Genomic DNA, 70,638 nt, shown 5'->3' on the forward strand with positions numbered 1-70,638 from the left:
GATATTTCTGTGTTTTCGGGGGTACCGGCGGTGCGGGAGCGGCCGCGGGCGGCGCCGGCCGGGCGGGTGGGTGGGTGGGTGAGTGGGTGGTGGGCTGGAAGAAGGAAGGGGGTGGCGGGCGGGCGGGCGGAGGGGGAGGCTGGCAGAAATGCAAATCGCTGCCTCTCGCTGTGCCTCGGCAGCCCAGAGCCCGCACGGCCCCGGCGCCGCTCGCAGCTCAGCCCCGGCAGGCGCGGGGGCAGCGGGCGGGGTCCCCCCGGTCCCCCCGCCCCTCGGCCGGCTGGCAGCGGGAGGATGAGGAGCGCCGGGAAGGGCTGAGGGTGGCGGAGAGGCTCCTAGGAGAGGGTGAGTGGCGGGGGACAGGCGGACAGGAGAGGGGGAATAGGGCGGGGATGAAGTAGGGAGAGAGAGGGAGGGGAGAGGGAAGCGAAAGGAATAATTGGGGATGAAGGGATGAAAGCAGTGGATAAAGAAAATGGAGGTTAATTAGTTGGTTATTGAGGGTGGAGGGGAGTGAGTGGGGGAGGAAAAGCCTGATAGAGCCGGGAAAAAGAAAGTGAGAAGGGTGGGAAGAGACGGCTGGGAAAGGGAGAAGGAAAAACCGGATCGAGCGGGGAAATAGAGAGTGAGAAGGGTGGGAAGAGCCTGCAAAGGGAGAGAGAAGGAAAACCTGATTGAGCCGGGGAATAGAGAGTGAGAAGGGTGGGAAGGGAGAAGGAAAAACCTGATCGAGCCGAGAAACAGAGAGTGAGAAGGGTGGGAAGAACCGGGCAGGGAAGAGGGAAGGAAAAACCTGATCCAGCCTGGAAATAGAGAGTGAGAAGGGTGGGAAGAGCGGGGCAGGAAAGAGAAGAAGGAAAAACCTGACTGAGCCGAGAAAAAGAGAGCGAGAAGGGTGGGAAGAGCCCAGGGGAAGGGGAGGAAAGCGGGGGCTCGGGCGAGGAGGGGATGCGCGGGAGGCAGCGGGCGGCAGCCGGGGGGAGCCGGGCACAGACAATGGGGCGCGGCCCCGCCGCCTCCACCTCCCGCCGGCGGGCGGGGCCGGGGCGCGCTGGCGCTGAGCCCCGCGCCGTGCCCTGCCAGGGGGACATGGCCCCGCTGCTGGCGCTGCTGCTGGCGGCCCTGCTGGGCTCGGGCCGGGCGTGCCCGGAGCCCTGCGCTTGCGTGGACAAGTACGCGCACCAGTTCGCCGACTGCGCCTACAAGGAGCTGCAGGCCGTGCCCGCGGGGCTGCCCTCCAACGTGACCACGCTGAGCCTGTCGGCCAACAAGATCAGCTCGCTGCCCCGCGGCGCCTTCGCCGAGGTGACCCAGGTGAGCTCGCTGTGGCTGGCGCACAACGAGATCGCCACCATCGAGCCCGGCGCGCTGGCCGTGCTGGCGCAGCTCAAGAACCTGGACATCAGCCACAACCAGATCGTGGAGTTCCCGTGGCGGGACCTGCGCAACCTGAGCGCGCTGCAGCTGCTCAAGATGAACAACAACCGCATGGCGCTGGTGCCGCCCGACGCCTTCCGCACGCTCAAGGACCTGCGCTCGCTGCGCATCAACAACAACCGCTTCGCCACGCTGGCCGAGGGCATCTTCGACTCGCTGGGCTCGCTGTCGCACCTGCAGATCTACAACAACCCCTTCGAGTGCTCCTGCGCGCTGCAGTGGCTGAAGCGCTGGATGGAGAGCACGCTCATCTCCATCCCCGAGAAGGACTCCATCGCCTGCGCGCTGCCCGAGCGCCTCCGCGGCGTGCCGCTGGCCAAGCTGCCCGAGCTGCGCTGCGCCGCGCCCGCCGTCACCATCGGCTCCTCGGCCGAGCTGGACGCGGCCGGGCTGCCCGACGGGCTCACGCTGAGCCTGCACTGCGCCGCCAGCGGCTCGCCGCCGCCCGAGCTGCGCTGGAAGATCCGCACGGCCGGCCAGAACCTGGAGCTGGGCGGGAGCGGCGCGGAGAGCGCGGCCAAGGAGGAGCCGCGGCCCGAGCCCGAGCGCTTCGTGGCCTTCAAGAACGGCACCTTGGTGATCCCGCAGCTGAGCAAGCGCGAGGAGGGCACCTACACCTGCGTGGCCACCAACGAGGTGGGCAGCAACCACTCCTCGGTCAGCGTGGCGGTGGCGGGCCCGCAGAAATACCCGCCGGTGCCCGGTGCGGACCCGCTGGGCGGAAAGGGGCAGGCGGGCGACAAGAAACCCGGCACGGAGGCGGCCAAGAACAGCGTGCTGACCTCGGAGGAGAGGGGCAAAGCGCTGGGCCCCACCCGGCAGAGCCGTCCGGGCTCGGCGGCGGGGCCGGAGCCTGAGGGCCGGGGCCGGGTCCCCCCGGAGCCGCCGGGGCTGGAGAAGAAGTGCGGGGCCTCGGCGGGCGGCTCCAAGTACATCTCCAACCACGCCTTCAACCAGAGCGGCGACTTCAAGCGGCACAGCTTCGAGCTGGGCGTCATCGCCCTGGACGTGGCCGAGCGCGACGCCCGAGTGCAGCTGACGCCCACCCAGCCCGGCGGGGGCCACCTGGGCGTGCTGTACCTGTGCCAGCAGGGCCGCCAGGGCCACGCCCTGCTGCAGTGGTCGCAGATCGAGGCCGGCGTGAACTCGTACTGGTTCCAGGGCCTGAGCCCCGGCACCAACTACTCGGTGTGCCTGAGCTCGCCGGGCGAGGAGTGCCGCGTGCAGGTGGTGTTCACCACCAAGAAGGAGATCCCGTCGCTCATCATCATCGTGGTGGTCAGCATCTTCCTGCTGCTGCTGGCCACGCTGCCGCTGCTGGGCGCCACGTGGTGCCACCTGCTCGCCAAGCTGCAGGCCAAGCCCTACAAGCTCATCATGAAGGCGCAGAACCCCGACCAGATGGAGAAGCGCATGGCCGCCGACTTCGACCCCCGCGCCTCCTACCTGGAGTCCGAGAAGAACTTCGGTGCCGGCGAGGCCGAGGCCGAGGAGGAGGAGGAAGAGGAGGAGGAGGAGGCGGGGGATGAGGAAGGAGCGCGGTGGCGGCGCGGCAGGGAGGGGGAAGGCGCGGCCGAGCTGGAGCGGGAGGAGAGCGTGGCCGCCAGCTCCATGGCGGAGTCGCAGTCCAAGGGCGGCGCCGAGGAGTTCGAGGTGCGCTCCGAGTACAGCGACAAGCTGCCGCTGGGCGCCGAGGCCGTCACCATCTCCCCGGAGATCAACGGCAACTACCGGCAGCGGCCCCGCTGAGCCCCCCGAACCCCCCGTCCCCGCTCCCACCCCCCGCTCCGCCCGGGGAAAAACCTCCGGGAACGAGCGGAGCCATCCCCGCCTCTCCTCCCCCTCCTTCTCCTCCTCCCCTTCTTCTCCTTCTCGCCCGGTGCCCCCGGGATGAGCCTCCCACGATTTCGTTTCCATTTCGGGCACCGGCGGTGCTCGCTGCCGGCTCGGCGGCAACAACGATTCCCTCTCCCCCCGCTCCCTCCGCCGCCCGCCAGCCCCGGGTTCGCTTTCCCCTCCGAGGAAAAAAACGAAAAAACCCCGAGAAAACGGGATAAACGAGAAAAGCCCGATAGCCCCAAATTCTCTTTGCTGGAATCGGTTCTGTCCCCGCCGCTCCTCGGTGCCCGGTGAGTCCCCTCTGCTCCCCGGTTCTCTCCTGTCGAGCCCGGAGCTGTCCCCGCCGCTCCCCGGTGTGTCCCGATTTTCCCCCGCGGTGCCGACATTCCCGGTCCCCGTCACTCCCGGGCGGTTTTCCCGCTTCCCGACGGATCCCGGTGCTCTTCGGTCCCCGCCACTCCCGGGCGATGCTCCCCGCGCCCCGCTGGGTGCCGGCATTCCCGGTCCCCGCCGCTCCCGGGCCGTTCTCTCCAGCCCCCTATGGATATTGGTGCTCTCCGGTCCCACCATTCCCATTCCCGGTGGGTCCCCGTTCTCCCCAGTGCCCGCCCTCCCATTCCCGGCAGCTGATTCCCGGTCCCCACCATTCCCATTCCCGGTGGGTCCCGGTGCTCCCCGGTCCCCTCCACTCTAGGGAGCTGATCCCCGGTCCCCGCCACTCCCGTTCCCGGTGGGTCTTGGTTCTCCCCAGTCCCGCCATTCCGGCAGCTGATTCCCGGTCCCCGCCACTCTCGTTCCCGGTGGGTCTCGGTTCTCCCCGATCCTCGCCACTCCCCGGGGCTGATCCCCGGTCCCCGCCCTCCCATTCCCCGTGGGTCCCAGTTCTCCCCGGTCCCCACCATTCCCTTCCCGGTGGGTCCCGGTTCTCCCCGCTCCCACCACTGCCGTTCCCGGTGGGTCCCGGTTCTCCCCGCTCCCACCACTCCCATTCCCGGTGGGTCCCGGTTCTCCCCGCTCCCACCACTCCCATTCCCGGTGGGTCCCGGTTCTCCCCGCTCCCACCACTCCCATTCCCGGTGGGTCCCGGTTCTCCCCGCTCCCACCACTCCCATTCCCGGTGGGTCCCGCTCTCCCCAATTCAGCACCGGGCTCGCCGGGACAGCTCCGCGCCCCGAGGCTCCGGGGGCTCCCCGATCCCCAATCCCCAATCCCCGGTCCCCAATCCCCAATCCCCGGTCCCCAATCCCCGCTTCCCGGCCCCGTCCCCTCCCCTCGGTGTGTTTTGGGTAGAGTAGCCTTGTAGCCAAGTGTGTGAGCCGCAGACGCGCCCGCAGCCGCGGCCGATGTCGCCACGGTGGCCGCGGTGGTCGCCAACCAGCCCCGGTGCTGGCCCCGGTGCCGCGGGGAGCCGCGGGCGCCTTCTCTGCGCGCTTCTGTCCGTGACGAGTCAATAAAAGGGATTGAAAGTGGAGCCGCCTCCGTGCTTGGGGGGAAAAACCGGGATTTTGTCCCCAGGGCGGGGAGGGGACAGCCAGGAGGTGGCACCGCCACGGCCGCCTCCTTTTATGTGTTTGACACGTTCTTTAATACCGTAAAAACATCAATTCATTTTTTTTTCCGGCCATAAAATCGCGTTTGTGTGCGAACGGAATCGCCCAAATCCATTAAATCTTCCCTATAAATTCACCCCGGAGAGGAAAAAAAAAGGAATTCCATTTTCCCCCGGTGAGCATCGGAATCCGCTGGAGCAAGGAAACATCCCACGGATGTGTTTTCCATCGTTTTATGGATCATTTTCTGTCGTTTTCCAGATCATTCTCTGTCATCTTAATCATAATTTCTATCATTTTTATATCATTTTAGATACGCTTTCAATTATTTTAGATATGTTTTTATCATTTTAGATACGATTTCTGTCATTTTAGATACCTTTTATTTATCATTTTATGTGTAGTGTATTTAATTTTTGATGGAATTTCTACAATTCCTATCTCTCTTTTTTTTTGTTAAAAATCACACCCCAAACCTCGCTTTTTTGCCTTTTTTTCTCCCCAAACTCCTCTCCCTGATGGTGTCACCTTGATCCCCAAGTGCTCCCAGCACTCATCCCAAAATTCCCACTGGATTTCTGCTCCCAATCCCATCCACCGATGAAATCCCCCGGCAATCCAACATTCCTTTCTCCAGGGCAAAAATCCCTCAAATCCCTCCCGAATCCCCCACAAATTCCCCCAAAATCCCCCAAATCCCGGGAGTCTGAGGCTGCTCCAGGTGTTCGGATCTGCCTGGCAGAGCCTGGATATTCCCATCTTTGTTGACATTCCCATAATTGTTGCTATTTCCATAATTATTTGTGGATATTGCCACAATTGTCGCCATTCCCATAATTAATTATGGATACTCCCATAATTGTGGATATTTCCATAATGGTGAATATTTCCATAATTGTGAATACTTCCATAATTGCGAATATTCCCATAATTGTTGATATTCCCATAATTGAGCGTGGTGCTCGGGAGTCACGGCGGGAATGGAAAAGAACAATCATTCCAGCTGCCTTTAATTAGGGAACTGTGGATTCCTGGGAATCCGGGATGAGGCCGGGATTTGCTGCTCTCCAGGAGGCCACAAATAAATGGGGGTGGGGATTTGCATTTTTCCTGGAAAAAATTCCTGCTGGGAGTGGTTAAAGCATCCATGGAGTGCTCAGAATTCCCAAAAATCCTCTGGTTTTATCCCCACGGCTGGAATGAGCGGAGAATTCCAGCCCTGCAGCAGGAATTTCCCAGTTTGACCAGTTGGGAATGCCCCAGTTTGACCAGTTGGGAATTTCCCAGTTTGACCAGTTAGGAATGTCCCAGTTTAACCAGTCAGGAATTCCCAGTTTGACCAGTAGGGAATTCTTAGTTTGAGCAGTTGGGAATGTCCCAGTTTCACCAGTAGGGAATTTCCAGTTTGACCAGTCAGGAATTCCCAGTTTGAGCAGTTGGGAATTCCCAGTTTGACCAGTTGGAATGTCGCATTATGACCAGTAGGGAATTCCCAGTTTGACCCGTCAGGAATTCCCAGTTTGACCAGTAGGGAATTCTTAGTTTGAGCAGTTGGAAATGTCCCAGTTTCACCAGTAGGGAATTTCCAGTTTGACCAGTCAGGAATTCCCAGTTTGAGCAGCTGGGAATGTCCCAGTTTGACCAGTCAGGAATTCCCAGTTTGACCAGTAGGGAATTCTTAGTTTGAGTAGTTGGAAATGTCCCAGTTTCGCCAGTAGGGAATTTCCAGTTTGACCAGTCAGGAATTCCCAGTTTGAGCAGTTGGGAATTCCCAGTTTGACCAGTTGGGAAAATGTCCCAGTTTAACCAGTCAGGAATTTCCAGTTTCACCAGTTGGGAATTCCCAGTTTGACCAGTCAGAACTTCTTCGTTTGACCAGTTGGGAATGTCCCAGTTTGACCAGTCAGGAATTCCCAGTTTGACCAGCTGGGAATGTCCCAGTTTGACCAGTAGGGAATTCCCAGTTTGACCAGTAGGGAATTCTTAGTTTGAGCAGTTGGAAATGTCCCAGTTTGACCAGTAGGAATTCCCAGTTTGAGCAGTAGGGAATTCTTAATTTGAGCAGTTGGGAATGTCCCAGTTTGACCAGTCAGGAATTCCCAGTTTGAGCAGTTGGAATGTTCCAGTTCCACCACTTGGGAATGTCCCAGTTTGACCAGCTGGGAATGTCCCAGTTGGACCAGTAGGGAATGTCGCAGTTTGACCAGTCAGGAATTCCCAGTTTGACCAGTAGGGAATGTCCCAGTTTGACCAGTCAGGAATTCTTAGTTTGAGCAGTTGGGAATGTCCCAGTTTGACCAGTAGGGAATGTCCCAGTTTGACCAGTTGGAATGTCGCATTATGACCAGTAGGGAATTCCCAGTTTGACCAGTAGGGAATTCTTAGTTTGAGCAGTTGGAATGTTCCAGTTTCATCAGTTGGAATGTCCCAGTTTGACCAGTCAGGAATTCCCAGTTTGACCAGTTTGGGGTGGACAGGAACCTTTCCCATTCCCTTGTGGGGTCTGGGGATGAAATCCCCACAATCCAAATTTTCTGACCTTTTCTTGGGAATTCTCCACAAGGACACAAGGAGGTGGCACTGGGGACATCCCCTGGTGCCATCCCCTGGTGACATTCCCCGTGCCATTCCTGAATTTGGGAGTTTTCTCCTCCCTCCTGACCCAGCTCTGGCCCCACAACCCCTCTGTGGGGTCACCCTGCTACCCTGTGTCCCCAAACCCTGTCCCCAAACCCTGTCCCCAATCCCTGTCCCCAAACCCTGTCCACAAGCCTTGTCCCCAATCCCTGTCCCCAAACCCTGTCCCCAATCCCTGTTCCCAAAGCCTGTCCCCAAAGCCCGACCCCAAACTTTGTCCCCGTACCCTGTCCCCACTCCCTGTCCCCAAACCCCGTCCCCAAACCCTGTCCCCAAACCCCGTCCCCAAACCCCGTCCCCAAACCCTGTCCCCAATCCCTGTCCCCAAACCCTGTTCTCACCTCCTGTTCCCAAAACCTGTCCCCAAAGCCTGACCCCAAACCTTATCCCCATCCCTGTCCCCAAACCCTCTCCCCACTCCCTGTCCCCAAAGCCTGTCCCCACCCCTGTCCCCAAACCTTGTCCACAAGCCTTGTCCCCAAAGCCAGTCCCCACTGCCTGTCCCCAAATGCTGTCCCCAAACCCTGTTCTCACCTCCTGTTCCCAAAGCCTGTCCCCAAACCCTGTCCCCAATCCCTGTCCCCAAACCCTGTCCCCACTGCCTGTCCCCAAATGCTGTCCCCAAACCCTGTTCTCACCTCCTGTTCCCAAAGCCTGACCCCAAATGTTGTCCCCAAACCCTGTCGCCACCCGCTGTCCCAAACTCGGTCCCCAACCCCTGTCCCCAAAGCCTGACCCCAAACCTTGTCCTCACCTCCTGTTACCAAAGCCTGACCCCAAACCCTGTCGCCACCCGCTGTCCCAAACCCTGTCCCAAACCCTGTCCCCAAACCCTGTCCCCAAACACTGTCCCCAAACACTGTCCCCAAACTCTGTCCCCAAAGGCTGACCCCAAACCTTGTCTTCATCACCTGTCCCCAAAGTCTAACTGCAAAGCCTGACCCCAAACCCCATCCCCACCCCTGTCCCCAAACTCTGTCCCCAACCCCAGTCCCCAAAGCCTGTCCCCAAACACTGTCCCCACCCTGTGTCCCCAAAGCCTGTCCAAAAACCCTGTCCCAAAATCCTGACCACAAACCTTGTCCTCACCTCCTGTCCCCAAAGACTGACCCCACTCCCTGTCCCCAAACCCTGTCCCCAAAACCTGACCCCAAACCCTGTCCCAAACCCTGTCCCCAAACACTGTCCCTAAACTCTGTCCAAAAACCCTGTCCCCAAACACTGTCCCCAAACTCTGTCCAAAAACCCTGTCCCCAAAGACTGACCCCAAACCTTGTCTTCATCACCTGTCCCCAAAGACAAACTCCAAAGCCTGACCCCAAACCCCATCCCCAAACCCTGTCCCCAGACTCTGTCCCCAACCCCTGTCCCCAAAGCCTGACCCCAAAACCTGTCCCCACTATCCCCAAACCCCGTCCCCAAACACTGTCCCCAAAGCCTGACCCCAAACCCTGTCCCCAAACACTGACCCCAAAACCTGTCCCCACCCTGTGTCCCCAAAGCCTGTGCAAAAATCCTGTCCCCAAAGCCTGACCCCAACCCTTGTCCTCACCACCTGTCCCCAAAGCTTGACCCCAAACCCTGTCCCCAACCCCTGTCCCCAAAGCCTGACCCCAAAACCTGTCCCCAACCCCAGTCCCCAAAGCCTGTCCCCAAACATTGTCCCCACCCTGTGTCCCCAAAACCTGTCCAAAAATCCTGTCCCCAAATCCTGACCACAAACCTTGTCCTCACCTCCTGTCCCCAAAGACTGACCCCACTCCCTGTCCCCAAACCCTGTCCCCAAAACCTGACCCCAAACCCTGTCCCAAACCCTGTCCCCAAACACTGTCCCTAAACTCTGTCCAAAAACCCTGTCCCCAAAGACTGACCCCAAACCTTGTCTTCATCACCTGTCCCCAAAGACTAACTGCAAAGCCTGACCCCAAACCCCATCCCCAAACCCTGTCCCCAGACTCTGTCCCCAACCCCTGTCCCCAAAGCCTGACCCCAAAACCTGTCCCCACTATCCCCAAACCCCGTCCCCAAACACTGTCCCCAAAGCCTGACCCCAAAACCTGTCCCCAAACCCTGTCCCCAAACACTGACCCCAAAACCTGTCCCCATCCTGTGTCCCCAAAGCCTGTGCAAAAATCCTGTCCCCAAAGCCTGACCCCAACCCTTGTCCTCACCACCTGTCCCCAAAGCTTGACCCCAAACCCTGTCCCCAAACCCTGTCCCCAAAGCTTGACCCCAAAGCCTGACCCCAAACCCTGTCCCCAAACCCTGTCCCCAAAGCTTGACCCCAAACCCTGTCCCCAAACCCTGTCCCCAAAGCTTGACCCCAAACCCTGTCCCCAAAGCTTGATCCCAAACCCCGTCCCCAAAGCCTGTCCTCACCCTGTGTCCCCAAACCCTGTCCCCAAACCCTGTCCCCAAACCCCGTCCCCAAAGCCTGTCCTCACCCTGTGTCCCCAAACGGGATTTGGGGGGATTTTGGGGGTCAAGGGTTTGGAGGGGGATGAGATTCTGGGGGATTTTGGGGGGCAGAGGTGTGGTGAGATGGGGTTTGGGGGGATTTTGGGGGACAGGGAATTGTGGTGTTGGGTTTTGTGGGATTTTAAGGGCGGGGAATTGGGGTGATGAGGTTTTAGGGGCTCTTGGGGGGACAGGGATTTGGGGTGATGGGGTTTTAGGAGATTTTGGGGGCAGGGATGGGGGTGATGGGGTTTGGGGGGATTTTGGGGGGCAGGGAATTGGGATGACAGGTTATTTTGGGGTACAGGGGATTGGGGTAATGGGGTTTTAGAGGATTTGGGGGAGCAGGGAATTGGGGTGACAGGTTTCAGGAGATTTTGTGGGACAAGAAATTGGGCTGATGTGGTTTTAGGGGATTTTGGGAGCAGAGGTGTGGGAGGACGGGGGTTTGGAGAGATTTTGGGGTATAGGAAATTGGAGTAATGGGTTTTAGGTGATTTTGGGGTACAGGGAATGGGATAATGGGTTTTCAGGGGATTTAGGGGGGCAGGCGTCTGGGGTGACAGGGTTTATGGCATTTTGGGGGACAGGGATTTGGGATAATGGTTTTTCAGAGGATTTTGGGGCTCACGGGTGTGGGATAATGGCTTTTAGGGGATTTTGGGGGGCAGAGAATTGAGGCGAATTTTTTTAGGGGATTTTGGGCTCAGGGGTGTGTGCTAACAGGTTTTAGGGTACTTTTAGGGCCCAGGGTGTGGGTTGATGGGATTTGGCAGGATTTTGGGGGGCAGGGATTTGGGGTCACTGTTTTTTAAGGGATTTTGGGCCCAGAGGTGTGTGCTAATGGGTTTAGGAGATTTTGGGGGGCAGGGATTTGGGGTCACTGTTTCTCAGGGAATTTTGGGCTCAGGGGTGTGTGCCAACGGGTTTTAGGGGATTTTGGGGGGCAGGGAATTGGGGTGACAGTTTTTTAGGGGATTTTGGGGTTCAGGAGTGTGTTCTAACAGGTTTTAGGGTACTTTGGGGTGTGGGGTGTGAGTTGATGGGGTTTGGCAGGATTTTGGGGGGCCAGGAATTTGAGGTCACTGTTTTTTAGGGGATTTTGGGGGGCAGGGAATTTGGGTCAATGTTTTTTAGGGGTTTTTGGGCTCAGGGGTGTGTGCTAATGGGTTTTAGGGGATTTTGGGGGCAGGGATTTGGGGTCAATGTTTTTTTGGGATTTTTGGGCTCAGGGGTGTGTGCTAATGGGTTTTAGGGGATTTTGGGGGGCAGGGATTTGGGGTCAATGTTTTTTAGGGGTTTTTGGGCTCAGGGGTGTGTGCTAATGGGTTTTAGGGGATTTTGGGGGGCAGGGATTTGAGGTCACTGTTTCTTAGGGAATTTTGGGCTCAGGGATGTGTGCTAATGGGTTTTAGGGGATTTTGGGGAGCAGGGAATTGGGGTGATGGTTTTTAGGGGATTTTGGGCTCAGGGGTGTGGGCTAACGCGTTTTCGGGGACTTTGGCGGAGCCGAGGACGGGCCCCGCGGGTCGGTGCCATGGAAAACAATCCGGGCCCGGGGGACGGGGAGGGGACGGGCCGGGAGGAGCAGCAGGAGGAGGAGGAGGAGGAGGAGAAGCCGAGGAGGGCCCGGGAGCGGCGGGACCGAGTCCAGCGGAGCGGGGACACCGGGGCTCCACCGGCGGTGACGGGGCGGGGGCGCGGGCCCGGGGAGCGGGGCTGGAGCGGGGGAAAAGCGGGAAAAAATCGGGAACAAGCTCCGGGAGAGGAGGGAAGGAAGGAGGCAGGGCGGTTATTCACGGCTCTGGAATGCGCCGGGAGGCGGCGGGGAAGTCCCGGGGGGCTCTGGAAAAGGGGTGGGATGACACCCGCAGCTCCAGGAGGGACAAAATCCCGGGATTGCCCTCCCAAATCCCCGGGAGATGGGATCTGTCCCTCCCTGGGCACCCCAAAATGTCACCTGGATCTCCCCCAGAGCCAGCGGGGCGCCTTTGGCACCCCTTAGCTCCCGATGGGGTTTATTCCCGAGAAATTCCCGCCGGGAATGGCAGGGCTGGGAATGGAGGGCAGGGGAATTGGCCTGCGAGGCTCAGACAAAGGGGTCTGGCCGCCAGCTGCTGGGAATTCCAAGCGGGAACCAACCTCTGGAGTGCCCTGGAAAAGTCACCGAGAGGGGAATGAGGAGTTAAGTCGGGAAAAATTCCCTTCCCAAGAATTCCAGCGGCCGCGGGGACCCCACAGCCCCTGGCTGAGAGAAGGCGCCGGGTTTTTTCCATGACACGGTCTGCGAGCCTGTTGGAAATCCCGAGAATTCCATGATTTATGGGAAGGCTGGTTGGGAAAGAGCTGCGGTGGCTCTGTTCCTCCTCAGCTCAGCGGGAGGAACCCGGAACCCCCTGGCTCTCGCTCCTCATCCCAAACAGCGTTTCATCCCAAACCCGGAAAAGATTTTCCAGAGGGGGAAGGACGAGCTCGAGGGGGAGAGAGGCCGGGATTTAGGAAATCTCCCAAACCGCTTTTGCCAGCTGGAATCGTTTCCCATCCCGGCTGTTTGGCCGGGCTCATACCCTCTCTGTCCCCGGCAGGACGCGAGGATGAGGCCTCTGCTGGGCGTCCTGGCGCTGGTGACACTCCTGTCCCCAGGCCTGGCCTGTCCCACGCCGTGCTCCTGCTCCACCAAGAAGAACGGGCGGCTGCTGGCCGAGTGCGCCTACCGCGAGCTGCGGGACGTCCCGCGGGGCCTGTCCCCGAATGTCACCATCCTCACGCTCTCCGCCAACCGCCTGGGCCGCCTGGGCCGCGCCTCGCTGGCCGAGGTGCCCGAGCTGCAGTCGCTGTGGCTGGGCTACAACCACATCTCCTCGGTGGAGCCCGGAACCTTCGCGGCCCTGCCGCACCTCAAGAACCTGGACCTGAGCCACAACCGGCTGGCGGATTTCCCCTGGCAGGACCTGCGCAACCTCAGCGCGCTGCAGATCCTCAAGCTCAGCAACAACCGGCTGGTCACCGTGCCCCAGGGCGCGCTGGTCGGGCTGCGGGAGCTGCGCTCGCTCTGGCTCAACGACAACGAGCTGGCCACGCTGGCCCGCGGCACCTTCGAGGGGCTGCCGGCGCTGGCGCAGCTGCAGCTCTTCCACAACCCCTTCAACTGCTCCTGCAAGCTCTTCTGGCTCAAGGAGTGGGCGCACGACACCTCGGTGGTGCTCTCCAGGGCCGGCTCCACGCTGTGTGCGGCACCGGCGAGGCTGCGGGGCCGGCCGGTCACCGACATCCCCGGCGCGCTCTGCGTGCCGCCCTCGGCCCAGCTCACCTACCTGTCCGGCCCGGCCGCGGCCGGACCCCGGGACGGGCTGACGCTGACCCTGCACTGCAGCGTGGCCGGCAGCCCGCCGCCGGAGATCCGCTGGCAGATCCGCACGGCCAAGCGCCGCGTGGACATCCACGGGCCCACGGTGGCGCGGGACGGCGGCGCCAAGGCGGGCCGGCAGCGCTTCCTGGCCTTCAAGAACGGCACCATGGCCATCCCCGACTTCGGCAAGGAGGACGAGGGCACCTACACCTGCGTGGCGGTCAACGACGTGGGGACGAGGGACGTGTCCGTCAACGTGGCGCTGGCCGGCTCGGCCAACCCGGCCGAGGAGCTGCCCCGTGATGACCCCCAGGCCGGGCACCCCGGCGGGCACAGCTGCGTCAAGGGCGACGAGCTGGACCCGTCCGGCATGGGCGAGAAGTTGGTCATCGTCTACCGCGTGGCCGGCCAGGCCCGGAGCGGGGCGGGAGCCCGGGAATTCCGCCTGGGAATTCTGCTGCTGGCTCTGGGGCTGCTGCTCTGGTGAAGGGCGAGCGGCACCTCGGGATTCCCGATTTTTCCGTAGTTTTTCCTCTCGTAGTGCCTTTGCTGAGCTTCTGGCATCCGGGAGCGCTCCGGAGCCCAACGGGGCCACCACAGGGGTGGGCGGTCCAGCCCTTGCCGTTCCCATTCCTGGAGGAACTCAGGGAACGTGGGGAGGATCCAGCCCAGATCCTGTCGGGATCTGCCACCAAATCCCGGCTGTCCCCACTTCCCGCTTTTCTCCCTGCCCAGATCTGAGGTGACCACAGGAGGTGACAGTGGTGACAATCCCGCCCCAGAGCCACCACGACTGCCAACGGGGAGGGATCCAAGGATAAAATCCCTGGGAATGAGGTCCTGGGGGACACAGAAAGGACAGAGGATTGGTTGGACCCACAGCCTTAGATTGGGAAGAAATTCACCGGTTTTATCCCTGTAGGAGCATTCCGAGCCCCTCCAAGGCCTTGGAATGCCGCAGGAATCCCAAAAGCCCCCTGACCACCATCCCAAAAATCCGTCTGGGCTGGACCCACCAGGCTTGAGCCAAAGATTCCCAAAGCGTTCCCGGTGGGAATGGGGGAAAGATTGGGAACAGCAGAGAAGCTGAGCTGCCTTGAAGCCATAAACATTCCCCGAGTGCTCCAGAATTCCCGGCGGGACAAATATTCCTTCTCCAGGTGTCCCAGGAAACCCTTGGGGGATTTTGAGAATGTCCATGGCCCCCAGACTGGGAAACAGCACCAGAATTCCCAGTGGGATCTGGGCACACCCTGCAGCCCCCCGGCCTTGTAACGCCCTGTAGGGACAGCAATAAATGCCTTTAATTAATGCCTTTAATTAAGAAATACCCATCATAAACACCTGTAATAAAGAAACAATTTTAATAAATACCTTGAATTAATAATTACTTTTTTATAAACACCTTGAATAAACTCCCTTTTTTTTTTATCTAAACCAGCTGGGCTTCGCTTGGTCTGTGCATCCCAAAATCCCAAAATTCTCTGAGATGGCGACTCCTGGGCTCCTCCAGATTGTCCCCAACCCTCCTGGATCAGGGGACACTTCTGTCATTCCCAGCTATCCAAATCCCTCCCAGTGCTGGAGAATCCCCAAATCCTTCCCAATTCTGGAGCATCCCAAGATCCCCCAAACTTCCCTTTTCCCCCCCACCCCAAACCCCCAAAATCCTGGGATACCCCAAAATCCCCTCCTGCAGCTGCCCGGGAATGGAATTGACCCCAAAATCAGAGCCTGGAGCTCTCCAGCACCAAAATTCCTTATCCAGAGGGATTTTAGGGAAAGGGCAGCCAAGGTCTCTGTGGGGAGCTCCTGGATTCCCACAAATTTTCCCCACTGTGGGATAAAAACCGTGACCCCAATGGAAGTTTTGGGTTCATTTCACATCATTCGACTTTTAAACTCCGTTTTATCCCTGGGAACAGCGGGATCCAGGATTATTCCTGAAATTCAAGCTGGGATGAGAGGGGTGAGGATGTGGATCTGGAGTTTCCAGACGAGCCGGGAAGCAACAGGAAGGGGAAGAAATTCCCAAATCCCGCCCAGGGCGCTGCTGCTATCCCAAAAACCACAAATTCCATGGATCTCCAGGGAGCCTTGGGTGGGACTGTGGAAGCTGATCCCAAAATTCAGCCCCACCCATAGCACGGAGCTGCCACAGATTTTAGGGATTTTTAAATGGATTTTAGAGATTTTTTGGGATTTTTAAAAAGATATTTTGTAGATATTTAGGATTTTTAAAGGGAATTTTAAAGGGATTTTCTCATGGGGTTTTAGGCCGCCTTTGGAGCTGCAGGGGTTGGGATGGGCTGGGAGGGAATCCTGGGAAAAGGGAGGAGATGCTCCAAGGAAATCCCAAAGCATGGGAATCACCCCCAGTGCCCCCAAACCGTCCTGAGGGTGCTGGGAACATTCCAGAGGGAGGGAATGGGGTCCCTGGGTTCCTTCAGAGAGCAGCTCTGGCCACTTCCAAGGAAATCCCAGCATGATCCGACATCTCCATGTGGGGTGGGCTGAGAATTCCCAAGGGAATCTTGAAGAGTTTGGGAGGGATCCACCAGGGGCCTGCTCATTCCAGCCCAAAAAGTTGGGAATTCTCAGATTTAAGAGCAGGAAGAGGTGATCCAGCACCATCTCATTGCCATCCCTATGGGGTTTTATCTCCAAAATTCCCCGTTCCCATTCCCGCCCTTCCCAAAGCTTTGGGAATGTGAAGGGAGCAGTTTTCCCATAAAACCACCCTAAAGTTGGATCACGGATCAGATCCTGACATTCCCAGCTGGAGCAGGTCCCCGAAATCTCTGCTGAGCGAGGTCATCCCAACCATTCCCTGGATTCGGGGCTGGGGTGGTCCCAAATCCTGCTGGAATTGGGGGAATATCCAAGGAAAACTGCACATCCCAGGAGTAGGAACGAGGTATCCATTTATTCTCCTTCCCCTGCACTTCCCAGTGAGGTTTTCCATGGATCCCAGCCCTGGAAAACCCTGGGATTGCCACAAAACCGGGAATGGAAGAGGGCGGGGAGGAGGGTGGGATTTGATCCTTCAAAAATCAGGGAAAAAAACGTTCCAGGAGTGGATGTGGAGCCCAAATGGAGCCGGGATCGGGAAGGGAGAAGACGGGAATGGGAATTTTCTCCCTCGTGGAGTTCCCGGGGTAATTCCTGGTGGTTGAGAATTCCTTTGGCCAGCTGGGGATCCCTCCAAGCTCCTCTTCCAGTTCCCTGGGAATTGTCCCATGCTGGAAAAGCGGCTGAGAAGGGGGATGGCTGCAGGACTGAATCCCAAAATATTTTTGGGATGCTGGGAGCATTTTCCTTGGCTCATCTCCATCCAGGCTGGGCTCAGAGATGTCGCCTCTGGAGCTCGGGAGTGGCTCCGCACAGATTTAGGGATAAACCCTCGGAGAGAGTCTGGAGGCTGGGATAGGGCGCGTGGGAAGCGCCTGAAATTCAGGGATGGGAGATGGAAGATGGGATGGGATTCCCGGGAATTCAGGGTCTGGGAACGCCGAGCTGGGCGCCGTTGGCCGCGGGATCGGCCAGCGCGGTTTTTCGGGAAGCGGTCAGCGAGGGGTTGTGCAGGAGCGTGTAGGCCACCCACCAGCGCGCCCGGATCCGCCGGCTCCGCGCCCTTCCCGGAGCCGGGGGCTTGGGATGCATCAGCTGGAGGCCTGGAAGGAGACGGGAGCAGCAGGGAGAGGATTCAGGGCCTGGAAAAGCACCAGGAGAGCGGGAGAGGGGTTGGGATGAGGTGCAGAGGGATGGATTCCTGCTGGGAAAGGGGAGATTGTGATGGAATTCCTGGCTGGGATGGAATTCCCAGAAGAACTGTGGTTGCCCCTGGATGCGCAAAGTGCCCAAGGAAAGGTTGGATGGGGTTTGGAGCAGCCTGGGATAGTGGGAGGTGTCCCTGGATGGGCTTTAAGGGCCCTTCCAACCCAAAGTGTTCCAAGATTCCCAGATTCCAGCCCCAGCCGCATTTTCCTGGAGCCACCAAGATCCCACCACACCCCAAAGAGCCCCATCCATATCCTGGAGAGGATGGATGAATGGATGGATGGATGGATGGATGGATGGATGGATGGATGGATGGATGGATGGATGGATGGATGATGGATGGATGGATGGATGGATGGATGGATGGATGGATGGATGGATGGATGGATGATGGATGGATGGATGGATGAATGGATGGATGGATGAATGGATGGATGGATGATGGATGATGGATGGATGGATGGATGGATGGATGGATGGATGGATGGATGGATGGATGGATGATGGAAGGATGGATGAGTGGATGGATGGATGATGGATGGATGGATGGATGGATGGATGATGGATGATGGATGGATGAATGGATGTCCCCACAGCAACCAGAGGTGCCACCCACAGGTCACTCTCCTGTCCCTTCCCCCAGTCCCCCCGGTGTCCCCAGGTCCCACCTTCCTCCAGCTGGGTGTCCCGGGGCGGTTCTGGCGGCTCGGGCCGGCCGGGCTGGAGCAGCAGGAAGCAGAAGGCCTTCATCAGCGGGTGGCACTGGCTGACCTCCACCCGCAGGTAGTGGCAGTAGGTGCGGTACCCTGTGGGGACACCGTGCCCTCACTGGGGACAGCACCACCCATTCCCACCCAGAGCCCAGGGATGGATCCAGCTCTGGTCTCCACGCCCCACAATCCCGACAGGAAAATCAGGGGCCACCCTGAGCTCCCTTGAGGTCTCATCTCCTTTATCCCAGGAGATGAGGGGAAACCCCACAGCTCATCCCATTTTTTGGGACACAAATAGCAGGACCCAGCTGGCACCACCTGCTCCAGGTGTTCCATTCCCAACGCTCTGAAGCCACTGTCAATCCCAGCAGGAAAATCAGAGGAAGGCCCGAGGTCCCCTTAGGTCCCCCCTCCTTTATCCCAAGACATGAGGTAACCACTGGTGGAACCCCAAAGGTTATCCCCCATTTCTTGGGATCAAAGAGCAGGACCAAGCAGGAATCAGGAGAAGCCACCTGCTGCCATCATCCCATTTCCAAGCCACCCTCAATCCCACAGGAAAAATGTGGAGGTCTCTTCTTTTTGCCAGGACACGAGGTGACCACTGGTGAAGTTCCAAGGTCACCACTTATTTTTTTGGGATAAAAAGCAGGAATCAGGAGAAGCCACCAGCTCCAGGTGTCCCACTCCCAACATTTGGGGCCACTCAATCCCAGCAGCTCCAGGCCTCCATCCCAACCCCCTGTGGTGGCACGGGGACCTCTCGCTGTCCCACCTGGGTCGAAGGTCTCCACACCGCGGTGCAGCAGGCTGATGTCCAGCCGGCAGAAGTGGACGGCGTTGTAGAGGCCGGAGATGACCACGCGCCACACCGCGGCCATGGAGCCCACCATGACGTTGGTGGGGAAGAGCAGGAAGGTGACGATGTACAGCACGCGCCTGCAGGACACACAGACCCCCGGGATGGCCCTTCCAGGAGAACTCCGGCCACCCCAAACCCCCCAGCCCTGCCTGTGTCCAGCCCAGGTGGCTCCATCCCACTGGGAGAAGCCAACGCCCTCCCAGGCTCCTGGAGAACCGTCAGGAGATCCTTGTCTCCTTGAGAGTGAGGAACCAGCCAAAATGAGGGCATGGGATTTTGGGATGGAGGCCACCAGCTCCAGGAGAGCCTCGCTGACCTGCCGGGAGGACACCTGGGTCCCTCTGTCACCCCAGTCTCTGATGGTGACACCACATGGGAGTGAGGGACATCTGCTGGTAGCCTGGGATGGACTCCAGGAGAGCCTCACTGACCTGCCAGGAGGACACCTGGGTCCCTCTGCCACCCCGGTCTTGGGTGGTGACAACATGTAGGAGTGAGGGACAACACCCGCTGGTTTGGGATGGACACCAGGAGGACATCTCTGCCCTGTCAGGGGGTGGCACGGGACACTTGTGTCCCTCTGTCACCCTGGTCACGGGTGGTGACACCACCCCTGAGTGGGGGACGTCTGCCAGTGGTAACCGACCCCACCTGGCCAATCCTGAGGGATCTGGGCTTGGAAACGGGGCCCGTGGAGCAGGGCCACCCTTGCTGGAGTCACCCCACCAAAATCCAGGCCAGAACATCTGGAAATACCTCAGTGGGAGCCTGGAATTCCTGCCAACCCCCCCTGGGGACAATCAGGGACAACTGGGGACGATGGCGGTGTCCCTGTACCTGTTGGTGATCTCCTTCTGCAGGGAATGCTGCTCCAGGAACTGGAAATGGGCCAGGAGATGCTGCACGAGCACGGCCACCACCAAGGTCAGCCAGAAGGGCCTGGAAGGGCAGGATGGACACTGGGAATGTCCCAAAACACCAGGAATGCCCCAAAACACCGGGAATGTCCCAAAACACTGCCACGGGCAGGAACCCCCAGTGGTGTTGGGAAAACCCCACATGGAGCATCCCAAACCTATCCAGGACCATTCCTTGGGGTTTTCCACCCTTCCCAAGGGATCGCCACATGTTCTGGATCATCCTGAAGAGGAGGATGGACACTGGGAATGTCCCAAAACACCGGGAATGCCCCAAATCAACAGGAAAGTCCCAAAATACCAGGAATGTCCCAAAACACCGCCACGGGCCGAAGCTTCCAGGCATGTTGGGAAAACCCCAAATGGTGTATCCCAAATCCATCCAGGACCATTCCTTAGGGTTTCCAGCCCTTCCCAGCTCACCACATGTTCCGGATGATCCCAAAGAGCGGGATGGACACCAGGAGTGTCCCAAAACACTGGGAATGTCCTAAGGCACCGGGAATGTCCCAAGGTACTGGGAATGTCCCAAGGCACCACTCCAGGCAGCAGAAACCCCCAGCAGGGTTGGAAAAACCCCACACGGAGCATCCCAAACCCATCCTGGGCCATTCCTTGGGGTTCCCAGCCCTTCCCAGCTCACCACATGTTCCGGATGATCCCAAAGAGCGGGGAGCTGGTGCCGAGCTGGAGCGGGATCACCACCAGGAAGGTGAAGGCCACGAAGCAGAGGAAGAAAATCACCTGCTGGATCAGGAGACCTGGAATGGGAACACGGAGCAGGAATCCAGGATGGAACAACAGCTCTCTTTCCCCAGATCCCTGCACGGGGCTTTCCTGACAATCCCATAAAAACCCCACCAGTCCCAAAAACCAGGTCTGCGTTCCCAAGGGGTTGTCCCTACAATTCCTGGGGGTGGAATGAAGATTTTCCCTCTTTTTGGGGTCCCCCTCCCCATTCTCAGGATGATCCAAGCTGGGATGGGAACGAGGAGCCCCCGGAATGCACCGAGGACAAGAGGCTTCCACAGCTTTTCCCACCCAAATATTTGGGATTGAGCCAAACCCAGGCATCATCCTACCCCTTCCTCCTCTTTGAATTCCCAACTCAATTTTTCCAATTATTTTTCCGGTTTTTCCTGATTCCCTGTCATCTGGTGTTCCCAAAATCCGCCAGATCCTGTTTGAGGTAAGGGAGCTAAAAACCCTTCTGGGAGCTGCTGCTTAATCCTTAAGAAAATTGGGATCCCCATGTCGTGATCCCAAAATCCCGTTACCTAGACATCGCTTCACTCCTTCCTTCTCTTTGAATTCCCAACCCAATTTTTCTGATTTTTTTTGCAGTTTTCCCAATTATTTTTCCAGTTTCTCCCAATTCCCAACCATCCGATGCTCCCAAAACCTGCCAGATTCCATTTGAGGAAAGGAGACTAAAAACCCTCTTGGAAAGGGGCGAAAATAGGGAGTTGTCACTTAATCCTAAAGAAAATTGGGATCCCCCATCCCGTGATCCCAAAATTCCGTTACCTAGGCATCATTTCACTCCTTCTTCCTCTTTGAATTCCCAACCCAATTATTCCCACTATTTTTCCAGTTTTTCCCAATTCCCAATCATCCCATGCTCCCAAAACCCGCCATATTCCATTTAAGGAAAAAAAGGGTTAAAAACCCTCTTGAAAATGGGGCAAAAATGGGGAATTGCTGCTTAATCTTTAGGACAATCAGGATCTCCATGCCGTGATCCCAAAATCCCGTTACCCAGGCAGGCAAAGGCCGCCTGGAAGCTGGAGAAGGCCATCCAGCAGACGAGGGATTCCCGGGAAGGCCGCAGGATGTGGGCCTTGGAAAACACGTCCAGCACAGCGCCCTGGTACAGCGCCCGCAGGTTGGACCTGGAGGGAAAATGATCCCGATTGATCCCAATCCCGGGAATGGGGCCAGGGACATCGGGACTGGGGCTGGGGACAGCGGGAATGGGGTTGGGAACACTGGGAATGGGGCCAGGGACATTGGGAATGAGGATGGCGGTATCAGGAATGGGGCCAGGGACATCGGGACTGGGGCCGGGGACAGCGGGAATGGGGTTGGGAACACTGGGAATGGGGCCAGGGACATTGGGAATGAGGATGGCGGTATCAGGAATGGGGACAGGGATATCAGGAATGGGAACATTGGGAATAGGGGTGGGGACATTGGGAATGGGGGCAGGGACATTGGACATTGGGATGGGGATATTGGGAATGGGAACATTGGGAATGGGGTTGGGAACACTGAGAATGGGGACAGGGACATGGAGAATAGGGCTGAGAACATTGGGAACTATGACGGAAATCTTGGAAATAGGAACATCGGGAATGGGGACAGGGACATTGGGAATGGGGATATGGGGAATAGGAACATTGGAAAGGGGCTGGAAACACTGGGAATGGGGCCAGGGACATTGGGAATGGGGATGGGGGTATCAGGAAAGGGAACATTAGGAAAGGGGACAGGGACATCGAGAATGGGGCTGGGAACATTGGGAATTATGATGGGGATATTGGAAATAGGAACATCGGGAATGGGGGCAGGGACATTGGGAATGGGGCTGGGAATATTGGGAATGGGAATATCAGGAATGGAGATGGAAACATTGAGAATGCAGCCAGAGTCATTGGGAATGGGGATGGGGACATTGGGATGGGAATATTGGGAAATGGAATGGGGACATCGTGAATCAGGATGGAGACATCAGGAATGGAGGCAGGGACATCGGGAACGGGCCTGGGAACATAGGGAATGGGGAAATGGGGACGTGGGGAATGGGGATGGGGACATTGGGAATGGGGCTGGGAACACTGGGAATGGGGATTGGAACATTGGGAATGGGGATTGGAACATTGGGAATCAGGAATGGCAACATTGGGAATGAGGATGGGAAGATTGGGAATGGGAACATTGGGAAAGGGGACAGGAAGATTGGGAATGGGCCTGGGAATACCAGGAATGGGGATGGGGATATTAGGAAAGGGAACATTGGGAATGATGCTGGGAATATTGAGAATGGGGCCAGGGACTTTGGGAATGGGGCTGGGGGTATCAGGAATGGGGATGGGAACATTGGGAATTATGATGGGGATATTGGAAATAGGAACATTGGGAATGGGGTTGGGAACACTGAGAATGGGGACAGGGACATCGAGAATAGGGCTGAGAACATTGGGAACTATGATGGAGATCTTGGAAATAGGAACATCGGGAATGGGGGCAGGGACATTGGGAATGGGGATATGGGGAATAGGAACATTGGGAATGGGGTTGGAAACACTGGGAATGGGGCCAGGGACATTGGGAATGGGGATATCAGGAAAGGGAACATTGGGAAAGGGGACAGGGACATCGAGAATAGGGCTGAGAACATTGGGAATTATGATGGAGATCTTGGAAATAGGAACATCGGGAATGGGGGCAGGGACATTGGGAATGGGGATATGGGGAATAGGAACATTGGGAATGGGGTTGGAAACACTGGGAATGGGGCCAGGGACATTGGGAATGGGGATATGGGGAATAGGAACATTGGGAATGGGGTTGGAAACACTGGGAATGGGGCCAGGGACATTGGGAATGGGGATGGGGGTATCAGGAAAGGGAACATTGGGAAAGGGGACAGGGACATCAAGAATGGGGCTGGGAACATTGGGAATTATGATGGGGATATTGGAAATAGGAACATCGGGAATGGGGGCAGGGACTTCGGGAATGAGGCTGGGAATATTGGGAATGGGAATATCAGGAATGGAGATGGAAACGTTGAGAATGCAGCCAGAGTCATTGGGAATGGGGATGGGGACATTGGGATGGGAATATTGGGAATTGGAATGGGGACATCGTGAATCAGGATGGAGACATCAGGAATGGAGACAGGGACATCGGGAACGGGCCTGGGAACATACGGAATGGGGAAATGGGGACGTGGGGAATGGGGATGGGGACATTGGGAATGGGGCTGGGAACATTGGGAACGGGGATTGGAACATTGGGAATCAGGAATGGCAACATTGGGAATGATGATGGGAATATTGGGAATGAGGACGGGAACATTGGGAATGGGAACATTGGGAAAGGGGACAGGAACATTGGGAATGGGCCTGGGAATATCAGGAATGGGGATGGGGATATCAGTAAAGGGAACATTGGGAATGATGCTGGGAATATTGAGAATGGGGCCAGGGACTTTGGGAATAGGGGTGGGACATCAGGAATGGGGATGGGAACATCGGGAAAAGGAATATTGGGAATGGGGCTGGGGGTATCAGGAATGGGACTGGGGTTATCGGGAATAGAAATGCTGGGAATGGAATATCAAGAACAGGGAAATGGGGAATGGGAATATTGGGAATGGGAATCCTGGGAATGCCGGGAGCGGGGCCGGCCCCACCTGTGCATGCCCAGGCTCCGGAGCAGCATGGCGCAGGTGAGCAGGCAGCACAGCACCAGCGAGCAGATGTAGCACACTGCGGAAAAATGGGAAAAAATCCCGGATTTGGGATCGGGAATAATTCCGGGAGCAGGATTTTGCGCCTTGGGGATGGGGACAGAAACATTGGGATTTGCATTGTGCCTCAGTTTCCCCTTTTGTCACTCCCACTGTCAGCTCCCAAGGGGGGATGGACAGGACAGAGCGAGGGAAAAGGGGAAGGGAAATCCAGGAAAATCCCTGGAGAGAGCTGGGATGGGGGTCTTGGGAAAGAGGATCTGCGGGAAACAGGGGAGAGGGAAAAAATGAGATGAGAGAGGTTTGGGGATCCAGGAAAAGCCCCAGAAATCCTCCCTGGAGCTGGTGGGATCTCAAGGAAGGAGCAGGGTATCCCTGCTCTTTCTTTATCCCTGGAATTCCCTGATCCCTGAAATTCCTTTATCCTGGGAATTCTCTCATCCTTGAAATTCCCTCAGCCCTGCTATCCCTTCATCCCTATTCCCTCATCCCTGAAATTACCCGATCACTGAAATTCCCTGCCCCCTGCTATTCCCTGATCCCTGCTATTCCCTGATCCCTGGAATTCCCTGATCCCTTTTCTTCCTTCTTCCCTGCTCTTCCCTCATCCCCCATCCAAGGATTTCCACTCTCCGGGGATCCAGGCCCATCTGTCCGCTTCCAGCACATTTCCAAGCCTGGAGCATCTGCCGCCAGCTCTTCCCTCTGGCTCTTCCCTCTGGCTCTTCCCAACGGCTTTTCCCGGAGTCTCTTCCCGCCTTGGCACGTGCCAGCCTGGCACAGCCCCATCCCTGCCAGCTGCTCCCGAAATCCCGCTGAAATCCGCCCAATCTCTGTCATCCATTCCCAAAATCCCCCTGGACTTGGCCCCATCCCATCCCCTGGGCCAGGAATCTTCCTCGCATGCCCCTGGAATCCTCCACATCCCATCCTCCTAAAATCCCCCTGGAATCCACCTCATCCCATCCTGCAGGTGAGGAATCCTCTCAAAATCCCCTGGAATTTGCCCCAGCCCGTCCTCCAGGCAGGGAATCCTCTGCAATCCCTCTGGACTCCTCCCTGTCCCATCCTCTGGGCAGGGAATCTTCTGGAAATCCTTCTGGACTCCTCCCCATCCCATTCTCTGGGCCAGGAATCCTCTGGAAATGCCCCTGGAATGCTCCCAGTCCCATTCTCCAGGCAAGGAATCTTCTGGAAATCCCTCTGGAATCCACTCAATCTCATCCTCCAGGTGAGGAATTCTCCCAAAATCCCTCTGGAATTCACCCCCTGGAATCCACCCCATCCCATCCTCCAGGGGATGAATCCTCAGGAAATCCCTCTGGAGCATTAATCCGGCTGGGATTGGGATCAGGATCTGGATTGGGACTGGGATCGGGATCAGGACTGGAATCGGGATCTGGATCTGGATTGATATCCAGATTGGGATGTGGATTGGGATTGGGATAAGGATCTGAATTGGGACTGAGATCAGGATTGGGATTGGGATTCGGATTGGGATCGTGATTTGGACTGGGATTTGGATTGTGATTGTGATCGGGATTGGTATTAGGATCCGGATCACGATTGGGACTGAGATCAGGATTGGGATTGGAATTTGGATTGGGATCTGGATTGGGATCATGATCTGGATTGGGACTGGGATCGTGATCGTGATCAGGATTGGAATCAGGATCTTGATTGGGAGTAGGATTGAGATTGGGATCCGGATTGGGACCGGGATCCAAATTGGGATCCAGATTGGGACTGGGATCGGGATCAGGATCTGGACTGGGACCGAGATCAGGATTGGGATTGTGATCGGGATTGGGATCATGATCTGGATTGGGACTGGGATCAGAATTGGGATAGGGATAGAGATTGTGATTGTGATCTGGATTGGGACTGGGATCATGATTTGGATCGTGATGGGGATAGTGATCAGGATCGTGATTGGGATTGGGATCTGGATTGGGATCTAGATTGAGATCTAGATTGGGATCCATCTTGGGATTGGGATTGGGATCGGGATTGTGATCATGATTGGGATGGTGATCAGGATCGGGATTGGGTTCGGGATGCGGCTCCACCTTCCAGCGCCCACAGGAAGTGCCGTGCCGTGCGCAGCTCCTGCTCCAGGTCCCCGGGCACGGCCGCGCCCTGCGAGGGCACGAGCCCGAACTGCACCAGCAGCACCACCACGTCCTTGGTCATTCCCGCCCGGATAATGCGCAGCGCGGGCACCACGGCCACCAGCAGCAGCACGGCCACCTGCGGGACACAGGGACACCTCAGCTCCGGCCCGGATCCCGCGGGATTTCGGGATTTATGGCTCAGATCCCATTAAATTTCAGGATTTATGACTCAGATCCGTGGGATTTCAGGATTTATGGCCCAGATCCCACAGGATCTAAGGCTCAGATCCCACAGGGTTTTGGTATTTATGGCTCAGATTCCATGGGATTTACAGGTCAATTCCCATGGGATTTTGGGATTTAAGGCTCGGACCCCACAGGATTTCAGGATTTATGGCTCAGATTCCATGGGATTTAAGGCTTGGATCCCAAAGGATTTTGGAATTTATGGCTTGCATCCTGTGGGGTATTTGGCTCAAATCATGTGGGATTTTGGGATTTACAGCTCGCATCCTGTGGGATTTTGGGATTTAATGCTCAGATCCCACGGATTTCAGGATTTACAGCTGGGATCCCGCAGGATTTACAGCTCAAATCACATGGGATTTTGGGATTTACAGCTGGGATCCCATGGGATTTAGAGATTTACGGCTGGGATCCCACAGAATTCTGGGATTTAGGGATTTACAGCCGGCATTCTACAGGATTTTGGGGTTTACGTGAGTGTGGAATTCCAGAAGGAATTTAAATGCCATTCCTGGGTGGGATCCCTCAGGATCCTCTGAGAATGTCACCTGGTAGACGGCGATGACAGCCACGGTGACGGATACCACCAGCTTCAGTGGGATCCGGAATCCTGGAAGGAAAATTGGGAATTTTTGGTGGTGGAGCAGGATCAGGGTGCACCCAGCAAAGGGAACACCCTTTGGAATGGGATTTTCGCAGAGAATTACTGCTGGGATGGAGAGTTGGGAATGGACAGATGGGTCCATCCTGCTTTTCCATGGAAACTTGGGATATTCCCTGCCCCCTTCATGGATGGGAATGGCTCTGCATTCCCAGGATTTCACCCCCTCTGTGCAGGACAATTCCCTTCCGTGGATTTATGGGGCTTCCATGAGGATTCCATCACTCCCAGGACCACTTTTCCATGGATTTATGGGGGTTCCCATCACTCCCAGGACCACTTTTCCATGGATTTATGGATTCTCCATGAGAATCCCATGACTACCATGAATTTATGGGGCCTCCATGGGGTTCCCACCATTCCCAGGTCTCTCTTCCATGGATTTATGGGGCCTCCATGAGGATTCCAATCACTCCCATCACTCCCAGGACTCCTTTTCCATGGATTTGTGGATCCCTGCCCCAAGCATGGCTGGATTCAGGCTCCAAGCCAGGCCAGGCTGGACAGGGCTTGGAGCAACTCAGGATTTTGGGAATGGCCTGGCTGATCCATAAATCCCAACCCCAACCGTGCCCAGATTCCATGGAATTTTCCAGGTGCTCACCTTCCTCGGGAATGTAGATGTAGGAGAGCAGGTAGGAGCGGATCCGGGAGCCAAGGCTCTCATCAATCTTGACGGAGCTGCGGGAGGCGGGAGAGGGTGACATTCCCCACCTTGGGAACGGGAATTGCCGGCAATGGGATTTGCCGGGAATGGGAATTCCCATCCTTACCTCCCTTTCCGGTCCCGCTTGGACAGCAGGGCCTTGAGGTACTTCCTGTAATAGCTTTTCCCGGAAATCTGGGGATAACGGATGGATTTGGGGTGGCAGAGCTGCCCTGGCCCGGGTGTATCCCGACAGGAATTCCCGAGCCCGGGCCAGCATACGGAATGTGTGATGTTGGTACAGAAAAGTGGGAATAAAGTGAGATTTTGTTCCCAAACCCCTGTGGGATCCCTCGTTCCCCCATGAGGGGTCACCTCAGGCCTTTCTTGCTTTTCCCTCCTCTCTTCCCAACAAAGCTCCGAGGATTATCCGGGAAAATGAGGAGAGCCCGGAGCCGGCCTGAAGGGAGCCATTGATGGCAGGAGCCTCTTGTGTAAGGGATTTATCCTGGAGGAATTTCCCAACCCCGCTGCCGGTGCTGGGACAGTAATGGAGAACCCCCAGCAGGGCGAGGGAACACGTGGAGATCCCAATCCCAATTTCAATCCCAAAACCAGGAGAGCAACGGAGAACCCTCAGCAGCAGAGCTGGGAGGGCAATACATGGAGATCCCAGTCCTGATCCCAGTCCCGATCCAATTCCAATCAGGTTCAATACCAATCGTGATCCTGATCCCGACCCCAATCCCAATCAGGCTCTCAATCCTGATCCTGATCCCAACCCTGATCCTGGTCCCAGTTCTGGTCCTGATCCCAATCCTGATCCTGATCCTGGTCCCAGTTCTGGTCCTGATCCCAATCTCGATCCCAATCCCAATCCCAATCCCAATCCCAGTCTTGATCCCGATCCCAATCCCGATCCTGATCCCGATCCCGATCCCAATCCCAGTCTTGATCCTGATCCCAATCCCGATCCCGATCCCGATCCCGATCCTGATCCTGATCCCGATCCTGATCCTGGTCCCGATCCCAATCCCGATCCCGATCCCGATCCCGAGTTCCCGTGTCCGTACCCGCGGCTCGGGGCTGTCCCCGTTCCGGAGGCTGCGCAGGAGCTGTGCCGGGTACCAGAGGCTGAGCAGGGACAGGGACAGCAGCGCGGGGATGTGGGACAGCAGCGAGTACAGCCGGTGGATCTGTGTGGGACACGGGGTCACTGCCACCACCCTTGGGGACATTGGGTCACTGCCACCATCCCCTGGGGTCGCTGCCACCACCCCTGGGGACACGGGGTTACTGCCACTGTCCCTAGGGACACAGGGTCACTGCCACCACCCCAGGAACACTGCCACCACCCTGGGGACACTGCCACTACTCCCAGGGACACCACATCACTGCCACCACCCTGGGGACACTGTCACTACTCCCAGGGACACCACATCACTGCCACCACCCTGGGGACACTACCACTGCCCTGAGGACGCTGCCACCACCCCCAGGGACACTGCCACCACCCTGGGGACACAGACACAGGGTCACTGCCAGCAGCCCAGCCAGGGGACACTGCAGGGACACACTTGGGGCTGGCCAGGGAGCCACAGCACCTCAGGGACACTCCAGGGAGCCACCTCTGCCCTGGGCCACCTCTCTGTCCTTTTCCCGGCCTTGGGGCAACTCAGGGTGGTGACAAGGGAGCCACAACCCCTCAGTGCCACCACAGAAAGCTGTGCCACCTCAGGGACACTCAAGGAGGTGACAAGGGAGCCACAACCCCTCGGGGCCACCCCAGGAGGTGACAAGGAAGTCATGGCCCTTCAGGGCCACGCCACCAAGCTGTGCCACCTCAGGGTCACTCAAGGAGGTGACAAGGGAGCCAAGACCACACAGAGCCACCCCAGGAAGCCACGACACCTCGGTGCCACCCACCTTGGGTGCCAGGGGACACTGCGCGCGGTGCCAGGCCTGCGCCCCGCAGTGTCCCCAGGCCAGCAGGGTCCCCGCGGCGTAGCCCAGGCGGTGCCGGGGGCCGGCGCAGGCCAGCAGGGGCAGGTACAGCGCCGGGAAATAGAGCAGGGCCAGAACCTTCCGGAACTCTGCACGGTGACACCGCGGGTCAGGGGTGACACCGACGGAACCGCGAAGGGACACACCACCCTGGGACATTGTCACTGCCCTGGGGTCAATGCCACCGCCCCAGGGATACCAAGTCACTGCCACCACCCCAGGGACATGGATACCACCCCACAGATACTGCATCGCTGCCACCACTCTGGGGACACTGCCACCCTCCCAGGGGACACTGCCACCACCCCAGGGACACAGGGTCACTGCCACCAACCCAGAGGTCACTGCCACCATCCCAGGGACACTGCCACCACCCCAGGGACACAGGGTCACTGCCACCACCCCAGGGACATAGAGTCACTGCCACCCTCCCAGAGGTCACTGCCACCACCCCAGGGGACACTGCCACCACCCCAGAGGTCACTGCCACCACCCCAGGGACACAGGGTCACTGCCACCACCCCAGAGGTCACTGCCACCATCCCAGGGACACTGCCATCACTCCAGGGACACTCCCACAACCCCAGAGGTCATTGCCACCACCCTGGGGTCAATGCCACCCCCCCGGGGACACTGCCACCACCCCAGGGACACTGCCACTACCCTGGGGACACGGCCACCCTCCCAGGGATACCAAGGCACTGCCACCACCCTGGGGTCACTGCCACTACTCCAGAGGTCACTGCCACCACCCTGGGGACACTGCCACCACCCTGGGACACTGCCACTACCCTGGGGTCAGCGCCACTGCCCCAGGGACACAAGGTCACTGGCACCACCCTGGGGTCAATGCCACCACTCTGGGGACAAGGGGTCACTGCCACCAGCCCAGCCAGCCCTTCCCAGGGATGGGGATTTGGAAACTCTGAGCCCTTTCCATGGAGGGATTTGGGGTGTTCCAGGGGTGCCATTTTGGAATTCTGAGCCCTTCCCAGGATGGGATTTGGGAAGTCCGAGCCCTTCCCAGAGTGGAGATTTTGGGAACTCCGAGCCCTTTGTGGGGTGGGGATTTGGGAATTCTGAGCCCTTCCCAGGATGGGATTTGGGAACTCCGAGCCCTCCCCAGGATGGGATTTGGAAACTCCAAGTCCTTCCCAGGATGGGATTTGGAAACTCCAAGTCCTTCCCAGGATGGGATTTGGGAACTCCGAGCCCTCCCCAGGATGGGATTTGGAAATTCCAAGTCCTTCCCAGGATGGGATTTTGGGAACTCTGAGCCCTTCCCAGATGGGGATTTGGGAACTCCGAGCCCTCCTCAGGATGGGATTTGGGAACTCCGAGCCCTTCCCAGGATGGGATTTAGGAACTCCGAGCCCTCCTCAGAATGGGATTTGGGAACTCCGAGCCCTCCTCAGGATGGGATTTGGGAACTCCAAGTCCTCCCCAGGATGGGATTTGGGAAGTCCGAGCCCTTCCCAGGATGGGATTTGGGAACTCCGAGCCCTTCCCAGATGGGGATTTGGGAACTCCGAGCCCTCCCCAGGATGGGATTTTGGGCATTCCGAGCCCTTCCCAGAGATGGGGTTGGGTATTCCAAACCCTTCCCAGGTGGGGATTCAGGAACTCCGAGCCCTGCCCAGGGTGGGATGTGGGCTCTCCGTGTCTCACCGCAGGCGGCGGGTGACGCCGTTGTTGTCGCCGTTGTTGTCCCCGCGGGTGTCCCCATTGTTGTCCCCGCCGTGGGTGGCAGCAGTGGCAGCGGGTCGGGGTCCAGCAGCAGCCGGCAGAGCTCGGAGCAGAGCAGCGCCAGCACCGCCGCGGCCACGGCGCGCTGCCCGTCCTGCTCCAGCAGATTCCCGGGGCTGCAGGAATCGGCACCGGTCGGGAATTCCGCTCCTTCCAGGGAGGGGATTTCGGGAATTCCCGCTCGTTCCCAGGGAGGGGATTTTGGGAATTCCGGGTTCTCTCCAATGATGGGATTTTCAGATTTCCGAGTTCTTTCCAGGGTGGGGATTTTTGAATTCTGAGCGCTTTTCAGGGAGGGATTTTGGGAATTCCCGCTCCTTCCCAGGGAGGGACTGCGGGAATTCTGAGCCCTTCCCAGGGAGGGACTGCGGGAATTCCACTCCTTCCCAGGAAGAGACTTTGGGAATTCCCGCTCCTTGCCAGGGAGGGATTTTGGGAATTCCCAGGGAGGGGATTTTGGGAATTACGAGTCCTTTCCATGGAGGGCATTTTGGGAATTCTGAGCCCTTTGCAGGAACGAGATTTTGGGAATTCCCGCCCTGTTCCAGGGAGGGATTTTGGGAATTCCCGCCCTGTTCCAGGGAGGGATTTTGGGAATTTCCACTCCTTCCCAGGGAGGGATTTTGGGAATTCCCGCTCCTTCCCAGGAGGGACTTTTGGAATTGCGGGTCTTCTCTAGGGAAGGGATCAACTGGGTTTGGGAATTCTGAGCCCTTTCCATGGAGGGTATTTTGGGAATTCTGAGCCCTTTCTAAGGAAGGATCAGCAGGGTTTGGGAATTCCAAGTCCTTTTCAGGATGGAATTTTGGTAATTCCAAGTCCTCTACAGGAAGGGATTTTGGGAATTCTGAGCCCTTTGCAGGGAAGGGATTCTGGAATTTTGAGTCATTTCCATGGAAGTTGTTTTGGGAATTCTGAGCCCTTTTTAAGGAGGGATCAGCAGGGTTTGGGAATTCTAAGTCCTTTTCAGGAAGGAATTTTGGTAATTCCAAGTCCTCTACAGGAAGGGATTTTGGGAATTCTGAGCCCTTTGCAGGGAAGGGATTCTGGAATTCTGAGTCATTTCCATGGAAGGGGTTTTGGGAATTCCAAGCCCTTTGCAGGGAGGGAACAGCAGGATTTTGGGAATTCCATACCTGAGCAATCCCGGGACGCCGTTCCAGCAGCTCAGGTGGAGCCGGCGGCGCTTGACCAGGAAGGACAAGGCCAGGAGCACAGCCAGCTGGAACGGGATGGAAATCCATGGAAAAGGGTCCTGGAGTGCTGGGAACCCCATGGAGACCCCATAAATCCATGGGAAAGAGATCTGGGAATGGTGGGAATGATGGGAACCCCATGGAGACCCCATAAATCCATGGAAAAGAGACCTGGGAATGGTGGGAATGATGGGAATCCCATGGAAGCCCCATAAATCCATGGAAAAGGGTCCTGGAGTGATGGGAACCCCATGGAAATCCCATAAATCCATGGGAAAGAGATCTGGGAATAGTGGGAATGATGGGAACCCCATGGAGGCCCCATAAACTTGTGGAAAAGAGACCTGGGAATGGTGGGAATGATGGGATCCTCATGGAGACCCCATAAATCCATGGAAAAGGGTTCTGGGAATGATGGGAATCCCATGGAAGCCCCATAAATCCACGGAGAAGGGTCCTGGAGGGCTGGGAACCCCATGGAGACCCCATAAATCCATGGAAAAGGTCCTGGCAATGATGGGAGTGATGGAAACCACATAGAAACCCCATAAATCTATGGAAAGGAGACCTGGGAATGATGGGAACCCCATGGAGACCCCATAAATCCATGGAAAAAGTCCTGGGAATGATGGGATGATGGGAACCCCATGGAGGCCCCATAAACTCATGGAAAAGAGACCTGGGAATGGTGGGAATGGTGGGAATGATGGGATCCTCATGGAGACCCCATAAATCCATGGAAAAGGGTTCTGGGAATGATGGGAATCCCATGGAAACCCCATAAATCCATGAAAAAGGGTCCTGGAGTGCTGGGAACCCCATGGAGACCCCATAAATCCATGGAAAAGGTCTTGGCAATGATGGGAGTGATGGAAACCACATAGAAACCCCATAAATCTATGGAAAGGAGACCTGGGAATGATGGGAACCCCATGGAGACCCCATAAATCCATGAAAAAGAGACCTGGGAATGGTGGGAATGGTGGGAATGATGGGATCCTCATGGAGACCCCATAAATCCATGGAAAAGGGTTCTGGGAATGATGGGAATCCCATGGAAACCCCATAAATCATGGAAAAGTGTTCCGGGAATGATTTGGGAGGAATTTTGAAGTTCTCGTCCCACAGGGAAGCGAAATCCCACAAATCCAGGAATTCTGGGATGGTTTTGGTGGGAAAATCCATCCAAGATGAATGGGAATGGAACGTGGGGATGTGGGATTGGGGTTTTTTCCGGGAATTTTGGGGTGGGGATGGGGATTTTGGGGCGGATACTCACGGAAATGGGAGCCATGACGGTGTGGTACAGCTGGGGGGAGATTGTGGGGTGGCATTCCGGGATGGCATCGGGAAAAAGGCTGGGAAAAGGTAAAAATCCCAGATTTGGGTGGGTTTAATCCTAAAAGGGCTGGGGAAAAAGGGGAAAAATCCCAGATTTTGATGGGAATAAATCTGGGAATGACAGGGCTGGCCCCAAAAATTCCAGGGCCAAAAATCCAGGAATAAATCTGGGAATGACCAAAAATTCCAGGATTTTTAGAGGGTCCAAAACTCCATGGGAAGGGGACACTCGGGGACATTTTTGGGGACATTTTGGGGATATTCTGGGGATGTTTTGGGAATATTTTTGGGGATATTTTTGGGGACATTTTTGGGGATATTTTAGGGACATTTTGAGGCCAATTTTGGAGACTTTTTGGGGACACATTGGGTATATTCTGGGGACATTTTTGGGGACAATTTTGGGGACCTTTTGGGGACATTTTTGGGAATATTTTGGGACCAATTTTGGAGGCCTTTTGGGGACATTTTGGAGACATTTTTGAGACATTTTTGGGGATATTTTGGGGATATTTTAGTGATATTCTGGGGACATTTTGGGGCCAATTTTGGGAACGTTCTGGGGTCACTTTTAGGGCCATTTTGGGGCTGTTTTGGGCACATTTTTGGGGCCAATTTTGGGGATGTTTTGGGGACTTTGGGGGGATATTTTAAGGACAGTTTTCAGGACATTTTGGGAGATATTTTGGGGCCATTTTGGGGGAATTTTGGGGAATTTTTTGGGGCCACTTTTGGGGACATTTTGGGGGACATTTTGGAGACCTTTTGAGGACATTTTGGGGACATTATTTGGGACACTTTTGGGGACACTTAGGGACATTTGGAGGACATTTTGGGGCCACTCACTCATCATGAGGCGCAGACTCCGTGGATTCGTAGATGTACCAGTCGGATCCCAAATCCTCATCCAGGAAAATTCCCGGCTCCAGGGGGGAGTCCCGAAATCCCACAGAGCCGTTGGGGGCCATGGCCGCCCCTCCCCCACCGGGGCCCTCACGGCTGGAAAAGCGGGAAAAATCCCGGGAAAGTGAGAAAAAACCCTGGGAAAGTGGGAAAAATAACAGGAAAGTGGGAAAAATAAAGGGAATATGGGAAAAAAACCCAGGAAAGTGGGAAAAAACCCGGGAAAGTGGGGAAAAAAGCTGAGAAAAACTCTGGGAAACTGGGAAAAATATGGGAAAGTGGGAAAACGCCAGGAAAGTGGTAAAATGCCAGGAAAGTGGAAAAAATTACAGGAAAAGAAGAATGGGGGCTGGAAAAGCGGGATGAGGACTGGAAAAGTGGGAGGAGACTGGAAAAATGGGGGAAACACCAGGAAAAGTGGGGAAAAAGCCAGGAAGAGAGGGGGAAAATGCTGGGAAAAGAGGGGGCTAGAAAAGTGGGAAAGACCCCGCAAAAAAGGGGAAAAATGCTGGGGAAAGAGGGGAAAATGTGGTGAAAAGAGGGGAAAACTCCTGGAAAATTATGAGAGAAGTGGGAAAAACGCCAGGAGAAGTGGGGAAAAGTGAGATAGGGAGCGGAGAATTGGGAAAAACGCTGGGACAAGAGGAAGAGTGCTGTGAAAAGTGGAGAAAACGCCTGGAAAAGTGGGATGAGGGCTGGAAAAGTGGGGAAGAGATGGGGAAAATTCTGGAAAAAGTGGGAAAAAAGCCGGGAAAAGCGGCTCTGATCCCAATTCTCAGCAGATCCCGCAGCCGGGGCGGGGCCGCTCCCGAGGCTGCGGAGCCGATCCCGCCTTTGTTTGGGTTTTTTTGGGAATTCTCGGAGCTGGGAAAGCGGCGCGAAGGTCGCAGGGGGGAGGGGCCGCGGCGCTGTCCCCAAAGTGCCACCAGCGGCGACATCGCGAGCCCGGGGACTGTCCCCAGCGCCATCCCGGGAATTCCGGATCAGTTTGGTGCCGGGACAACCCCAAAAATGTCCCCAGATGTCACCTGAGGGCTTGGGGACACCCCGGGAGCAGATTTGGATGGCCCCGATGTCCCCAAGGGACAGCGGGAGCAGCCCCAGGGACATTGGGGACATTGGGGACATTGGGGACATTCCAGAACTTGGGGACATCCCGGGAGCATCTCAGGCATGTCACTCCCCAGTGTCCCCAAGGGACAGCAGGAGAATGTCCCCGGGGACATTCCAGGATTTGGGGACACGGTTCGGGAACGTCCCCAGTGTCCCCAAGGGACAGAGGGAGCAGCCCCAGGGACTCTGGGGACATTGGGGCCGTTCTAAAACTTGGGGACACGGCGGGAGCAGCTCCGGGATGGCCCCGATGTCCCCAAGGGACCGCAGGAGCAGCTCCAGGGACAACCCAGGGATAGGTCAGGGGTGTCCCCAGGGTCCCCAAGGGAGAGTGGCAAGGACACCCCAGGGCTTGGGGACACCCCGGGAGCAGCTCCAGGATGTCCCTGATGTCCCCAAGGCAGTGAGGGGACAGCGGGAGCAGCGCCAGGGTCACCTCGGGATTTGGGGACACGGCTTGGGGATGTCCCCAATGTCCCCAGGGCTGTGAGGGGACAGCTGGAGCTGGCTCTGCTCCAGCCCTGCAATTCCCTCAGGATGGGGATGGAAAATTGGGGATTTGTGCCTCCCTTCCCAAAAATCTACTGGGAATCAGAACCTGCCCCTCCAAAGGTGATCCCAAATCCCAGTTTGGGATCCCAGCAATCCCAAACTCCATTCCCAAACTCCATTCCCAAAATCCCAAACTCCATTCCCAAATCCCATATCCCAAACCCCAAACCCCACCCCAAGGCCCGTCCTCAAACCCATCCCAAATCCCAATTTGGGATCCCACAAATCCCAATTTCCAGTTTGGGATTGCAGTGATCCCAGATCCCATCCCAAATCCCATCCCAGGTTTGGGAGCTGGGTTAGGGTTAGGGAATTGGGAATGGGGTTTGGGATTTGGGAATGGGTTTGGGAATTGGGAATTGGGATTTGGGTTTGGGATTAGGGATTTGGGATTTGGGATTTGGGTTTGGGAATTGGGATTTGGGAATGGAGTTTGAGATTTTGGGAATGGGGTTTGGGATTTGGGATTTGGGATTTGGGATTTGGGATTTGGGAATGGAGTTTGGGATTTGGGGAATGGGCTTTAGGATTTGGGATTTGGGAATGGGGTTTGAGAGTTCCTGACTTTTTCAGCCTCCCAGGACATAGGGAACAGCTCATTCCTAATTTTCCCACACAGGGAAAGGCTCATTCCTGATTTTTAGTGAAGGCCTCGTTCCCGATTTTATGGAAGGGCTCATTCCAAAATTTCCCTGATTTTCTGCCTCTGGAGCACCGCAGGAATTGTTCCCCCATAGAATTGGATCCCTCAGCTCTTTCTTGACTCCCAAAATCCCAAAAAAAGAGGCGGGAAGACCAAGATCCCAGCGGGATCCGCATTCCCGGCCGAGCCCTTCCCAGCTCTCGCGTTTTCCTTGGAATCCGGTCCCGTTTTCCTTGGAATCCGATCCCGCCGCTCCTCCCGCGACCTTGGAGCCCTCCATGAAACTCCCGCCCATCCCCCACCCCCTGCTCCCGGGAACTTCGGGATCCGGGAGAAAACCGGGAATGGGATCTGGGAGGGAATGCCCAGAATGAAACCGGGAAGGGGAAAAGGATCCAGGAGGGAATTCCCAGATCCCAAAATAAAACCGGGAATAGGATCTAGGAGGGAATGCCCAGAATGAAACCGGGAAGGGGAAAATGATCCAGGAGGGAATTCCCAGATCCCAAAATAAAACCAGGAATGGGATCCGGGAGAGAATGCCCAGAATGAAACCGGGAAGGGGAAAATGATCCAGGAGGGAATTCCCAGATCCCAAAATAAAACCGGGAATGGGATCCGGGAGGGAATGCCAAGAATGAAACCGGGAAGGGGAAAAGGATCCAGGAGGGAATTCCCAGATCCCAGAATGGAAGTGGGAGCGGGAAAAGGGGATCCAGAATAAAACCGGGAATGGGAGTGGGGTCCTGGAAGGAATTCCCAGAATAAAACCAGGAAGGGGAAAAGAATCCAGGAGGGAATTCCCAGATCCCAAAATAAAAGTGGGAATGGGATCTAGGAGGGAATTCCCAGAATAAAACCGGGAAGGGGAAAAGGATCCAGGAGGGAATTCCCAGATCCCAAAATAAAAGTGGAAATGGGATCCAGGAGGGAATTCCCAGATCCCAAAGTAAAACCGGGAATGGGATCCGGGAGGGAATGCCCAGAATGAAACCGGGAAGGGGAAAAGGATCCAGGAGGGAATTCCCAGATCCCAGAATGGAAGTGGGAGTGGGAAAAGGGGATCCAGAATAAAACCGGGAATGGGAGTGGGGTCCTGGAAGGAATTCCAAGAATAAAACCAGGAAGGGGAAAAGGATCCAGGAGGGAAATCCCAAATCCTGGAATTAAACCAGAGGGGGAAAAGGGGATCCAGAATAAAACTGGGAATGGGAGAGGGGTCCTGGAAGGAATTCCCAGATTCTGGAATAAAACTGGGAACGGGACAATGATCCAGGAGGGAATTCCCAGATCCCAAAGTAAAACTGGGAATGGGATCCAGGAGGGAAATCCCATGATAAAAGTGGGAATGGAAAATGGATCCTTGAGGGAATTCCTGGATTCCTGGAATAAAACTGGGAAGGGAAAAGGGGATCCAGGAGGGAATTCCCAATTCCTGGAATTAAACCAGGAAGGGAAAAAGGGGTCCAGAATTAAACTGGGAAGGGAAAGAGGATCCAGGAGGGAATTCCCAATTCCTGGAATAAAACTGGGAAGAGGAGAAGGATTCAGGAGGGAATTCCCAGAATAAAACCAGGAATGGAAAAGATCCATGAGGGAATTCCCTGATCCCAATCCAGTTTTTAATCAAAGTGATCCAAATTTCATTCCAGGGTTTTCCAGGGAATTCTTGGGCCAGGGGTTGGGATCATCAGGATTGCCCTTAATTCCCATTCCCAATCCCTGCAAATCCCAAAAGTGGATTTAGGATCAGATCCCAGCCCAGCACCCCCCAGGAGACCCCAAACTCAGCGATCCAACCCCAAAACGATCCCAAAAAACGCGATGGGAACAAAGGGACGGAGCTCCTGAACCCCCAAAGTCTCTCCCAGGGATTTTTTGGGAAAAGCCTCTGGAAAAGCAGCCCCAGAGCTCTCCAAACCCCACAAACATCCCAGAGACTCCCAAGAGATTCCGGGACCGTCCCAAGGGATTGTGGAACTTTTTCCCTGACCCCATTCCCAGTTCCATTCCCATTCTCAACCCCATTCCTGTTGTCCTTGATCCCACCCCAAAATTCCCCCCAAATTCTTCTGGTTCCCCATTCCCAGAATCCTTGGAGCTGCTCCAGCTTTTCCTAACCCCATTCCCAACCCCATCCCCAATCCTATTCCCAATCCCATTTCCAACCCTATTCCCAATCCTATTCCCGACCTCATTCCAAATCCCAACCCCAAAATCCCCACAAGTTCCCCCATTCCCAAAATCCTGGAAGCTGCTCCAGCTTTTCCTAACCTCATTCCCAACCCCACTCCCAACCCCATTCCTGTTCTCCTTGATCCCACCCCAAAATTCCCCCCAAATCCCCATAGTTCCCCCATTCCCAAAATCCTGGGAGCTGCTCCAGCTCTTCCCAAACCATTCCCACCCTACTCCCAACCCCATTTGCATTCCCAATCCCATTTCTGATCCCATTCCCATCCCCATTCCCAATCCTATTCCCGTTCTTCTTGATCCCACCCCAAAACTCACCCCAAGATCCCTACAGTTCCCCCATTCCCAAAATCCTGGGAGCTGCTCCAGCTTTTCCCAACCCCATTCCCAACCCCGTTCCTGACCCCATTCCCAGTCCCATCCTCCCATTTTCCCCCAATCCCATCCCAAAATTCCCCCAAAATTCCTCCAGTTCCTCCATTCCCAGAGCCCCGGGAGCTGCTCCAACTTTTCCCAACCCCATTCCTGATCCCATTCCCAACCCCATTCCTGATTCTCCTTGACCCCATACCAAAATTCCCCCCAAATCCCTGCAGTCCCCCCATTCCCAGAATCCCAAATCCTGATCCTGGGATTCTGCAGCCCCCAGGGAAAGGAAAGCCCGGGGGGTGAAATCCCTTCTAGGGAGTGGAATTTGGGAATTTTTTGGGGGATTTCTCTGATCCTGGAATGCCAGAACCCCCAGGAAAGAGAAAACCGGGATGAAAGCGTTACTGGGGGGCGGAAATTTGGGATTTTTCTTGGAGTTTTTTGGGATTTCTCTGATCCCGGGATTCTGCAGCCTCCGGGAAAAGGGAAACCAGGGGTTCAACCCCTGCTAGGGGGCGGAATTTGGGATTTTTTGGGAATTCCCGCACCCTCAGGGCAGGATTTGGGTCGCTAGAGGTGAAATCCCTGCTGGGGGCCTGGAATTTGGAATTTTTGGGATTTTCCTGATCCTGAGATTCTGCAGCCCCCAGGGAAGAGAAACCCGGGATGAAAGCGTTTCTGGGGGAGGGGGGGCAGAATTTGGGATTTTTTGGGGATTTTTGGCAAGTCCCGCACCCCCAGGGCAGAATTTGGGATTTTTGGGAATTCCTGCACCCTCAGGGCAGGATTTGGGTCCGCTGGAGGTTAAATCCCTGCTGGGGGAGGGGAGGAATTTGGGATTTGGGGATTTTTGGGAATTCCCGCATCCCCAGGGCTGGATTTGGGTCCCCTGGGGGTTAAATCTCTGCTGGGGGTTCGGAATTTGGGAATTTTTTGGGGGGATTATTGGCAACTCCCGTACCTCCCGGCCAGGATTTGATCCCAAAATTCCCACCCTGGGACCCGGGAGATGAAACAACCTAAAAACCACAAAAAGGGGGAGGGGAAAAGAGGGAAAAAAACCCGAAATCCCGGTTTACCTTTTCCTTCTTTCCTTCTTTCCCCTCCTTCCGGCCGCGGCCGCGGCTCCCCCGGCGAGCCGAGCCGAGCCGAGCCGAGCCGAGCCGAGCCGAGCCGAGCCGGGCTTTGCTAAGCTCGGTCTAAAGGCCGGCCCGGCCCGGCCATGCAGCTCGGGACGCTGCGGAGGCTGCGGGAACTGCGGGAACTTTGGGATTTAGGGAAAACTTTGGGATCTTTATCCCCTCCATGGAGCCTTGGCCGGGGGCCACGCGCGGGGCTTTGGGGATTTAAACCCGGCCCAGGGGCCCCCGAGGGGGTTCGGGGATTTAAACCCGGCCCAGCGGGGCTTGGGGCTGAGCTCGGGGGGGGAGGAGGCGGCTCCGAGCTTTTCCCGGGATTTGGGAGTTGCTGGGATGGACGGGGAATGTCGGGAATGGGATGGGAAACTTTGGGATGAGGAGCGGCGGGAACGGAGCGCGATCCTTGCCCCCAAATCCCACAAATTTCTTGGGGTTTTTTCGGGAATTTGAGGCTAAATCCCCTTAGGATGGAGGGGGGGAGCACAGGGATTGGGATGGGAACGTCCCTCGTTCCTACCGGGATCAAATCCAGGGGAAGCTGATCTTGATCCTTTCCCCTAAATCCCACAAATTTCTTGGGGTTTTTTTCTGGAATTTGGGGCCAAACCCCCCTGGGATGGAGGGGGGAGCACAGGAATTTGTATTGGGATCGGGATGATCCCACAGGGAATCAAAAACTGAGCCTGATTCTCTCCCCAGATCCCAAGGTTTTATTGGGATTTGTTGGGAATTTTGGGGAAAACCTCCCTGGGATGGAGGGGGAAGGGCAGGGGGAGCTGAGCCCGATCCTTTCCCCTAAATCCCAAAATCCCAAGGTTTTATTGGGGTTTCTTGGGAATTCGGGGATTCTTTCCCCAAATTCATCAAACCCTACGCATTTTTGGGGGGATTTCGCCTCTCCTGGCATATCAGGGAAGGGAATTTGGGGAAAAACATCCCTGGGATGGAGGGAGGAATGCAGGGATTGGGAGGATCCCACAAGGATTGGGATGAGCCCACATGGATCGGGATGAGGCCACAAGGATTGGGATGATCCTGCAGGGATCGGGATGATCCTACAATGATTGGGATGATCCCACAAGGATCGGGATGCACAAAGCCAAGCCTGCTCTTTCCCCGAAACCCCAAATCCCAAATCTCACCATTTTCTTGGGATTTCTTGCGATTTTGGGAACGCCAAACCCTGGGATCACCCCCAGGGATCCCACAGAGAATGTGGGAAAGGGACAGAAAAGATTTTGGGATGCCAAGAGGGTGGGAGCAGCCCCAAGCCCATCCTCCACCCCACAAATCCCGGAGCTCGGGGAAAAACCTCGGGAATGCGGACAAATCCCCACGTGACCCCAAATCCCGGCAGAATTCATCTGGGTGGAAAATCCCGTTGAATTTTTAGCCCGAGCCTCATGACCCCGAGGGATCTTTGGGATTTGTTTTGCTTTTCCCACTTTTCCCAGGGTTGTTTTTAAAGGGAAAACGCCGCTGGAGGATCCTGAAGGAGAATCCTGGGAAATGGGCAGAATTCTGAGTCCTCAGGGGTTTTTCTTTATTCCAAATAAAAATATTCCTGGGGAAATCCATCCTGATTTCTGCTGGGATCACCAAACTCCTCCAGATATCCTGGAAATGTTGGAATTCCAGGAATTTCAGGAATTCGGGTTTTTTTCCTGGGAAAGGGTCTTTGCTTTGGGGCTGCCAGGATGTTGAGGGTGGGCCTGGAAAAGCAGGAATGGGAAAAGCTGGGAAAGCATCCTGGATTATCCAGGGACACTTCCAGGGATGGGAATTCCAGGGAATTCCCTTGGGAGCTTCCAGCAATGGGGAATTCCTGTTTTTCCAGTTTATCCCAGAGCGCTGGACAAGGATCCAGGGAATTCCAGCATCATCCACCTCACCCTCATCCCAATTCCATGGGATTCTCATCCTGAATTCCATTGAATCCTCATCCCAGTTCTGTGGGACTCCATGGGACCTTCATCCTGATATCCATGGAATCCTCATCCTGATTTCCATGGAATCTTCATCCTAATTCCCACTTCATCCTCATCCCAATTTCCATGGAGTACTCATCTCTATTTCTGTGGGATCCTTATCCCAAATTCCATGGAATCCTCATCCTGATTCCCAACTCATCCCAACTCCTGTGGAATCCTCATCCCAATTTTTGCCTCATCCTCATCCCAATTCTTTCCTCATCCCAATTTCCATGGGATCCTCATCCCAAATTCCACCTTATCCTGATTCCCACCTCATCCTGATTTCTGTGTCATCCCAAATTCCATAGAGTACTCATCCTGATTTCTGCAGGATCCTCATCCCAAATTCTGTTTTATCCCAACTTCCAACTCATCCCAATTCCCTCCTCATCACAAATTCCACGGAATCCTCATCCTGATTCCCATCTCGTCCCAATTTCTGTGGCATTTTCATCCCAAATTCTTCCTCATCCAAATTTCCATGGAATCTTCATCCCAATTTTTGCCTCATCCTCATCCCAATTCCATGGAATCCTCATCCCAATTTCCATGGGATCCTCATCCTGAATTCCACCTCATCTTTATCCTGATTTCCATGGGAGCCTCATCCCAAATTCTGCTTTATCCCAATTCCCACCTCCTCCTCATCCTGAAGCACCAGGACATCCCAAGAGGCTTCCAGGGAGGTGTGGGATTTATTTGGGAATTTCAGCCCAGGGATTTTGGGGCTGGGATTTTGAGGTCAGGAATTTTGGGGTTGGAATTTTGGGGCCGGCATTTTGGTGCCAGGTTTTTGGGGTTGGAATTCTGGCTCCTTGCAGGTGTCTGGGAATCCCCCAAAAAATCCCAAAACTTCCCCTCCCCGGGGCCTCCGGTGCCATTTGATCCCAACCCTTTTTCCCCAGGATAATCCTGTTGTTTCAGGCCTGGAATGTGGGATTTTCATGGAATGTGGAGCTGTCTGGGACAGGAGCCACCTGCGGCCTGGCTCGCCTTTCATCCCAAAAAATGTGGGAACTTCATCCCAGAAAATATGGGAAAGGGTCCTGGAGGAGGCCTTGCATTGCTGAGAAACTCCAGAATTCCCGGGATGGGATGGATCCTGAATCCAGACATGGCTGATCCAGAATTTGGGAATCTCTCCCTGAATTCCCACAATCTGGAGGATCCAGAATTTAGGAATCGCTCCCTGAATTCCCAGGATCTGGCTGATCCAGAATTTGGGAATCTCTCCCCAAATCCAGGCAGGGCTTGGGGGATCCAGAATTTGGGAATTCTCGATTGCAGCCTCAGGAATTCTGGCAGCTCCAAGGTCCTGGAGCCTCTGAATCCCAGGAATTCTGAATTCCGGTGCCACATCCATCGATTCTGCGTTCCCGGTGGGAATTCCACTCTGGCTGATGGATGGGAAAGGCCTCAGCACTGGAATAACGATTTCCTCTCATTTCTCCAGAGCATTTGGATGATGAATTCCTAGGAATTCGAGCCTTTGGATAACAAATTCCCAGGAATTGGAGCCTTTGGATAGCAAATTCCCAGGAATTTGAGCCTTTGGATAACAAATTCCCAGGAATTGGAGCCTTTGGATAACAAATTCCCAGGAATTCGAGCCTTTGAATGATGAATTCCCAGGCACGGAGCAGCTGCTGCCACAGATCTGGGATTATCCCATGGATCATTCCCAGTGGCAGGGAAGGAAAAAGAGGGGGAAAGGCAGGGAAAAGAAGGAGGGGAAACAAAGGGAATAAAAAGGGATAATGGAGTGGAAAATGAGGGGGAAATAGAGGGAATGAAGAGGGGGAAAGGTGGAGGAAGAGGAGGGGGAAAAGTAGGGAAAAGGAAGGAAAAAAAGGGGAATAAAAGGAAGATAATGGGAAAATGGAGCAGAAAATGGAGGGGAAATGGTGAGGGAAAAAAGTGGGAAGAAGAACCAGGGAAAAAGAGGGCGAAAAAGAAGGAAAAAAGAGGGAATAAAAAGATGGATAAAGGTGGAGAAAAGGAGGGGGAAATCAGGGGGGAAAGAGAAAGGACGAGGAAGAGGGGAAAAAAAAGGAAAAAAGAAGGAAAAATTGGGGGAAAAGTAGGGGAAAGGAGGAAAAAAGAGGGAGAAAAAAGAGGAAAATGGTGGGAAAAAAGTGGGGAAAACTTGGGAAAAAGGAGGGATAAAAGAGGGGAAATGGTGGGGGAAAAGAGGGGGGTAACAAAGGGAAAAGGAGGGGGGAAAGTTGTGGATTTGGGATTTATGGATCTTCCAGAAGTTGGAAAATGGGATCAAAGCTGCTCCTGGCCCTGTTCATGTCAGGGTTTGCCCCTCTGGATTTTCCATTGTAAAATTCCCAATCCTGGAGATTCCAGGGGTTTGGAAAATGGGACCTTCCTGGGACAAAAATCCTAGGGAAAAAGAGGAAAACAATTTCCCAGGAGCAAGATGGGAATGGAATGGCACAAAGCAGGAATCCACATTTTTTCCCCTAAAAATGAGGGGAGAAAACATCCTTGGATGGAAAAGCTGGAAAATCTCCAGGTTTTCCATTGGCTCGCCTAGAAAAGCTCAAATTCCCAGACTTAATTCCCACAATTTTCCGGCATTGCAGCCCTGGAAATATCACGGGAGCAAAGGAAAAGTGGGACGGGAGGGGGAGGGAAAGGGAGAATTCTGGGAAGAGAATTCCGGGTGGGAATGGCAGCGAATTCCATTACGGAACAGGTGGATTGGGAATCAACCTCGGAATTGGGAAGGAAAATGAATTTGGAGATTTGGAATCCTGAGGCCATTCCTGATGGATCTCCAGGGAAATTCTGGGAGTTGGGATGGGATAGAAGGAGGAGGGAACTGCTGGAAAAATGCTGGGATTGTTAACGAGCTCTGCTCCGGGGGGAAATTCCCTAAAAATCATAAAGATGAGGAAAATAAACAGAATTTATCCAGCTCAGCCTGGATCCAAGGAAAAATCCTGGCTGGATCCAAGAAAAATCCTGGCTGGATCCAAGTAAAAATCAAGGAAAAATCCTGGCTAGATCCAAGGAAAAGTCCCAGCTGGATCCCAGGAAAAATCCAGAATTTCCATCCTTGGATGTTTGTGTTGTTGGGCCAGTCCTGGCTGTGCTGAGGGCATTTTCCAAGGAATTTCGGGATTTTCCTGCAGATCCAGAACATTCCAGTGTCCTCCTCCCATCCCACACCTGGCAGCTCTGAGGAATCTGAGATGGGAAACCTCGGAGACAATGGGAAAAGCATCCACGGAAAAGGGATGGATCCGGTTGGATTTTTCTCTTTTCCCGGGATCCAGCCGTGTCCAGGAGCAGCGTTTTTTCCATCTGGATGCTGTTCCCAGTTTTCCACCCCTGGAGCCAGGCTGGGTCTGTTCCTGGAATTAACGGAGGTGAAAATGGGAATTCCAGGATCTGATCCAATTAATGGAGATGGGGAATGGAGATGGGATCGGGAATGGGGCAGATCCAGTGGGATGGGATGGGATGGGACGGGATGGGATGGGATGGGATGGGATGGGATGGGATGGGATGGGATGGGATGGGGCAGATCCATAGGGATGAAGCAGATCCATAGGGATAGGGCAGGTCCATAGGGATGTGATGGGAACAGATCCATAGGAATGGGGCAGATCCATAGGGATGGGATGGGGGCAGATCCATAGGAATGGGGCAGATCCATAGGGATAGGGCAGGTCTATAGGGATGGGATGGGGCAGATCCATAGGGATGGGGCAGATCCATAGGGACGGAATGGAGCAGATCCATAGGGATAGGGCAGGTCCATAGGGATGGGATGGAGCAGATCCATAGGGATGGGATGGGGCAGATCCATAGGGATGGGGCAGATCCATAAGGATGGGATAGGGAAGGTTCATTGGGATGCAATGGGAACAGATCCATAGGGATGGAATGGAGCAGATCCATAGGGATGGGATGGGAACAGATCTGTAGGGATGGGGCAGATCCATAGGGATGGGATGGAGCAGATCCATAGGGATGGAATAGGGCAGATCCATAGGGATGGGATGGAGCAGACCCATAGGAGTGAGATGGGGCAGATCCATAGGGATGGGAACAGATCCATAGGAATGGCAGATCCATAGGAATGAGATGGGGCAGATCCATAGGAATGAGATGGGGCAGATCCATAGGAATGGAATGGGGAAGGTCCATAGGGATGGAATGAGGAAGATCCATAGGGATGTGATGGGGGCAGATCCATAGGAATGGGCAGATCCATAGGGATGGGATGGAGCAGATCCATAGGGATGGGATGGGAACAGATCTGTAGGGATGGGGCAGATCCATAGGGATGGAATGGGGCAGATCCATAGGAATGAGATGGGGAAGGTCCATAGGGATGGGATGGGAACAGATCTGTAGGGATGGAGCAGATCCATAGGGATGGGATGGAGCAGATCCATAGGGATGGGATGGGGTAGATCCATAGGGATGGGATGGGGCAGATCCATAGGGATGGGAACAGATCCATAGGAATGGCAGATCCATAGGAATGAGATGGGGCAGATCCATAGGAATGGAATGGGGAAGGTCCATAGGGATGGAATGAGGAAGGTCCATAGGGATGTGATGGGAACAGATCCATAGGAATGAGATGGGGCAGATCCATAGGAATGAGATGGGGTAGATCCATAGGGATATAATGGGGCAGATCCAGAGGGATGGGATGGAGCAGATCCATAGGGATGGAATGGGGAAGATCCATAGGAATGGAATTGAGCAGATCCATAGGAATGAGATGGGGCAGATCCATAGGAATGGAATGGGGAAGGTCCATAGGGATGGAATGGGGCAGATCCATAGGAATGAGATGGGGCAGATCAATAGGAATGGAATGAGGAAGGTCCATAGGGATGTGATGGGAACAGATCCATAGGAATGGGGCAGATCCATAGGGATGGGATGGAGCAGATCCATAGGGATGGAATGGGGCAGATCCATAGGGATAGGGCAGGTCCATAGGGATGGAATGGGGCAGATCCAGAGGGATGGGATGGGATGGGATGGGATGGGATGGGATGGGATGGGATGGGATGGGATGGGATGGGATGGGATGGGGCAAATCCATAGGGATGGAGCAGATCCATAGGGATGGGATGGGGCAGATCCATAGGGATGGGGCAGATCCATAAGGATGGGATAGGGAAGGTTCATTGGGATGCAATGGGAACAGATCCATAGGGATGGAATGGGGCAGATCCATAGGGATATAATGGGGCAGATCCATAGGAATGAGATGGAGCAGATCCATAGGAATGAGATGGGGCAGATCCATAGGAATGGAATGGGGAAGGTCCATAGGGATGGAGTGGAGCAGATCCATAGGAGTGAGATAGGGCAGACCCGTAGGGATGGGAACAGATCCATAGGAATGGCAGATCCATAGGAATGAGATGGGGCAGATCCATAGGAATGGGATGGGGAAGGTCCATAGGGATGGAATGAGGAAGGTCCATAGGGATGTGATGGGAACAGATCCATAGGAATGAGATGGGGCAGATCCATAGGGATGGGGCAGATCCATAGGGATGTGATGGGGGCAGATCCATAGGAATGGGCAGATCCAGAGGGATGGGATGGGGGCAGATCCATAGGGATGGGCCTATCACGGGATTTGCTGGATGTCCCAAGGATCCATTGGAATTCAGCATCTCAGTCTCTGGGATATCACAATGATTGTTTGGGATGTCCTGGCCATATTCCAGGGTATCCTGGCCCAAATCCCTGACTTTAATTTGGGATGCCCTGGCCATATTCCAGGATATCCCAGCCCAACCCTGGGATGCTCCAGCCCTTCCCCCTCCCATCCGTGTCCCCGTGCCGCCTGTTTAATCCGTTATTCCCGTTATTCCGCCCCTGGCGTTTAGCGCCATGAACGGAGCCTGGGGAGCCATCAGGCAGGAAAAGCTTTCCCAGCCTCTCCATCTTCCTCCGGAATTTATGGAGTCTCAGGAGTGGGATAAAGCTGCCACGTTCCCAACAGCCGCTCGTAAATCACCGGCAGCAGGGAGGGCGCGGAGCAGCGGCTGCTCCCGGATCGCTCCCGGATTTATCCCAAATCACTCCTGGAGTTATCCCAGATTGCTCCTGGATTTATCCCAGATTGCTCCTGGATTTCTCCCAAATCACTCCTGGATTTATCCCAGATTGCTCCTGGATTTATCTCAAATCACTCCAGGATTTATCCCAAATCACTCCTGAATTTATCCAGGATTGCTCCTGAATTTATCTGGAATCACTCCAGGGTTTATCCCAAATCACTCCTGAATTTATCCAGGATTGCTCCTGAATTTATCTGGAATCTCTCCCAGATTTATCCAGAATCGGTCCTGGATTTATCCTGAATCACTCTTGGGTTTATCCCAAATTGCTCCTGGATTTATCCCTAATTGCTCCTGGATCATTCCCAGATTTATGCAGAATCTCTCCTGGATTTATCCCAGATCGCTCCTGGATTTATCCCGCATCACTCCCAGGTTTATCCAGGTCTGTGGGTCCCCGCCAAAGGGTCCTGGGGTGGTTCAGGGCCCGGCAGCTTCTCCTGGAACATTCTAGCTGGAATTGGAGCCATGGGGGGAATGCCGATCCCAAAAATTCCAGGAGAACCCAAAAAGTAGCAGGGAAAACACAGCCAGGAGTGGGCAGGGACTGGGGGAGCCATTCCCAGATATCCCAGAGCCATTCCTGGATATCCCAGTGTCATTCCTGGATATCCCAGAGCCATTTCCAAATATCTCAGAGCCATTCCTGGATATCCCAGGGCTATTCCCTTATAGCCCAGAGATGTGAGGCTGCCCTTCCTGGATATTCCAGCAATTCCAAGCTGTCATTCCCAGATATCCCAGAGCCATTCTTGGATATGCCAGGGCTATTCCCTTATATCCCAGGGATGTGGAGCTTCCATTCCTGGATATCCAAAGAATTTTGGGCTGCCATTCCTGGATATTCCAGAGTCATTCCCAGATATTCCAGCAGTTCCAGGCTGCCATTCCCAGGTATCCCAAGGATGTGGAGCTGCCATTCCTGGATATCCCAGGGCCATTCCCTTATACCCCAGAGATGTGAGGCGGTCATTCCCAGATATCCCAGAGCCATTCCTGGATATCTCAGAGCCATTCCCAGATATCCCAGGGATGTAGAACTTCCATTCCTGGATATCCAAAGAATTTTGGGCTGCCATTCCTGGATATCCCAAGAGTTTCAGGTTGCCAGTCCCGGATATCCCAGCAATTCAGGGCTGCCATTCCCAAATATCTCAGGGCTATTCCCGTATATCCCAGCAATTCCAGGCTGCCATTCCCAGATACCCCAGGGATGTGGAGCTGCCATTCCCAGATATCTCAGGAATTCTGGGATGCTATTTCTGGATACCCCAGGGCCATTCCCGGATATCCCAGGAATTCTAGGCTGCCATTCCCAACTATCTCAGAGCGATTCCCAGATATCCCAAGAATTTCAGGTTGCCATTCCCAGATATCCCAGAGCCATTCCCAGATATCCTAGGAATTTCAGGCTGCCATTCCTGGATATCCCAGCATTTCAGGGCTGCCATTCCTGGATATCCCAGCAACTCCGGGCTGACATTCCCAGATATCCCAGCAATTCTGGGATGCAATTCCCGGGTATCCCAGGAATTTCATGCTGCCATTCCCAGATATCCCAGGGATGTGGGGCTGCCATTCCCAGATATCCCAGCAATTCCAGGCTTCCATTGTCAAATATCTTGGGAATTCTGGGCTGCCATTTCCAGATATCCCAGGGATGTGGGGCTGCCATTCCCAGATATCCCAGACTATTCCCTTATATTCCAGAGATGGGGGCTGCCCTTCCGGATATCCCAGCAATTCCAAGCTCCCATTCCCAGATACCCTAGAGCCATTCCTGGATACCCCAGGGATGTGGGGCTGCCATTCCTGGATATCCTAGAGCCATTCCCAGATATCCCACCAATTCCAAGCTGCCATTCCTGGATATTCCAGCAATTCCAGGATGCCATTCCTGGATATCCCAAAGTCATTCCCAGATATCCCAGCAATTCCAGACTGCCATTCCCAGGTATCCCAAGGATGTGGAGCTGCCATTCCTGGATATCCCAGGGCCATTCCCAGATATCCCAGGGATGTAGAACTTCCATTCCTGGATATCCAAAGAATTTTGGGCTGCCATTCCTGGATATCCCAAGAGTTTCAGGTTGCCAGTCCCGGATATCCCAGCAATTCAGGGCTGCCATTCCCAAATATCTCAGGGCTATTCCCGTATATCCCAGCAATTCCAGGCTGCCATTCCCAGATATCCCAGGGATGTGGAGCTGCCATTCCCAGATATCTCAGGAATTCTGGGATGCTATTTCTGGATATCCCAGGGCCATTCCCGGATATCCCAGGAATTCTAGGCTGCCATTCCCAACTATCTCAGAGCGATTCCCAGATATCCCAAGAATTTCAGGTTGCCATTCCCAGATGTCCCAGAGCCATTCCCAGATATCCTAGGAATTTCAGGCTGCCATTCCCGGATATCCCAGCATTTCCAGGCTGCCATTCCCGGATATCCCAGCAACTCTGGGCTGCCATTCCCAGATATCCCAGCAATTCCAGGATGCAATTCCCGGGTATCCCAGGAATTTCATGCTGCCATTCCCAGATATCCCAGGGATGTGGGGCTGCCATTCCCAGATATCCCAGACTATTCCCTTATATTCCAGAGATGGGGGGCTGCCCTTCCCGGATATCCCAGCAATTCCAAGCTCCCATTCCCAGATACCCTAGAGCCATTCCTGGATACCCCAGGGATGTGGGGCTGCCATTCCTGGATATCCTAGAGCCATTCCCAGATATCCCACCAATTCCAAGCTGCCATTCCTGGATATTCCAGCAATTCCGGGATGCCATTCCTGGATATCCCAAAGTCATTCCCAGATATCCCAGCAATTCCAGGCTGCCATTCCCAGGTATCCCAGCAATTCCAGACTGCCATTCCCAGGTATCCCAAGGATGTGGAGCTGCCATTCCTGGATATCCCAGGGCCATTCCCTTCTACCCCAGAGATGTGAGGCGGTCATTCCCAGATATCCCAGAGCCATTCCTGGATATCTCAGAGCCATTCCCAGATATCCCAGGGATGTAGAACTTCCATTCCTGGATATCCAAAGAATTTTGGGCTGCCATTCCTGGATATCCCAAGAGTTTCAGGTTGCCAGTCCCTGATATCCCAGCAATTCAGGGCTGCCATTCCCAAATATCTCAGGGCTATTCCCGTATATCCCAGCAATTCCAGGCTGCCATTCCCAGATATCCCAGGGATGTGGAGCTGCCATTCCCGGATATCCCAGGAATTCTAGGCTGCCATTCCCAAATATCTCAGAGCGATTCCCAGATATCCCAAGAATTTCAGGCTGCCATTCCCAGATATCCCAGAGCCATTCCCAGATATCCCAGGAATTTCAGGCTGCCATTCCTGGATATCCCAGCATTTCCAGGCTGCCATTCTCGGATATCCCAGCATTTCCAGCCTGCCATTCCCGGATATCCCAGCAATCCCGGGCTGCCATTCCCGGATATCCCAGCAATTCCAGGCTGCCATTCCCAGATATCCAGGAATTTCAGGCTGCCATTCCCGGATATCCCAGCAATTCCAGGCTGCCATTCCCGGATATCCCAGCAATTCCGGGCTGCCATTCCCGATCCAGCCGCGGCCACTCCCAGCCGGCAGCGATTCCTTCCCGCGGCTCCGCTGGGGACCGGGAAGTGTTGATGGAAAAACAAATTATTCCGGCTGCAGGCGCCGCTAATCAACGCGCGCCGTGAATAATTAATGATCCTCGTTAATGAGGTGCTCAGGGCGGCCGGGAATGAAGGCTCTGGGAATGCTCGCCGGGATCCAGGGATGCTCCAAACAATCCCGGATTTTGGAGCCGCCGCCTCGGGGACACCGGGAATGTCTTTTCCCTCCAACCCCAAACCAGGAACGAGCGGTGAATTCCTGGTTTGGGAGGAGTTTTCCTCTCATTGGGAAAACAAAGCAGGGAAACAAATTCCAAGAGGGAATTCTGGGGGTCCTGTTGGATTTGGGGTTTTTTTAGGGGTGGAGGTTTTGGGGATGCTTTGTTTTCCCAATGAGAAAAGCGGCTCAGGTTTTTTTTTGGGAAGATGGAAACAACCACGGCAGGGGTGAGGGTGAGAGCTGGAAAACCAGGAATGTGAAAGAAAATCGGGAAAAATCCACAACCAAATGTCCCAACGTTGAGTCTGGAGACGGGAATGTTCCGAGGTGTTGGAACAATGAGAGCAGGGCTGGAATTCCCAGCTGGAATTCATAGGGAGAGTTTGGCTAAGCTTGGCTCAGCCGAGCTGAGCTTGTCTGGGGCCTGGAGCAGTCTGGGGTATTTGGGAAGTGCCCATGGAATGGGATTGGAGCAGTTTGGGATATTTGGGAAGGATCCATGGAATGGGATTGGAGCAGTTTGGGATATTTGGGATGTGCCCATGGAATGGGATCAGCTCCAGTTTCCCTTCCCACTGAAATCTTTCCAGGATTTTTGGGATGAGAGCATGAACGAGATAGTGGGAAGCATCCATGGAATGGGATTGGAGCAGTTTGGGATATTTGGGACGTGCCCATGGAATGGGATCAGAGCCATCTGGGGTATTTGGGAAGTGTCCATGGAATGGGATCAGCTGCAGTTTCCCTTCCCACCGAAATCCTTCCAGGATTTTTGGGATGAGAGCATGAATGAGATAGTGGGAAGCATCCATGGAATGGGATTGGAGCAGTATGGGATATTTGGGAAGCATTCATGGAATGGGATTGGAGCAGTCTGGGACATTTGGGAAGGATTCATGGAATGGGATTGGAGCCATCTGGGATATTTGGGAAGGATCCATGGAATGGGATCAGAGCAGTCTGGGATATTTGGAAGTGCCCATGGAATGGGATTGGAGCCATCTGGGATATTTGGGAAGTGCCCATGGATGTGAGATTAGAGCAGTTTGGGATATCTGGGAGGTGGCCATGGAATGGGATCAGCTGTGGATTCCCTTCCCACTGAAATCCTTGCAGAATTTTTGGGATCGGAGCATGCAGTGATGGGGGGATCCAGGCAGAGCAGGTCTGGTTCCCGCCCGGAATTCCGGCTCCCTTTGCTGGAATCCCTCAGGATGGATTGGGATCATCCCGCTCGGGGAAGATTTGTCTCCCTCCGTGTCACCTCCTGTCACAGCGCCTGTCCCCAGCGAAGAAAACCCCGGGACAGAATCCCGGGAAAAGCGCTGATTCCCGCCTTTCTGCGGCTGTTGCCGGGCAGATTCCCAGATTTCCATCCCCGGGGGCTCCGGAGCTTCGGGCTCGTCATTGCAAAGGCTGGCAGGTCACGGAAGGGAACAGCCGGAAGACACCAGAGGGACACGGGAGGGACACGGGAGTGACACCATGGGGACATGGGAGTGACGCGGGACAGGCTCAAGACAAAGCCACCCCTGCAGTGCAAGGAGGGACATGGAAGGGACATGAGAGTGACATGGGAGTGACATGGGACGGTGCGGGGTAGGACAGAGCCGTCCCTGGAGTGCCGGGAGGACACGGGAGGGACATGGGAATGACATGGAAGGGACGCAGGAGTGCACGGGAGTGACACAGATCTGGGGTTCAGGACGGGGACACCCTTGGGAGTGACACCAAAGGGACACTGAAGGGACATGGGAGTGACACAAGAGGGACGTAGAAATGACTCAGGAGGGATTTGGGAGTGACACAAGAGCGACACGGGAGGGACACGGGAGGGACACGGGAGGGACATGGACCTGGGGCTCAGGATAGAGCCACCCCTGGGAGTGACACCAAAGTGACGCAGAAGGAAAACGTCAGTGACACGAGGGACTTGGGAATGACATGGGAGGGACACGGGAGTGACACAGATCTGGGGTTCAGGACGGGGACACCCTTGGGAGTGACACCAAAGTGACACTGAAGGGACGTGGGAGTGACACAAGAGGGACACGGGAGGGACATGGGAGGGACATGGGAGGGACGTGGGAATGATATGGGAGGGACACAGATCTGGGGTTCAGGACAGAGCCACGCCTGGGAGGGACACCAAAGTGACACAGAAGGGACATGGGAATGACATGGGAGTGACACGGGAGTGACACAGGAGGGACATGGGAATGACACAGACCTGGCGTTCAGGACGAAGCCACCCCTGGGAGTGACACCAAAGTGACATGGAGCAACGTGGGAGCAACATGAGAAGGACACGGGAATGACATGGGAGGAACATGAGAGTGACAAAAGAGGGACACGGGAATGACACAGACCTGGCGTTCAGGACGAAGCCACCCCTGGGAGTGACACCAAAGTGACATGGAGCAACGTGGGAGCAACATGAGAAGGACACGGGAATGACATGGGAGGGACACGGGAGTGACACAGGCCTGGGGTTCAGGACGAAGCCACCCCTGGGAGCGACACGAGAGCGACACGGGCGTGCCACGGGCGCGGGTTCAGGACAAAGCCCCCCCTGCGGTGCCGGGGGTGGCACGGGGTGGCACTGAGTGACACAGAGTGACAGCGGGTGACAGCGGGGTCGTGCCGGGGCCGCCGCTCGGCGCTGTCGGGCGCGATTGGCGGGCGGGGATCTGAGGAGCCCGCGGGGCTGCGCCGGGGCTGGGGCCGCACGCACAGAGCGCCGATCCCGGCTCTATCCATCAATTCCTGATGTTATCCATGAATCCCGGTTATTTATCCCTGAATTCCAGCTTTTTATCCGGGAATTCCAGAGTTTTATCCCCCAGTTCCAAATTACATCCCTGAATTTCAGCTTTTTAACCCCCCAATTCCAGCTTTTCATCCCCAAATATCAGCTTTTTATCCATTAATCCCAACTTTTTATGCCTGAACTCCAGATTTTAACCCCCCATCCCAGATTTTTACCCGGGAATTCCATCTTTTATCCCTGAATTCCAGCTCTTTATCCCCCCAAATTCCAGTTTTTGATCCAGGAATTCCGGCTTTTCAAGCCCCCAATCCCAGTTTTTTATCATCAAATTCCAACCTTTTATCTGGGAATTCCAGGGTGATGTCCCTGAATCCCAGTCTTTATCCCCGAATCCCGGTTTTTCATCCTCAAATCCGAGTTTTGAAAGGCCCCAATCCTGGTTTTTCATCCCTGAATTCCAGTTTTTTATTCCCCCACTTCCAGCTTTTATCCCCAGATTCCAACCTTTTATCCTCCCAAATTCCAGCTTTTTAATCCTGAATTCCAGCTTTTCAACCCCCCAGTCCCAGTTTTTTTATCCCCCAATCCCTGCTTTTTATCCCTGAATCCCAGATTTTATCCCTCAATTGCAGTTTTTTATCCCAGGACTCCAACCTTTTATCTGGGAATTCCAGGGTTATATCCCTGAATTCCAGTTTTTTATCCCTGGATCCCAGCTTTGTATCCAGGAATTCCAGCTTTTCCTCCCCGAATCCCAGTTTTATGTCCCCAATCCCGGTTTCTCATCTTCGAATCCAAGACTTTCAAGGCCCCAATCCTGGTTTTTCATCCCTGAATTCCAGCTTTTTGTCTGGGACTTCCAGCTTTTATCCCCAGATTCCAATTTTTTATCCCCCCAAATTCCAGCTTTTCAACCCCCCAGTCCCAGTTTTTTATTCTTTTTATTCTCCAATCCCTGCTTTACATCCCTGAATCCCAGGTCTTTATACCCTAATTTCCAGCTTTTTACCCCCAAATTCCAATATTTCATCTGGGAATTTCAGGGTTATATCCCTGAAATCCAGCTTTTCATCCCTGAATCCCAGTTTTTATCCCCCAGTCCCGTTTTTTTTTATCCTTGAATCCCATTTTGTTATTCCCCCAATTCCAGTTTTTCATCCCTGAACCCCAGCTTTGCATCCAGGAATTCCAGCTTTTCCTCCCCGAATCCCAGTTTTTTTGTCCCCAATCCCGGTTTTTATCCAGGAATCCCAGTTTTTCAAGCCCCCAATCCCGGGTTTTCCATGCCGAATCCCGGTTTTTAACCCGTGCCGTGCCGTGCCGGGTGTCGCTGCCGTGCCAGACGCGCTGTCTCGCACCCGCCGGGCCGTGAGCGGAGCGGGGAGGGGGCGGCAGCTGCCGGCAATTAACGAGTTCATTAATTAATGCCGGTGGCTCCGGGCCCAGTCCCTGTCCCCGAGGGTGGCAGGGAGGGGACAGGAGGTGGCCCAGGGGTGGCGGCAGTCACAGATCGCCCTGAAGGGCTCTGACCCCAATCCTTGTCCCCGAGGGTGGCAGGGAGGGGACACGAGGTGGCCAAGGGGGTGGTGGCAGTCACAGATTCCCCTGAAGGGCTCTGACCCCAATCCTTGTCCCCGAGGCTGGCAGGGAGGGGACAGGAGGTGGCCCAGGGTTGGTGGCAGCTCAGAGGGACACTGGGTGGCGTGCTGGGCTGGACTGGGATGCTGCCCTGTCCTCCCAGAGAGGGTGGCACCGCGGTGACATTGTCACATCCATCAGTGTCACAGGGCTCAGGGAGAGGCCATGGTGAGCAGGACACATTGGGGACACTGTCCCTGGCCTGGTCCCCAAGCCACACTCTTGGGGGCCATGCAGGTGTCCCTGAGACATTGTCCCTGCTCTGTCCCCTCCCTGCCAGCTGCCACCATTAACCAGGGGACAGGTTTGTGATGAGAGGAAATGTTGGGGACGCTGTCCTCGATTTGTCCCTTCCCTCCAGGCCCTCACCATCAAACAGGGGACAAGTTTGGGACATGGGGACACGTTGGGGACACTGTCCCTGGCCTGGTCCCCAAGCCACACTCTTGGGAACCTCTTGGGGGCCATGCAGGTGTCCCTGAGACATTGTCCCCATTCTGTCCCCTCTCCCCAGGCCCTCACTGTGAACCAGGGGACAAGTTTGGGATGTGACAATCTGTTGGGGACACCGTTCCTGATCTGTCTCTTCCCTCCAGGCCCTCACCATCAAACAGGGGACAAGTTTGGGACATGGGGACACGCTGGGGACATTTTCTCTGGCTTGGTCATGCTCTTGGGGACCCTCTTGGGGACACTCTTGGGGACCTCTTGGGGGCCATGCAGGTGTCCCTGAGGCATTGTCCCAAATTTGTCCCCTCCCTCCAGGCTGTCACCACCAACCAGGTGACAAATTTGGGGACAAGGGGGAATGTTGGGGACACCATTCCTGATTTGTCCCCTCCCTCCAGGCCCTCACCATCAAACAGGGGACAAATTTGGGATGTGACAATGTGTTGAAGACATTGTCCCCAACTTGTCCCCTCCCTGCCAGCTGTCACCACCAACCAGGGGACACGAGGGACAGGGAGGAATTCCGGAATTCCCAATGTTGGAAATGCAAAATGGAGCTCGAGGATCCACGGGGCTGAGAGATGAAAGGGGTTGGAAATTAAAATAAAATAAAATAAAATAAAATAAAATAAAATAAAATAAAATAAAATAAAATAAAATAAAATAAAATAAAATAAAATAAAATAAAATAAAATAAAATAAAATAAAATAATGAAATAAAATAAAACATAAAATAAAATAAAAAAATAAAATAAAATAAAATAAAATAAAATAAAATAAAATAAAATAAAATAAAATAGGGTAGGTAAAAAAGGGCTTGATAAATAAAAAAGAACTTGATAAATAAGATAAAAAGGGGTTTTTAAATAAAAGAGGGATTGATAAATGGAAGGGGATTTGATAAATAAAATAAAAGAGGGGCAGATAAATAAAAGGAGTTGATGAATTCAATAAAAGGGTTGATAAATTAAAGAAAAGTGGAGTTGATAAATCAATAAAAGCGCTTGATAAATTAAATAAGATGAGTTGATAAATTAAATAAAAGGGGCTGATAAATTAAATAAAAAGGGTTGATAAATTAAATAAAAAGAGTTGATAAATTAAATAAAAAAGAGTTGATAAATTCAATAAAAGAGGATGGTAAATTCAATAAAGGACAAATAAAATAAAATAAAATAAAATAAAATAAAATAAAATAAAATAAAATAAAATAAAATAAAATAAAATAAAATAAAATAAAATAAAATAAAATAAAATAAAATAAGCTTGATAAATAAAAGGGAGTTGATAAATAAGATAAAAAAGGGTTGATAAAAAAGGGGTTGATAAATAAAAAGGGGTTGATAGATAGAAGGGGATTTGATAAATAAAAGAGGGGCTATAAATTAAATAAAAGGAGTTGATGAATTCAATAAAAAGGAAGTTGATAAATCAATAAAAGGGGATGGTAAATTAAATAAAAGGGCCAATAAAATAAAATAAAATAAAATAAAATAAAATAAAATAAAATAAAATAAAATAAAATAAAATAAAATAAAATAAAATAAAATAAAATAAAATGAGGCAGGGGTGCAGAGGAGCAGCTCGTGCATTATGCAGGAGCCGGGGGAGGCAATTAATGGTGAGGGCTTCGATCTCCGGTCCCAGCTCCGGCCTGGGGCTGCTTTCCATGGAAAATGGCAAAAGCTGCTCCTTTTCCATGGAAAACCAGGGCAAAACAGCTCCTTTTCCATGGAAAATGGGAAATCCAGCTCCTTTTCTGTGGAAAAATGGGGAGAAAACAACTCCTTTTCCATGGAAAAGCGAGGTCAGGGCCTTCTTTTCCATGGAAAAATGGGGAAAGCAGCTCCTTTTCCATGGAAAAATGAGAAGAGCTACTCCCTTTCCATGGAAAAACAGGGCAAACCAGCTCCTTTTCCATGCAAAAATGGAGGGGAAGCAACTCTTGGGGGCTCCTTTTCTCTGGAAAAGCCAGGTCAGAGCCTTCTTTTCCATGGAAAAGTGGGAGAAGCAGCTCCTTTTTAATGGACAATTGGGAAGAGCAGCTCCTTTTCCATGGAAAAATAGGAAATCCAGCTCCTTTATCATGGAAAAGTTAGGAAAGCAGCTCCAGGGTGCACAGCTGCCCTCAGGATCGCATTTTCCAGGACATTTCCCCAGACAGGATTTTCCTTTTTCCAGGGAAAAGGAGTCCCCTGTGCTGCTTTCCCCACACTGTGCCAGGGAAGATTCTGGAACAGCTCCAGCCATGGCAGGGACAGGGACACAGGGCTGGGAAAAGTGGGAATGGATGGATGGATGGATGGATGGATGGATGGATGGATGGATGGATGGATGGATGGATGGATGGATGGATGGATGATGGATGGATGGATGGATGGATGGATGGATGGATGGATGGATGGATGGATGGATGATGGATGGATGGATGATGGATGGATGGATGGATGGATGGATGATGGATGGATGGATGGATGGGTGGATGGATGGATGGATGGATGGATGGATGGATGGATGGATGGATGGATGGATGATGGATGGATGGATGGATGGATGATGGATGGATGGATGATGGATGGATGGATGGATGGATGGATGATGGATGGATGGATGGATGGATGGATGGATGGATGGATGGATGATGGATGGATGGATGGATGGGTGGATGGATGATGGATGGATGGATGGATGGATGATGGATGGATGATGGATGGATGGATGGATGATGGATGGATGGATGGATGGATGGATGGATGGATGGATGGATGGATGGATGGATGGATGATGGATGGATCCATGGATGGATGGATGGATGGATGGATTGATGGATGGATGGATGATGGATGGATGGATGATGGATGGATGATGGATGATGGAGGGATGGATGGATGGATGGATGGATGGATGGATGGATGGATGGATGGATGGATGGATGATGGATGATGGATGGATGGATGGATGGATGGATGGATGATGGATGGATGATGGATGGATGGATGGATGGATGGATGGATGGATGGATGGATGATGGATGGATCCATGGATGGATGATGGATGGATGGATGGATGGATGGATGGATGGATGGATGGATGATGGATGGATGGATCCATGGATGGATGGATGGATGGATGGATGGATGATGGATGGATGATGGATGATGGAGGGATGGATGGATGATGGATTGATGGATGATGGATGGATGATGGATGGATGATGGATGATGGATGGATGGATGGATGGATGGATGGATGGATGATGGATGGATGGTTGGATGGATGGATGATGGATGGATGGATGGATGGATGGATGGATGGATGGATGGATGGATGATGGATGGATGGATGGATGGATGGATGGATGGATGGATGATGGATGGATGATGGATGGATGGATGGATGATGGATGGATGATGGATGGAGGGATGGATGGATGGATGGATGGATGGATGGATGGATGGATCCATGGATCCATGGATGGATGATGGATGGATGGATGGATCCATGGATGGATGTGGGATGCCCAGAGACGTTCCAGCTGCTGGATTTTGGCCGCACTCCATGCCCTCAGTGTCCCCTCATTCCCGGGCCGTGCTCCAGCACTGGCACCATTCCTGTTCCCTGCCCTGACCCTGCCAGGTCTCTCCAGCCGTTCCATATCCATCCATATCCCAAGCCATGGGATCGTTGTCACTCCATCACCGCGTTGCCATGGCAACTGGGTGTTTTTTCGGGATGAGGACAGGAGAGGGGCCTGTCTGTCACCATAGCAAGGGAGCCGGGCACTCCGGGAGCACGCTCCAGGGAGAAACGGGATTTTATGGAAGTGGCAGCCGCAGATCCCCCCAAAACACTCCCATCCCAAAAGGATGCCATCCCAGAGTCGCAGGGAATTCCAGAGATTTGAGGAGGGAAAGGGGGCCTGGAAAAGTGGTGGTAGATCCCTGAGAGGACAGGACATGGATTGGGATCTTCTTTTTGGGATGCTCCAGGGTTCTGGAAGCGTCTCGGCCCTGGTTCTCACCCTGGATATCCCAAACATCCCCTGTTCCTGCTCCTAGGGGTTCCTGGATGTTCCCAAATCCCCCATTTCTGCTTCCAGGGGCACCTGTGTCCCACAGATCCCCCATTCCCACCTCCAGGGCCTTGAGGGGTTCCTGGGCCTTCCAAATCCCTCATTCCCACCTCCAAGGGGTTTCTGGATATTCCAAAATCCCCCACTCCCATTTCCAGGGGTTCCAGGACATTCCCAAGTCCCCCATTCCCATTTCCATGGGTTCCTGGATTCTCCCAAATCCCCCATTCCCAAATTCCTCACTCTCATTTCTGGGTGGTTTCTGAATATTCCCAAATACCCCATTCCCACCTCCAGGGGTTCCAGGACATTCCCACTCCCCCATTCCCAAATCCCACACCCCCATTTCCAGGGGTTCCAGGACATTCCCAAATCTCCTACTGTCATTTCTGGGGATTCCTGGACACTCCCAAAATCCCCCATTCCCATTTTCAGGGGGTTCCAGGACATTTCAAATCCCCCATTCCCAACCACCCCATTCCCGTTTCCAGGGGGTTTGGAGCCCCTCCCTCCCCCTCTGCCAAGGACTCAGGGATGACCTTGGCGCGGGACCGAGGCCCCAATTAAGGTAATTAGCGCAATTAGAGCCTCGGGGCCCTCCCCGCTCCTTTCAGCGCCCACAAAGCTCCTCAAGGCCGCGGCACCGCAGCTGCTCCGGGGGGGGGGCGGGGCTGCCCTGGCCCCTGTCCCCAACTACAATGTCCCCCTGGCTGCGCTGTCCCCAACTGCAATGTCCCCCTGTCCCCCCATGGCTGCCCTGTCCCCTGTCCCCACGGCTGCTGTGTCCCCCCATGGCTGTCCTGTCCCCCTGTCTCCAACTGCGGGGTCCTCTTGTCCCCATCTGCACTGTCCCCTGTCCCCATGGCTGCCCTGTCCCCTGTCCCCAGCTATAGAGTCCCCTGTCCCCATGGCTGCCCTGTCCCCTGTCCCCAGCTGTGGGGTCCACTGTCCCCGTGGCTGCTTTGTCCCCCATGGCTGCCCTGTCCCCTGTCCCCAACTGCCCTGTCCCAAACTGCCCTGTCTCCTGTCCCCACCTGCCATGTCCCCTGTCCCAAACTGCCCTGTCTCACTGCCCCCATGGCTGCCGTGTCCCCACATGGCTGCCCTGTCCCCCCTGTCCCCACCTGCCCTGTCCCCATGGCTGCCGTGTCCCCCCATGGCGGCTGTGTTCCCTGTCCTCCATGGCTCTTGTGTCCCCTTGTCCTCACCTGCAGTGCCCCCCATGGCTGCCCTGTCCCCTGTCCCCAGCTGCCCTGTCTCACTGCCCCCATGGCTGCCATGTCCCCACATGGCAGCCCTGTCCCCCTGTCCCCACCTGCCCTGTCCCCATGGCTGCCCTGTCCCCTGTCCCCATGGCTGCCATGTCCCCCCATGGCTGCTGTGTTCCCTGTGCCCCATGGCTCTGGTGTCCCCTTGTCCCCACCTGCAGTGTCCCCCCATGGCTGCCCCGTTCCCTTGTCCCCAACTGCCATGTCCCCTCTGCCCATGTCTGCCCTGTCTCCTGTCCCCACCTGCCATGTCCCACTGTCCCCAAGGCTGCTGTGTTCCCTGTCCCCCATGGCTCTGGTGTCCCCTTATCCCCACCTACAGCGTCCCTCCATGACTGCCCTGTCCCCCTGTCCCCAACTGTGGGGTCCCCTGTCCCCATGGCTGCCCTGTCCCCACATGGCTGCCCTGTCCCCTTGTCCCCATGGCTGCCCTGTCCCCCGTCCCCACCTGCAGTGTCCCTTTGTCCCTATGGCTGCAGTGTCCTCTGTCCCCAAATGTGGTGTCCCTTGTCCCCACTGGCGGTGTCCCCTTGTCCCCCCTGTCCCCTGACTCTACCTGCCATGCCCCCCTGTCTCCATGGATGCTCTGTCCCCCTGTCCCCAACTGTGGTGTCCCTTTGTCCCCCATGGCTGCCGTGTCCCCCTGTCCCTGACCTGCAGTGGAATAGAATAGAATAAAATATAGAATATAAAATAGAAAACAGGAAATCTAATAGACTAAAATAAAATGTAAAATAGAAAGCATTAAAAATCAAGTAAAAATAAAAAAGTAAAATATAAAATATAAAATATAAAATATAAAATATAAAATATAAAATATAAAATGTAAAATATAAAATATAAAATATAAAATATAAAATATAAAATATAAAATATAAAATGTAAAATGTAAAATACAATAGAATACAACAAAACGAAAGGAAATGAAAATAAAATAAAATATTAAATAAAATAGAAAACAAAACACAACTCAGGGCTCCCCGATGCCTCCTGAGCTGGGTCCCCCCCTCAGCCTCCTGCTGGGATGAGGATGGAGCAGCGCGGGGCTGGAATATCGGGAGCACTGGGAAAAGTGTGATAAGGGCCTAGGAAATGGATCTGCCTGCAGGGATAATAGATCAAGATGGGATAAATCCTTATCTTTTATCTCTTATCACCCTTTATCAGCCCTTATCATGTTTTATAATCCCTTACCATCAGCTATCATCTCTTATAATCCCTTATCACCCCTTATCAAACCTTATCATCCTTTACCATCCTTTATCACCCCTTATCATTACTTATCCTCCTTTATCATGCCTTATAACCTTTTATCATTTCTTATCATCCCTTATCACCCATTATAAAATCTTACCATCCCTTATAATCCCGTATCATTCCTTATCGTCCCTTATTGTCCCTTAGCATTCCTCATCATCCCATAATGATAATGATGGAGAATCCATCCTGGAACATCCCAACAGGAATGGGATGGAGAATCCATCCTGGAACAGCAATGGAATGGGATGGAGAATCCATCCTGGAACAGCAATGGAATGGGATGGAGAATCCATCCTGGAACATTCCGTGGGAATGGGATGGAGAATCCATCCTGGAACTCCCCAACAGAAATGGGATGGAGAATCCATCCTGGAACAGCAATGGAATGGGATGGAGAATCCATCCTGGAACATCCCAACAGGAATGGGATGGAGAATCCATCCTGGAACATCAATGGAATGGGATGGAGAATATATCCTGGAACATCCCAACAGGAATGGGATGGAGAATCCATCCTGGAACGTCCCAACAGAAATGGGATGGAGAATCCATCCTGGAACATCCCATAGGAATGGGATGGAGAATCCATCCTGGAACATCCCCCACGGGAATGGGATGGAGAATCCATCCTGGAACATCCTGTGGGAATGGGATGGAGAATCCATCCTGGAACAGCAATGGAATGGGATGGAGAATCCATCCTGGACCATCCCATGGGAATGGGATGGAGAATCCATCCTGGAACGTCCCAACAGGAATGGGATGGAGAATCCATCCTGGAACAGCAATGGAATGGGATGGAGAATCCATCCTGGAACATCCCATGGGAATGGGATGGAGAATCCATCCTGGAACAGCAATGGAATGGGATGGAGAATCCATCCTGGAACATCCCCCATGGGAATGGGAGGGAGAGTCCATCCTGGAACATCCCATAGGAATGGGATGGAGAATCCATCCTGGAACATCTCCCATGGGAATGGGATGGAGAATCCATCCCAGAGAATCTCAGGAAAAAACTCAGAATTTTCCCATTCCTCAAATCCTAAATCCAGAGCATCCCCATTCCTTGGGCCCTAAACCTGAGCATTCCCTTTTCTGGGACCCAAATCCAGAGTGTTCCTATTCCTTGTACCCTAAATCCAGAGTGTTCCCATTCCTTGCATCCTAAATCCAGAGATTCCTTGGACCCTAAATCCAGAGATACATTGACCCTAAATCCAGAGCGTTCCCATTCCTTGGACCCTAAATCCAGAGATTCCTTGGACCCTAAATCCAGAGCGTTCCCATTCTTTGGACCCTAAATCCAGAGATTCCTTGGACCCTAAATCCAGAGTGTTCCCATTCTTTGGACCCTAAATCCAGAGATTCCTTGGACCCTAAATCCAGAGTGTTCCCATTCCTTGGACCCTAAATCCAGAGATTCCTTGGATCCTAAATCCAGAGCGTTCCCATTCTTTGGACCCTAAATCCAGAGATTCCTTGTACCCTAAATCCAGAATGTTCCCATTCCTTGGACCCTAAATCCAGAACATTCCCATTCCTTGGACCCTAAATTCAGAGTGTTCCCATTCCTTAGACCCTAAATCCAGAACATTCCCATTCCTTGGACCCTAAATCCAGAGCGTTCCCATTCCAGGGCTGTGTCCCCATGGATGTCCCCACCCCATTGGTGACCGGACTTGGGGCTCCCCCAGCGGTTTTGGGGTTCCCAGGACGACCCCAAGCAGACAACAGAGACCCCAAAACATCCCACCAGCCCCATTAAACTGTGGGGGAGCCGTTTAATGAACCGAGCCAATTAACGAGGCATTAATTGATCCAGATGGCCGGGACAGCACAGATAAAGGGTCCCCAAACACCCCCTAATTAATGAGCCCCAAACTCCCCATAATTAATTAATGAGCCCCAAGCACCCCATAATTAACCCTGCCATCCTAATGAGGCCCTCGTTAACATTCCAAGCCCTGGGCCTTTCCCTGTCCCCTCATCAATTCTGGGCTAATTAGCCCCCAGAGCCTGGAACGGGATTTGGGATCAAGGGGATCGAAAATCCGGGAACAAATCCCGATTCCCCTGCAGCAGGGGCTGCTCCATTCCCAAAAGTCCACCATGAGATCCCTGCCTTGACCCCAAAGAAAAACCCTGAAAGGGCTGGGGAGGAGCTGGGGTTGGGATTTGGGGTTTGGGATTTGAGATTTTGGGTTTGGGATTTGAGATTTGGAGTTTGGGATTTGGAGTTGTTTGGGATTTGAGATTTGGGGTTGTTTGGGGTTTTGGATTTGGGGTTTAGGGTTGTTTGGGGTTTGGGGTTGTTTGGGATTTGAGATTTGGGATTCAGGGTTATTTGGGGGTTTGGGATTTGAGGTTGTTTGGGATTTGAGATTTGGGGTTTGCGATTTGAGATTTGTGGTTATTTGAGATTTGGGATCTGGGGTTTGGGATTTCATGTTTGAGGTTTGGGATCTGGGATTTGATATTTGGGATTTGGGGTTGTTTGGGATTTGAGATTTGGGGTTTGGGATTTGGGATTTAGGGTTGTTTGGGACTTGAGATTTGGGGTTTGCAATTTGAGATTTGGAGTTATTTGAGATTTGGGATTTAGGATCTGGGGTTTGGGATTTGGGGCAGGTGGGGACAGGAATGGCCAGGATTGGGATGTGGGATTCCTGGCCATCCCTGGCACCTCATACAGGGAATAAATGGGAATTTTGAGGTTTTCCCTTCCTGAGGGTGTTATTCCTTGCGATTATTTAGGATTTTGCAGTCCCCAGGCAGCGGGCACCAGGAGAGACGATGATCCCACAACATCCCACAGCAATCCCCCAGAAAACCTCACAGCCACATCCTGCCGCTTTTCCTGGAACCGGGACAAACCCCACGGAATTAGGGCCGGGATTTGGTTACAAAAGCGGCTCCTTACAAAACAAACCCTCCCCTGATCCCTGATCCCTGATCTCAACAAAAATGAGGCCATTTGGGGTGGATTTTGATCCACGGGGGCTCCAGCTGTTCCCAGAAGTTCCCTCCAGGTGCGAAACCCCATTCCCGCCCTCACCATCCCATAAACCCCGCCGGGACGCCGCAGGACCCCAAGACAAATCCTTTTCCCGGCTAAAAGGGGAATTTCCACATCCATGGGGCAGCACGCGAGCCTCAGTCCCGGCTTTGGCCAGGCAGGAGTTAAGCCGCGCCTAGCTAGGCTGGGGGAAGGGAAGGCCGAGCGCAGCATAAAGAGAGAGGGCGGTTTTCCCTCCCGTCAGCTCTTTAGGGTTTTTTATTTATTTAATTTTTTTTTTTTTTTTTTTTTTTTTTTTGTCCCCGTTTCCATGAAAAGCTCCCACTCCCGCCTGTCACATCAATCGCGGCCCCGCGCTAATTGCAGGGGGGTGGCGATGTCACCGCGCCAGGGGACACGCGCGACAGCCGGGGCGGGCACGGAGCAGCGGGGAGCAGTGGGAGTTTTAATGGGAATTTTTGGGGTTTTGCCTTCTCTGGGGTGGCCGGATGTGCTGGGATGGAGCGGTGGGGACAAACGGGAATTTAAATGGGAATTTTGGGGGTTTTCCCTTCCCTGGGATGTGCGTGGGGTTTTGCCCCAGTTTGGGGCTGGAGAGGGGAAGGAGATGCTGGAATTGGATCCATCCCCCATTCTCTGCCCTAGTCCCAGATCCATCCCCCATTCCCTGCTCCAAATCCTGAATCCATTCCCTGCCCCAAATCCAAATCCATCCCACATTCCCTGCTGCAATCTCGAATCCATCCCCCATTCCCTGCCCCAAATCCATCTCCCATTCCCTGCCCCAAATCCCGAATCCATCCCCCATTCCCTGCCCCAAATCCCGAATCCATCCCCCATTCCCTGCCCCAAACCTGGCTCATCTCCCATTCTGTGCCCCAAAACCCAAATCCATCCCTCATTCCCTGCCACTTCCCAGTCCTCTCCTGGCCCCAAATCCTGGTTCCATCCCCCATTCCCTGCCCCTTCACAATCCCATTCCCTGCCCCAAATCCCAAATCCATCCCCCATTCCCTGCCCCAATCCCAGATCCATTCCCCATTCCGTTCCCCAAATCCCAAATCCATCCCTCATTCCCTGCCCCAAATCCCTGCCCCAATCCTGGCTCCTGCCATCCCTCCCTGCCCTTCAGGCTGTGGGACAAAGCCACCAAGGGGTTCTGGGGACATTCCTGCTGCCACCCCAGCCCTGCTGGCCTTGGGGACATTCTTGCTGCCGGTGCAGCTCCGAGCAATCCCGATCCCAATCCCGATCCCGGTTTTAATTTGATTTTTCCCAGATTTTAGCGGGGCCGAGGGAGCCTCGTGTGACCCCTGATCCCGGGCTTTGGGAACAAGGCTGGCCTTGTACTGGGCCAGGATTTTGGGATTTGGAGCTTTTGGGATTTCAGGACAGGCTGTTCCCCCTCCTGCTCATTAAGCAGCTGGGTGTTAATTAACCCCAGGGAGGAGCGGCTTCCTGGGCTCTTCCATTTGGGATTTCTCCGTCCCAGAGAGCTCTGTGCGCTGCTGAGGCCTGGCAAAGTCGCTCTGTTCCCATAAAATCCACCTGGTGGGGAAGGGATCCCCCAAATCCACCTGGTGGGGAAGGGATCCCCCAAATCCACCTGGTGGGGAAGGGATCCCCCTAAATCCACCTGGTGGGAACGGGATCCCCCAAATCCACCTGGTGGGAATGGGATCCCCCAAATCCACCTGGTGGGAACAGGGCTGGGTGTGACCCCATTGTGGGACTGGGTGTGACCCAACTGTAGGGCTGGGTGTGAGCCCATTGTGGGACTGGGTGTGACCCCATTGTAGGACTGGGTGTGACCATACAAGGATTGTGTGTGACCCCACATGGACCGGGTGTGACCCCATTATGGGACTGGATGTGACCCCATTGTAGGGCTGGGTGTGACCCCACTGGAGGACTGGGTGTGACCCCATTGTGGGGCTGGGTGTGTGACCCCATTATGGGGCTGGGTGTGACCCCACTGAGGGGCTGGGTGTGACCCCATTGTAGAGCTCTACACTCCACCCTACAGAGGATGGGTGTGACCCTACGTGACTGTGTGTGACCCCATTATGGGGCTGGGTGTGACCCCATTGCAGGGCTGTACACCCCACCCTATACGGACTGGTGTGACCCCATTGTAGGGCTGGGTGTGATCCCATTATGGGACTGGGAGTGACCCCATTGTAGGGCTGTACACCGCACCCTACAGGGACTGGATGTGACCCCGCTGTGGGGCTGTGTGTGATCCCATTATGGGGCTGGGTGTGACCCCATTGTGGGACTGTGTGTGATCCCATTATGGGGCTGGGTGTGACCCCACTGCAGGGCTGTACACCCCACGCTACAGGGACTGGGTGTGACCCCATTGTGGGACTGTGTGTGATCCCATTATGGGACTGGGTGTGACCCCGCTGGGGACTGTGTGTGATCCCATTATGGGGCTGGGTGTGACCCTACTGTGGGGCTGTACACCCCACCCTACATGGACTGGGTGTGACCCCGCTGTGGGGTTGGATGTGACCCCATTATGGGGCTGGGTGTGACCCCACTGCAGGGCTGTACACCCCACCCTACAGGGGCTGGGTGTGACCATTCAAGGATTGTGTGTGACCCCATTGTAGGGCTGGGTGTGACCCCACAGCGGGTCTGTACATCCCACCCTACAGGGGCTGGGTGTGACCCTATTATGGGGCTGGGTGTGACCCCACTGTGGGGTTGGATGTGACCCCATTATGGGGCTGGGTGTGACCCCACTGTAGGGCTGGATGTGACCCCATTGTGGGACTGTGTGTGATCGCATTATGGGACTGGGTGAGACCCCACTGTGGGGTTGGATGTGACCCCATTATGGGGCTGGGTGTGACCCCGCTGTGGGGCTGTACACCCCACCCTACAGGGACTGGGTGTGACCCCGCTGTGGGACTGTGTGTGATCCCATTATGGGACTGGATGTGACCCCATTGTGGGGCTGGGTGTGACCCCACTGTAGGGCTGGATGTGACCCCGTTGTGGGACTGTGTGTGACCCCACTGCAGAGCTGTACACCCCACCCTACAGGGACTGGGTGTGACCCCGCTGTGGGACTGTGTGTGATCCCATTATGGGGCTGGGGTGTGACCCCACTGCAGGGCTGTACACCTCACCCTACAGGGGCTGGGTGTGACCCCCGCTGTGGGGCTGGGTGTGACCCCACAAGCAGGAGGCGATCCCTCGGGATTTAGGGATCCGGACCCGCCCTCACGCCCGCTGTGTTCCTGCAGGGAACGCTTTAGGGGCGCTGAGCATCGCCCCCATCCCGAACCCGCGGTCTGAGCCTTCCTCCCGCCTCTTCCCCCTCCCGCGGCCCGGAGCTG

General features: G+C 54.4%; 3 protein-coding genes across 3 annotated transcripts; 2 read left to right on the forward strand and 1 right to left on the reverse strand.

The window, feature by feature from the left end:
• The first annotated feature begins 221 nt into the window (after window positions 1-221).
• ISLR2 (immunoglobulin superfamily containing leucine rich repeat 2) lies at window positions 222-4,745 on the forward strand. Its single transcript, XM_063169408.1, has 2 exons — window positions 222-345; window positions 1,084-4,745. The coding sequence occupies exon 2, from the start codon at window positions 1,090-1,092 to the stop codon at window positions 3,184-3,186; it is 2,097 nt and encodes a 698-aa protein (XP_063025478.1). The 5' UTR covers window positions 222-345; window positions 1,084-1,089; the 3' UTR covers window positions 3,187-4,745.
• A 6,771-nt stretch (window positions 4,746-11,516) lies between these two features.
• ISLR (immunoglobulin superfamily containing leucine rich repeat) lies at window positions 11,517-14,706 on the forward strand. Its single transcript, XM_063169409.1, has 2 exons — window positions 11,517-11,604; window positions 12,506-14,706. Exon 2 carries the CDS (start codon window positions 12,515-12,517, stop codon window positions 13,754-13,756), a length of 1,242 nt encoding a protein of 413 aa, XP_063025479.1. The 5' UTR covers window positions 11,517-11,604; window positions 12,506-12,514; the 3' UTR covers window positions 13,757-14,706.
• A 1,470-nt stretch (window positions 14,707-16,176) lies between these two features.
• STRA6 (signaling receptor and transporter of retinol STRA6) lies at window positions 16,177-40,903 on the reverse strand. The gene is made up of 18 exons (XM_063169410.1): window positions 40,825-40,903; window positions 34,819-34,971; window positions 33,911-33,989; window positions 32,572-32,657; window positions 31,416-31,551; window positions 29,612-29,785; window positions 28,759-28,881; window positions 27,813-27,880; window positions 27,644-27,720; window positions 26,927-26,988; window positions 26,088-26,268; window positions 23,962-24,037; window positions 21,300-21,433; window positions 20,185-20,302; window positions 19,462-19,563; window positions 18,538-18,701; window positions 17,718-17,855; window positions 16,177-16,943 (listed from the first exon to the last, which is right to left on the reverse strand). The coding sequence occupies exons 2-18, from the start codon at window positions 34,938-34,940 to the stop codon at window positions 16,765-16,767; spliced, it is 2,019 nt and encodes a 672-aa protein (XP_063025480.1). The 5' UTR covers window positions 34,941-34,971; window positions 40,825-40,903; the 3' UTR covers window positions 16,177-16,764.
• Window positions 40,904-70,638: the final 29,735 nt, after the last annotated feature.

This window comes from Melospiza melodia, chromosome 15 (genome assembly GCF_035770615.1).
Source record: "Melospiza melodia melodia isolate bMelMel2 chromosome 15, bMelMel2.pri, whole genome shotgun sequence".
In the NCBI taxonomy this organism is placed as follows: domain Eukaryota; kingdom Metazoa; phylum Chordata; class Aves; order Passeriformes; family Passerellidae; genus Melospiza; species Melospiza melodia.

What these genes read in the sequence shown, in the direction of transcription:
- ISLR (XM_063169409.1), top strand. Translation starts at nt 12,515, where the DNA reads ATGAGGCCTCTGCTGGGCGTCCTGGCGCTGGTGACACTCCTGTCCCCA.
- STRA6 (XM_063169410.1), bottom strand. Translation starts at nt 34,940, where the DNA reads ATGGCCCCCAACGGCTCTGTGGGATTTCGGGACTCCCCCCTGGAGCCG. An exon ending in CCGTCATGGCTCCCATTTCC is followed by an intron (nt 32,658 to 33,910) that starts GTGAGTATCCGC and finishes ATCCCGTTCCAG; the next exon opens with CTGGCTGTGCTCCTGGCCTT. An exon ending in CATCTACATTCCCGAGGAAG is followed by an intron (nt 26,989 to 27,643) that starts GTGAGCACCTGG and finishes TTTTCCTTCCAG; the next exon opens with GATTCCGGATCCCACTGAAG.
- ISLR2 (XM_063169408.1), top strand. Translation starts at nt 1,090, where the DNA reads ATGGCCCCGCTGCTGGCGCTGCTGCTGGCGGCCCTGCTGGGCTCGGGC.